Source organism: Leptopilina heterotoma, unplaced genomic scaffold (assembly GCF_015476425.1).
Source record: "Leptopilina heterotoma isolate Lh14 unplaced genomic scaffold, ASM1547642v1 Lhet_270, whole genome shotgun sequence".
Lineage (NCBI taxonomy): Eukaryota > Metazoa > Arthropoda > Insecta > Hymenoptera > Figitidae > Leptopilina > Leptopilina heterotoma.
In genome coordinates, this window is record NW_025110979.1 from 1,480,048 (window position 1) to 1,552,136 (window position 72,089).

Consider the following 72,089-nt stretch of genomic DNA (forward strand, 5'->3'; position numbering starts at 1 on the left):
ATAATAATAATAATAATAATAATAATAATATAATAATAATATATAATAATAATAATAATAATAATAATAATAATAATACTAATAATAATAATAATAATAATAATAATACTAATAATAATAATAATAATAATAATAATAATAATAATAATAATAATAATAATAATAATAATAATAATAATAATAATAATAATAATAATAATAATAATAATAATAATAATAATAATAATAATAATAATAAATAATAATAATAATAATAATAATAATAATAATAATAATAATAATAATAATAATATAATAATAATAATAATAATAATAATAATAATAATAATAATAATAATAATAATAATATATGAAGTAGAAATATCGAGATTTTAACCTAATTAATAATATTCTAGAATATTTCAGAAATCCATTTAGGAGTTTACGCTCCAGGTTTGTCTAAATCTAAAAAATCGCTATGTTTCCGGTTTTCCTAGCCTAAATTCAATAAAACTATATAAAATATTGATTAAACTTAACAGAATTCTTTCTTTTTTGATTCTTTATCCAACAAAAAAAGACTGAGTCAAATCGATTAAGATTTACTCGAGTTATTCAATTTTATCGAAAAACAGCCGATATTTTGAGAATATATATTCGCGGTTTTTGCTTTTTACTTGGCGGCGATTCTGTACCACGAATCTTGATAAATATTACTAAAAAATTTAATAGATAAATGTTAGAGAGAATTCCTTTTTTAGATCAATTATTTGCATTTTTTATAAAAATAAATAGGGGAGAGTAGGCTACATTGAACCAGCGTCAACAGTGAACCACTTTAATTTTCTAAGAAATGACTGAGTGGAATTTTTTCTTATTTAAAATATAAATTAGTATTACCGAAAGCGACTACGTCCAAAAATTTCGAGCACGTAGGTTTATTATTTACAAAGAAAAACGAAAAAAACTGTTTTTCACGTACAAAACAAAAAATTGAAATAGGAAGTTTTAAAAATTAGTAAACTTGTGATTTATGTCGCTTAGGGTGTCAACTTCAATATTCCGATGTGATAAGGAATTTTAAGTCTTACATAAATTTATTATAAACAATTTTTGTTGTGAATGTCATGTGAATGCAGTGAGTGCGGCATCATTGAACCACCCGAATTTACATCGTATTTTCAGTTTCAAGAGTGGTAGCCCTGACTACAAAAGTTGTCTGCTCTATTGACCAATAAAGAAAAATGCTAGTAGTCATGCGCAATTAAGGTTTCAGAAATTATACATTGTAGTAGAACTTTAAAATTTTGCGCCACAATATTTATTTTGAGGTCAGGAAATTTGATCAGCATGGCTCTCAACGTGATAAAATTAAACTGTCACTTCTGCCACGAAACCTGACATCGAAATATATTAATATCTTATATTAACAAATAATAACTATTTAACAACAGTTTTCTATTTTTTTGAGTGAAAAATAAGATTTATTACAATGTGTAAGTGGAAATATTATTTTCGAAGTAAGTTGTAGTGTTTTATTAGAGGTGGTTCAATGTAGACACACTTCCTTCAAAACAAGAAAAGTGTAACTGGTTAGAAAAAAAATAAAATTTTATTATTTAATCATAATAATTTGTATTTGTAACGTGTGTATTAACTAAAGGAGTACTTCTGTTTTATTTTCATACAAAAAACTGATCAAAATTTTCAAAATTTAATTAGTTCTTGAACTTTAGAAAATACCCGGTTCAATGTAGCCTACCCTCCCCTACATTAGTATTTTTTAAACACAATTAAATTCGTAATTCTTATTACAAACAAAACTAAATTTGCAATTTTAATTTGTAAATATAAATAAGTTATCAACTCTTTTGTAAAAAAATTAAATACGCAATTTTTTTTTACAAAAGAATTGATAACTTATTTATATTTAAACTTTTTGATAACTTTATTTATAATATTATAAAATATTATTATATAATAATTATTATTATTTTTATTATTATATTATTATTATTTATTATATTATTATTGTATTCTTTTTTTTTAGAAAATATTGTTTGACAAATCGAAATTATGCTCCGCCGCTGGTTGTCCACTGCCGAAAATTATTAGTGTCTTTGATGTGCTGGGAGTAGCGGGTCCACTGCCAAACATCATTGATGTCTTTGATGTGCTGGGAGAAGTGGGCCCGCTTCTAGACACGACTGTCATCATGGATATGTTTCGTAGAGTTTCAAGCGATCCGTGAAAAAGTGCCTTTTTGGGTGAAAGGTGAAGAAGATGCCTTTTCAGCGATGCAAAATATTTTTTTTCTTTCTCTTAGGTTGACAATACAATGACGCTCAGTAAAGTATATTGTGTTTTTGATTGGTTTTTTTATTTAAAAAAATAAATTTTATCAAATCAAATCAAATAAACAATATAATTTACTGAGCTTTATTGTATTGTCAACCTAAGAAAAAGAACAAAAATATTTTTCATTGCTGAAAAGGCATTTTATTTTATTATTAGACAAAGAAATGAAAAGGGACCACTTTGTCGGTCTGTTGCAAAAGACATCCCAGAAGTTAACTCCAGGTCAAAATATAGGTCAACTTTGACCAATTTTTTAACTTACCCTCGATCACTTTAATTTTTTCCGGGCAGACTTTTTTTTTACCCATCCTTTGGGTCCTTCGCAAAAAAATGACCTTTTAATCCACCCGGAAAAAAAGTTCTAATTAATTTCAATAAGAAAAGTGAATCTTTCTTTATTGATTTGATGCGTTTCCAGTCGTCCAGGTGGACCTAGGTGCCAGCCCTAAGGTCCACTTGATTCTCTTTGTCCACAGCCTCCTTTGTGGACAGTTTAAATCCCCTACATTGTCCTACTATCTGCAAAATTTCAAAAAAAATTAATTAATTTATATTATTTTTGCTGAACATTGTAAAAAAATTTAACCAAAAGATTCAGAGTTATAAGCAATTCAAGAACAAAATGTTGTCAGAGTTGATCATGGTCGCCAGAGTTGGGCCACTAGAAAATCAATGAAATATTTAGGTAAATGATTAAAAATTACCTTCAAATGATAGAATGACACTTGGGAATGAGGAAAGGAACCATGAAATTAAAATAGAATCCCATATTATGCATTTTCATATAACTTTAGATAATTTATTCCTCATAAGCGAAATCCAGAAGTAGAAATATCGATTTTTTCCTTTTTTACTGAATAACATGACCTTACATAAAATATTAAAAACAGTAACATAAATAAACATAAATAATATGAATAAACATAAAACGGAAAATTAATTTAAAATTAATTAATTAAAACTTGAATGCAGCCTAATTTTTTTTCTTTTTTTGCCTTTTTATTGTCTGCGCTTTATTTCTTCTGAAATTTTCTTCCTCACTTGTTGTATTTTCTCCATCAGAGCTATAGGACCCAGTTCTCTGTCTCATCCTGTCCTTATATAAATCTGTAAATAAAATAAATGATACATACATACGTATATAATTTTTTTATTGATATTGTGGGAATTCTTACTATACTTGAAATGAAAAACTAAACTTATAATTACAAATTCTAATCAATGTACAGACAAAAGTCGAATTTTACTGATGTTGACAAAAAAATGAAAAAGGACCATTTTTTCGGTCCGTTGCAAAAGTTGTTTCTGTTTCAAAATGGAGAAGGAGAAAAAGACTTTTAATTTTTCATCTTAAGGGTGTACCCAGTAAGAAGTAAGGAATTGAGAAGAATTGGACATTTTTAACTATTTACAGAAAATGTTAAATTATCAATTTTTTTGAATTCCGTTTCTGTCCAATTCCTATGTATTCCTTTTTGAGGCAAAGATTTCTTAAAAGTGAATTCCAATCAATTCCGTTTTAATATTTCTTTAATTTTTGAATTTTTGTGAATTCCGAAATACTGTGTGATACTCGGTAATTTCAATTCCTGTCTATTCCGTTTTAATATTTTGTAATTTTTAATTCCTTTGAAGTTTGCAACACTTTGAGATAAGTGCTTCTAAAATTCGGAAGTCATAGTACAGTTTAAATAGCTGAGCGGACAAGCTGTTTGTCTCCGACAATGAAGCTTGAGGGTTCAAATCTTTGAACAGTCAAATTTTTTTTCCGCATAAAATATTAAAACGGTATTCAAAAGAATAAACTTAGCATCTTTTTGGCTTCTCCAAATGAAAATGAAAAGAATTGGTCACAAACGGAATTCAAAAGAATTAAAAATTTCGAATTCTTATTAATTCCTTACTTCTTACTGGGTACTAAACTTAAAACAACTTTATCTGAATAACTCCCCAGAAGTTAACACCAAGTCAAAATATAGGTCAATTTTGACTAATTTTTTAACTTACCCTCAATTGCTTTGATTTTTTCCGGGCAGACTTGTATTTTCGACTCATCCTTAGGGTCCTTTGTTAAATAATAATTGCTGAGTCCACCCGGAAAAAATAATCTTATAGTTTAAAGTAGAAATTTGGAATTTTTTTTTAAGTCCGTTGTTCGCTTCCAATCATCTTTGTGGACAACGATGCCAGCACCAAGGTCCACTAAGTTTTCCTTGTCCACAGAATCTTCTGTGGACACTCCACAGCGTTGGCAATGTCCTGCCATCTGGAAAATATCCAAAAAAGTTAATTTGTTAATTCATTATTTAATAAATCTTATTTGTTAATAATAATTCTATAACTTTCTTTGAACGTGGCACATTTTCTGTAAATGTTCAGACGTTTACAGGCTACTAATTAAAAGCGATAAACAAAATTTTTACACTATTTACAAAATTTTATACTTAAAGAAGCGCAATTTGTTATTGTTTAAAACAATATATTTTAAAAAAATAGCAAAAATTTTATAATCGGCCTTGAGAGATCTTCTGAAAAATAATTGCTGTGTATTTAAAAAAAATTTAATTCATTAAGATTTGTGACCTGTAGACAATTGTGAACCCCGTTCTTTACATAACATAATAAATTTCGAATTCAATTTTGTTTTCAAAAAAATTGCGTACTTAATTTTTTTTACAAAAGAATTGAAAACTTATTTATATTTACAAATTAAAATTGCAAATTAAGTTTTGTTTGTAATAAGAATTACGAATTTAATTGTGTTTAAAAAAATGCAAATAATTGCTCTAAAAAAGGAATTCTCTCTTTCATTTATCTATTCAAATTTTTAGTAATGTTTATTCATAATTATGGAACTATTTTGAAACAAGAAATGGAAAAAATGCAGAAAAGATGAAGATAAAAGTAAAATAAAATGCAGAAAATAGTGAAGGAAAAAAATCCACAAAGGAATGCAGAAAAGAATGAAGGAATGAACATAAAAAATAAAGAAAAAAATGAAGAAAGTTTATTTTTTTTATTATTTGTTCCTATATTTTTTTATTAAAATTCTCCATTCCCTGAAAAAATGCGGAAAAAACAATAAGAAATTGCAGAAAGTTAATTTCTTTCCTTACTTTTCTATTAAAACTCTCACAAAGTCTACCGAATATATCCATGATGCCAGTCGTGTCTGGCAGCGGGCCCACTTTTCCCAGCACTTTTTTTTAGTAGGGATATGTAATTAAAGAATTTCCAAACAATTAACATATTGTGAAATTGAATTGTAAACAAATTGATTTGAAAATTGTGAAAAAACTTTGATAAAAATTATTTTTATTTATTTAATTTATTAGAATTTAATTACAGAGTAATTTTTTTAGAATTAACCCTTAAACCGCACCCTGGGTGTGCGACACCCATATTCCAATATATCCAATATATTCCAATATATACCAATATATCGTTTATATTTACAAAAATTAAACATGTGTCGCTATTGGACGGTACATTTTGTACTTAAGTTTATGTTCCGTGAGTAATATTTGTCTCCCATGTATCTTTGCGTATTTGAAAACTTTATGAAGTTGAAAGCGAAAAATTTATGAGTGGCTGACACCTAATTTTCGGTTTGAGGTAATTTCAGTAGTTTAAAAATTTTTTTTTTTAATTATTAAAATTAAATAAATTATTATAAAACCTATTTTTCTTCAAAATAGATGTACTGAGCTATATAAGATAATTTTTCCAAAAGAAAATATCCTATTCCAGCTTGGAAAACACACTTAAAAGTCCCTGGGTGTCGCACACCCAGTGTGCGGTTTAAGGATGGATTCGGCAGTGTGCGGTTTAAGGGTTAAATTAAATGAAATTCTAATTTATTAGAAATAAACAATTACTTACTAGTTAAAAATAAAATAATTATAATAATTAAAATTTGAATTTGAATAAAATTGCTATTGCAATTTCAAAAATTAAAGATAATTTTGAATATAAGAAAATAATTTCTGCTTTTAATTACTCTTTAATTAGTCATCATTTAAATTTATAAACATACATTTTTCTTTGTAAACAAACTATATTTTTCAAAGAATACAATGATCTTTATATCAATGATCTTTATCGTTATGCACGTAGCGATGATATAAGCTTCGAGTTGAGTTAAAGTTTTCTAAGAATAATTGATTAGTATCTTATTCTGACGGTTCAGGCTAAAGTCTAATGGCAGCGTTTTACGTTGCGTTTTGTAACTAGGCCATGAGTGCAAATATAGCAAACATATATTTCCATCTCTCTCACACTCATTGCCTTTACAAAACGTTCGCAAAATGCTGCCATAGGACTGCACCCTCAGAGGGTGCTGAAATAAAAAATTTTAGCGTGGTAGAATTTTGATTTTATAAAATTCCATCTATCGATCGTTTTGTTTTGATTTCTTTCAGCCAAGTAAATATTTACTTTGTTTTATAGTATCAAAAAAATAGTTATTTGTACTAAATACTTAATTACTTAAGTCAGAATTAACTATAATGATCGACAAATTATTTCATTATTTAAAAAATAATTGTAAATAAAATAAAAATATAAAAATAAAATATATAGTTGAAAATAAAATAAATATAATTTAAAAAATATTGATACGACTAAAATTTTATTTTTTTAAATTTTTTTTCTTCAGTTTGCGGTTGTCCGCTCCGATTTCTTGAGAAATTTTTACCCGCACTTCCTTCAGCTCTTTCTTTAAGGCCAAAGGGCCCAATTTCTTTTTTTCAAGACGGATTTTGTATAATTCTGCAAACAAAATAAATAATACATACATACGTATATAATGTTTTTTATTGATATTGTTGGAATTCTCACTATACTCGAAACGCAGACTAAACTTATAATTACAAATCGTTGCTTGGGGGGAAGACTGTGTCATTTCAGGCTAACATAGAAAAAAATGCCGTTTCAAGCGACCCGTGAAAAAGTGCCTTTTTGGGTGAAAGGTGAAGAAAATGCCTTTTCAGCGATGCAAAATATTATTTTTCTTAGTTTGACAATATAATGACACTCAGTAAATTATATTGTCATTTGATTTTTTTTTTATTAAATGAAATAAATTTCATCAAATCAAATAAACAATATAATTTACTGAGCGTCATTGTATTGTCAACCTAAGAAAAAGAAAAAAAAATTTGCATCGCTGAAAAGGCATTTTTATAACTCAGTCATAAAAACGGCGTTTTTTGGTACTCCGGAGATAAGTAGAAAACTGCCTTTTCTTGAACAGCGCGTCATAAGAGCTCTTATTACGGAGTACGGAGTGCAAATAAGACTACCCCAGAGTACGAAAAAGAAAAATAATGTAACCACTGCGATGAACCAAGTGAGAAGGACAGAATGAGTCGACGTTTTTATCGAGAATAGTAGCACACTGCAAAAACGCGTCGCGATAGACTCATTTGCGCAGGCGTAGATATATATAGCAATAGTTATCGACAGCACTACCAACCTAAGATTGGCTAGAAATTTAAAAATCTCTATGATTTCGCTATCATTGTCAAAACATTTCCTCAACATAACCTCACTTTTTTTATCAACTGTCAGAATAATCATAGTTCTGACACTCGGCAAGGCCACAAGTCATTTAAGAAGAAGAAGAAGAAGAATAATGAGAATAATTATGGAGCCTATGATTTGGAGATGGTTATTTGAGAACGGGGGGCTTTGCCCCCCCAAGTACCCTTCCCCTTGTATGCCACACCAAAGGTTTTTCAACAATAGTGCGACAAAACGTTTTTGTACGTTTGAATGTATATCGGTAAACTAGTTTTGTGACAAATCTGGGTGTCTAGTTTTTAACGCCCTTTTTTATGATTTTATTATAAAAAGTATTGTTCGTAACTTGCGTGAACTGCTTTTTGAATCTCGCGCAAGTTTTTGAAACGAGTTTCCGGCTCGGCGCCTTCGGCGCGTCGCCTACAACTCGTTTCAAAAACATTGCCGTTTCAAAAACGCCATCAGTTCACACTAGTTACGAAATGTACTATTTCTTCACCTTTCACTCAAAAAGGCACTTTTTTCACGTAACGCTTGAAACGGCATCTTTTTCGTTGTTAGCCTTAAATGGCACAGTCTTCCCACCAAGTGACGAAATTCTAAGGAATATACAGACAAATGTCGAATCATGCATTTTTTATTAATTTATTGATACTTTAAGTATTTTATTTAATTATTAGACAAAAAATGAAAAGGGGCCACTTTATCGGTCTATTGCAAAAGTTGTTTCTGCTTCAAAATAGAGGGGGCGAAAAAATGTACAACCTTCTGATTTTATTTCTTAAGGGTATACTAAACTTAAAGCACCTTTCATCTGAATAACTTCTCAGAAGTTAACTGCAGGTCAAAATAAAGGTCAATTTTGACTAATTTTTTAACTTACCCTCGATTGCCTGTATTTTCAAGGGGCAGACTTTTTTTTTTACACCGTCTAGAGGGTCTTTTGCTAGGAAATGGCCTTGTAGACCCTCTGGAAAAAATTGGCGAATTACGCCTAATAAAAATGCAGTATCCTTTTCCTTTGCTTCTATTATTCGCCAATCATCACGGTGTATAAATGTGTCCGCCCCTAAAGAAATTAAATTTTCTTTGTCCACAGACGGCTCTGTGGACGTATGAGCCCTTTGGCATTCTCCTGACATCTGCAAAATTTACAAAAAAATTAATTGATTAATTAATTATTTAATAAATTTTATTTGATCATATAATTTGTTTATAATAATTCTGTAACTTTCTTGGAACATTACACATTTACTGTACATTTTCAGACGTCTACAGGCTACTAATTAAAAGCGATAAACAACATTTTTACACTATTTACAATATTTTATACTCAAAAAAGTGCAATTTATTATTGTTTAAAACAATATACTTTAAACAAATAAGAAAAATTGTATAATCGGCCTTAAGAGATCTCTTCTAAAACCATTTCTGTGTGTTTAAAAAAATTTATTTCATTAAGATTTGTAACATGTAGACAATTCTCAACCCTGTTTTTTACATAACATAATGTGAATTACTATAAAAAAAGTTTTATTAAAAAACTATTAAATAAGTAAATGGCTAAAAAACAACGTTTTTCAAGAATTTTTTTTAATGGATATTAAATTTATTTCATTCTTTTATAACTTTTTTTTATAACTCGGAAATTAATTTAGTTTAAAAACACCCTTCTATAATTTAAATTTTAATGCTCTTACTATTTACGTTCAAAAGATAATGCATCTTAACGGTTTTAACTAAATTTCAACACTTCTTTCAGAAATTTTTATCTCGTAAACTATTCATCGTATAAACAAATTTTGTTATTCAATATTATAGGGAAAACATTAAATTTTTATAATATTACACTGTGTTACAAAAAAAATATGACTTCAAAAACTTTCTATGGGACCTAGTGGAGGTTGTAGGGCTTGAAAAACTGAGCAAAATGGTATATTTTAAATTGCCTAAACACCCTCAAAATTTTATTTTAGAGCTAAAAAACCGTTTTTTAGGAGTTAATCCACAATAAACCTGATAATTTTCTTATTTTTTGACCGATCTTAATTTATTTTTTTTTGTTTGGAAGCTGAAAAACAGATCTTTTCAACGCTATAAATATTTTTATCGTGTCTTATTAAATGACGACAATAAAGACCAAAAAGTTTTAAAAAATTAATTTTTTTACTTAATTTTTCTAGTTTCTTATAAATTTGTAACTGTTATCTCACATATAATAATTTTTTTCGTACTATGCATCGAAAGTATAGTCGATTCTGCTTTTAATGACGCCTGATTAAATAGAATTCGTTAAAATTTGTCAAAGTTATCATACTTTAAATTTTATAGTTACATAAAGTTTTAGAGATGACTGGTCTTTTTTACATTTATTCAGAGTAAAAAGCACTTATAATATGCTTTCGGAATATTGTTGGTCTCTCAAGCGCCAAAAAGACAGTGCAAAGTTAAAAAACCATTGATAAAGAATTTTTAAATTTTAAATCATTTATTAAATTGTTGACAAAAAATATTCTGTTTTATACGATTTTTGTAATCAACAATGAATTCTGAGCTAAATTTAATCTTAAATCATTAATTTTGCTTAGTTAACAAAAAATTTACTCTGAATAAATGTAAAAAAGACCAGTCATCTCTAAAACTTTATGTAACTATGAAATTTAAAGTATGATAACTTTGACAAATTTTAACGAATTCTATTCAATCGGGCGTCATTAAAAGCAGAATCGACTATACTTTCGATGAATTGTACAAAAAAAATTATTGTATATGAGATACCAGTCATAAATTTATAAAAAACTAGAAAAATTAATTTTTTAAACCTTTTGGTCTTTATTGTCGTTAATTAATAAAATACGATAAAAATATTTATAGCGTTGAAAAGATCTGTTTTTCAGCTTCCAAACAAAAAAAATAAATTGAAATCGGTCAAAAAATAAGAAAGTTATCAGGTTTTTTGTGGATTAACTCCTAAAAAACGGTTTTTTAGCTCTAAAATAAAATTTTGAGGGTGTTTAGGCAATTTAAAATATAACATTTTGCTCAGTTTTTCAAGCCCTACAACCTCCACTAGGTCCCATAAAAAGTTTTTGAAGTCATATTTTTTTTGTAACACAGTGTTATTTTTAAAAATCACTAAACTTAATTTTATAACAATTTTATTAAACAATAACTTTTTAATGTTAAGTTTATTATGAAAATGGTGATGGATTTAAAAAATGTATTTTAAAATAAATTTTATTATACAATATTTAACAAAATATAACAATATAAATTTTTATCCTTAACCAGAGTTTGTACATTTGCGAAATTAAAACCATATGGGGCATTCTCTGTGAAATTTTAACTCAAAATTGTTTTTTTACTAAGGTATTTCTCCTGCTCCAGTGGAGCTTATTTACGACCAAAGTTCTGTATATAAAAGAATTGCTTCTCCTTTAAAAGGAACGGTTGAGGACACATTCTTCTTTCCTTTCCCCTCGGTTTTTATTTTTTTATTTTTTTTATTTAAATTTCAAAATGATTCTTTATAGACGTATAAATAAAAATCGAAAAAAATGATAGGGTAGAATGGGGCAAACCGGACTCCCTAACGGTTTTTTGACTCTTGTGACTAAACGAATCAACCGATTTCATTTTTCGATGGCTTGTTTGAAAGATCATTTAATTGCGCAACTTTTTCCCGGAGACACCTATACTTTATCTTTTATTGTTTAGTTGCTGTGTTAACTTTAAAAAAATTTGCAAACGGTCCGGTTTGCCCCACCCCCTGGGTTAAACCGGACCCCTCATGGGCAAACCGGACCGTTTGGTTTTTTATTTATAATATTTCATTTACATAATCTACAATAATAAACAAAAAAATTGGACAAGTGTGAGTTGTACTCGCACTGCAATGGCGGGTTCCGTACACAAATATTAAAACAATACTTGCAACATTTATCGGTAATTGGTAGAATTAAAATAAACAATTAAAAAAGTATATTAAAATCATATGATAAAAAAATAACTAAAAAAATTAAAGTATTGTATATATCTGATATTGTAAACAATAATTAAGCAGAGAAACAAAATTTTCAAAATTATAGTTCATCTGCTTATTATTGTTTACAATATTAGATATACAATACTTTAATTTTTTTAGTTTTTTTTATCAAATGATTTTGATATACTTTTTTAATTGTTTATTTTAACTCTACCAATTACCGATAAATGTTGCAAGTATTGTTTTAATATTTGTGTACGGAAGCCGCCATTGCAGTGCGAGTACAACTCGCACTTGTCCAATTTTTTTTATTATTAGTTAAGAAATTAAAGTCAGAAAACAATCTCTCATTTATTCCCTTAAAATTTCACTCTTCCTTAAAATATTTAATGCCACGTGTTTAAACTAAAAAAAATCAAAAAATTTTTTTGATTTTTTTAAAAAAAGTTTCTTAAATAAATTTTTTGTCGTCAGACTGTAATAATACACTAGGATACCAATTTTCAGCTCATTAGGTCAAATAATGTAAAAGTTAGGAAAACAAAATTTTTTAAAAAAATTTTTTAGTTTTTCCTTGACAACGCTATGGACATTAATACATAGCAAGTTCTCTATATTTTTCCTGTAATATTCGCGATAAAATGCACCAGTATGCCAAATTTTAGCCCTCCATGTTGAATAGTTTAGAAGTTAAGGGGGGGAATGGTCACTTTTTATGCATTTTTGGCCAAAAAGCTTGTTATTTCCTTGACAACGCTATGACCATCATCTCCAAACACATTCTCTATATTTTTCCTGTAATCTACGTGTGAAAATACATATCTGTACCAAATTTGAGCTCTCTAGGTCAAATAGTTTAGCCGCTAGGGGGGAGGACACGATTTGGCTACGGACAACAGAGTCTCACCAATAGGGTTCCGCCGATATACCGTAGGTGTACGGAACCCTAAAAACATAAAGAATCATGTAAACAATAATCGTAGTAATGAAAATAATAATACGGGATTGAATTTTAATTAAATAAATATTTTTTTAAACAAAAAAATAAAAATGTTTGTTATTATCAGAGAAACAATATTAAAGGGTCCAATTCTTATTGGAAGACAATTATTTTTCATTGTAAGTAAATATTTTAATGAAAGAAACATTTGCCCCACAGGCCCATTTTGAGAATAAATGTTTGTCAAAAAGAAACGCTTTGCAAATTCATCAAAGTTTTTGGTGGTAAATATTCCTGAGGTGTGTACCTTCAAAACCCAAGACCTAATATTTGGAAATATTACACGATTTCCTCAAAATTTCCTTAAGAAAAAATTCGTAAAAGTGTAGAAAACAACTAAAAAAAACTTTTGCTCCCTTCGTCGCACAAACGCAAAATAAAACTGTCAGATTGAAAAAATAAGGTATACCAAAAATAGTTGTTTTAAATTTGTAAACTACACTTTTTCCAATTTCGCCATTTCCGAAATATTGAGGGGGGTCCGGTTTACCCACCGGTCCGGTTTGCCCCACTCTCCCCTATGAATAATTTAAAAATTTTTGGAATTTTTCTATAAATATTTGTTTAAAATAAAGAATTAAATATATATATATATATAAATTAATATAATAATAAAAATAACTATAATAATAAAAAAATAATTTTTTATGTAGGAAACTTTAAAAATTCCTCTGCCAGCAGAACTGAATAATCCGTCAGTTGAGAATCCTGTCAGAGTGTCAACTCCTGTTTTACAAATTCCTCTGCCAGCAGAACTGAATAATCGTTCAGTGGAAAATCCTGTCAGAGTGACAACTCCTGTTGAGGATCTACTCCAAAAAGTCCAAAAAGCAGACCTAACAATCGGTCACGTTGGAGGCAGAGTGATCTGGATTCTCCGCGTAAACGTAAGCTCTACGATGAATTGCAGAACAAACGGGAAGTGGTATACAACATGTCAAAGAAATTTAAGAGGTATCATGTTATAAAAATCGGATTTTACTCAATTGCAATCTACGATGATTATGGCATACATTGCTAGTATGTAAATGCTAGTTTAAAAAATTATATCTTTGTAGAAATATTAAATTATATTGTAGTAAATTTATTCACATTGAAAGTAGTTTAAAATAGTATTCCGCTTATTAATTTATTTAATATGAAAAGATTTATATCATCAAAGTTATGATTTTTATATAAATTAAATATATTTTTTCAAAAATATAAATAGTTTTTAAAATCTACTTACTTATTCACAATAAAAAAATTTAATTTGGCAATTAAAATTGCAATTTATGACACAATTATTTTGTAGTCAGCTGTACATAAAAAATTTTAAAGCCTTTAAAAGTAAGTTATTTAAATAAATACTATTAATTTAAATAATAATAAATATGTATACCATTGCTGCGCACTTGTATCAGTTCCTGTGCTTCAATCGCTGTCTTTAAAATAAAGTGTTTTTATAGGCAATTTTGATGACCATAATGAGAGCACTTGTATTTAATGAAAATGTGCAATTACTACGCAAAGCAATATTGGATTTTAAATAATTTAATAAATAATATTTAAAGGAGAAGAAGAAGGAGGAGAAGAATTTTTAACTAAAAGTTGAAATTTAATTCATTTTTCAGTGTTTTTTTTTAATGAGCAATATTTAACGGAAAAATAAATTTAAAAAAATTGTGAAAAAAAATTTGGGTTTGGATCATAAATTCAGTTTCTTTGCTTATTTTTAAATATTATTGTGAAAATGGGTTCTATTTTTAGCTAAAAAAGTTAGCAACTTTTATATTTATCTTTTTAAAAATTATTTGATTTGAATCAAATAAGAAAGTATTCACTTGAACTTGAATGAAATAATTTTTATTTTACTGAAATAAATTATTTTTGAACCAATGAATTCAGAATTTGAAGCAAATAAAATTTATTTGATAATAAACAAAACAAGTAATCAGTTATTGGAGACAAAAACATTTTTTTAATGCAAAAAATAAAAAAATTTGCATTTTTGATTATTTGAAAATAAATTGTAACTATTATTCAGCTTAACATTTTTTATTCCAATATAGCTAAAATTTTAAACCATCAGACTAATACCTGAGAGACTACCAAGTCTCGTCTCGTATCGCGGCAGCACTAAATTTGTCACAAGTCAAAAAGTTTGTGAATTGTCTTAACATGTGTGTAAATAAATAATTTTTGCTATAAAGAAAACATTTTTCTTTGCAAAGATATAATTTAAAAAAATAGTAAAATTCATTGAAGAGTTATTGAATTTTCTATTCTGATAGCCTGATTTAGTTTTGTTATTCTTTATTTACAATTTTGATTTATTTTATATTCAAGTGTCAAAATTTTATTCTCTATATTTATATATATTTTATTCTCTTTATTCTATTCTCTATTTTATTCTTATATGAGTTTTTATACATTCATTTCAAGTTGTATTAAATTGAGATGTGGTAAATTATTTTACTATATATAGTTCACTCTTTGTTTAAAATAATATTTTATTAAACGAACAACAAACAAACCTGAGACAACTAAATGTTACTTATTGGTTATGACATTTTGTTACTACTTTGAGAGAGAAATGTAATGTCACCTTGTGACCACTTGGTGGATCACTTGTTACTGCTTTTCGCTATCTTGTTACAAGGCGGTTCCAGAATAGGTGCAAAATGCAGGTAGCAAGTCCAAGTGCAATTCCTATACATTTAGCATTGGTTCGCACTTGCACTTGTACTTCCACCTTGCATTTTGCACCTATTCTGGAACCTCCCTCTCTAAATCTGAATAAGTGAAAATTTCACTTTTTTCATGTGTGAACCTTTTTCTCACTTATTAATAAGTAGAATCTACTTATACATAGGGTAGATGTACCAGTTGTGGCCACTTTAAGCTGTTAGTCGTCTTTTAGTAAGAAAATAGATTTATTAAAGTACTGAATTTTATTATAATTTTTTTATATCATATTTATTGGAGTCAATTATATTGATTTTCAAACTTAATAAAGATTTTTAGCTATATTTGCTATTAAAAAATAAACAAATTGCTTCAAAAAACCTGTTTCACCAGTAGTGGCCACACAAGCACCACTTGTGGCCACCATTGTCCTAGTTGTGGCCTCTGCTTAAAAAAGTGTTATCAGGATATTGAGGAATTATATTTTTTTAATAAATAATTAGAATTAGTAAGTCTAACGTGTACAGTAATTAAGTAAATTTATAAAAGAAATTAATTAAATTCCATAAATCTTTAATTTATTAAATATCACAGTTTACTTTTTTAACATGCACTGGATTTTTTTAAAATCTTCCTTCTTCCTTTTATTAACATTTTTGCCTTTATGAAAAAAAAAAGTTTTGTTATTTTACCCACTCTTTTAATATAATAATTATAGCATAATTCAAATTAAAATAATTAATTAACTATTACAGAGGATAAATAATTAGAAAATACAACAGCAAGAAATGTATTACTTAAACGTGAAATTATTATTTTTATTCAGTTATTAATTCAATGGAAGTAAAATAAATACTGTCATACTTCAAATTATTTTTCAAAATGAATTCATTTATTAAGATGATTATAATATGAAAACTACTATTAATCAAACTAAAATCATGACAATTTTGCCGATAAAATATTCAGTGTGGCCAAAAACGGTGCTTTTATATTTTTGCTGTACCGTTTTTGGACACGGGCTTTTTTACAAATATTTGAGGTTATTATTTTAAAAGTATTGTTTTTATATAAATATTTATCCCCTAGAAATAGTATATAAAAAGTAGAATATGAAAATATTGATATTAATGTCGAAAATCAATCATTTACTTCCCAGTGATATTTCAACTCATCTACTAAAAATTGTACTTATTCGCCACTGTCAAAATATTTGTACAGTTATGTGTGTTTTTAAATTAAATCAGCTGAATTTCTGTCAAAAACAAGTGAACACAGTGTTGCCTACTTATTTTAGAATTTTATGAAAGTATTTATAATTCACTAGTAACTATAAAAACTTCAATAATGCCAAAATAAATCTGAAAGTGGCCACAACCGGTGCAGTGGCCACAAACGGTACATCTACCCTAAGTGGAAATTCACTTTTTTATGTGTGAACTTGTTTTCACTTATCAATAAGTGAAATCCGCACTTGTGTATAAGTGAAATATTTAGTTAAAAAGAAATCCACCTGCCCATTACATTTCAATTATTTATACTTTTAACCCCTTAACTGTTTGAGGAAAATACAACATGATTGTCCCAAACTGCCCAGCGGAATCTGATACTTCTTCAAATAGTATAATATATTTAAATTATAACTAATTATTCAATTATTTTCTAAAATATCATTAATGACCCTTATAATTTCTTATAATATTGATATAAAAAAAAATATCTATCAATTTATATACAAATTATATTTATTTTGAGTGATAGTGAACACGACCCACGGGTGGGTCGGAAACAGTTATGGCCATACTTTTTCACGATCCACCCGTAAGTCGGAAACAGGCAACGGGTTAAACGTTTAGAAACAATATTTTTATCATTTCAGTTAATATGTTAAAAATTTTTTATTTTATTTAATTATAAAAATTGTCATTTAAAATTTAATAAAATTTTTAAAAAATATTCAGTTAAATATTATATTAACAGTAATCTAATAACCAACTTTTTATTTGCTTAGTATTTATATAATATATAATAAGAGAAATCTTGAACAAAACGTTAAAGTATAACACAATAAACTAACTCTTTATAAGTAGCACCCAATAATTTCCTATGAGTATAAGGCAACATATTAAGTGGCATTGTGGTGTTTCTCGTTGATCATCAAAGTTAAGCGACATTGCGTGCGGTTAATATTAGGATGGGTGACCGTTTGGGGATTCAGCTTAAAAAATGTGAAAAATTTATATGTTTATAAGTTTCAGATTGATAATGAGAAGAGAAGAGAGTGTTAAATAGTTTATAGTAAATAAATATTTTTTTTATATCATATTAATCCCGATTATTTATTTACATTCATTAAGAAATATATTTTAACTTATTTAATAAGTTAATATAATTCACTTCTTAATGTGTAAGTATTCACTTATTTCATAATTGAATATTCTCTTATTCTACGTGGAAGAGTTTTGAAACATGGAATAAGTGAATATTCACTTAAAATAAGTGAATATTCACTTAAAATAAGTGAATATTCACTTAAAATAAGTGAAATTTCACTTATTCAGATTTAGAGAGTATAATAGCGCGATAGACGCACAATTGTAGATCGTTATTACCGTAAATCACTGTTTCGGCAATGGCGGGACACTTATTGTCGGCAGTGTCTGGACACTGCTTCTTTACATCTAATAAAATAGTACATTTCTAAATGACTTCCGTATTATTTTTTTTAAGTTTTTTCGGCAATATTTTTCATAACAATAACCTAATCTTAAAGTTTAGAATGTATTTTCAAATAATCTGTAATAATAAAAATAATAATCTTAACTCTTTTCTTACATGGTAAAAAACGTAAACAATTTAAAAGGGACACAAAGGAACCCAAATGCTTTGAAATTGAAAGCCGTAAAAGACATTGTAATTGAAAAATTTGCGATTTAAAGTAATGTCCCGCCACTACCGACGCTTTTTAATGTCGGTAGTCGCGGGACATTATTGTACTTCGGTTACAGCTATTTATTTTTGAAGACATATGTTATCTATATTATGTAAATATACATATATTATATTTTATAATTTAAATAAATTATTTATTTATTTTATAATTATATATTATATTATGCCTATACTCTTCCCTACCCGTGTGGAAAAGTGAGGTGGGTCCCAGGTGGGCTTCCCAGGTTCTAGGTGGGTCCCAGCAGGGATGGCCCAGGTGGGCGATTCCTTGGCTTGTAACGGTAAATCCAGCCACAGCCCACCTAGGAAAAATCCAGCTGGGGCCCATAGATTTAGTTTTCATTCAAATTAATGAATAAATTGTTTATTAATAACAAATAAGTCGAATTATAAATAAATAACGTTATTATTTAACGATTTTTACTTTTTTTAATGAAATTGTGACCAAAAGCAAATTCATAAATAATGTTAGCATATAGGGTAAGTGTGCCAATTATGACGCGGTTCTGGTTTAGCCGTCTTTGAAATAGAAAATTCAAAAATTATAATGAGAGAAGTAAATTTATGGCTTATTAAACAAAAAGCTAATGTCATTCAGATAATAAAACATTAGTAAAACTTTATAAAAATTAATTGTTTAACCAAATTAAAGCAATAAAAAATAAAATCAAAAACGTCAATTATGGCGCGATTGAGTCAATCTTGGCGCGCCAATTACGGCGAGAGAAATAACGTGTATTTAGAGGTTGTGTTGCGCGCCATAACTGAAGCACGTGCATTCAATAAAAATGTGCCAATTATGGCGGGGCGCAATTTTTGTTATTAAATAATTAAATTAATAATAGTTTAAATGTGTTTCTGTTCGTACAATGATATCGAGTTAGGTCGAAAATAACTTTTTCAAACATTTTCAAATAACTAAATTATTCTAAAATAGTAAATAATTGTATTTTTCATAAAGTCGACATAATTGGAGCACCCGCCACAATTGACGCACTTACCCTATGTGGGAATTAATATATATCCTTTCATTTATAAATTAAAAATTTATAAAAAAATTAGAAATTTGTTAATTAAATTATTAAACGGTATATATAATCACTAAATTGCATACTTATACGAATACAATGCAGAAAAATCGAAATAAACGCAAACCTAAGAAACAAATAAAATTTAACGCACGTGGGGATTGAACCTACAACCTACGGACTACTAGACTAACGCCCTAACCACTATACTACGTAGACTAACTACTGAACACCGACGTTTTATTGTCAGTGACTTGTTGATCTGCTGTAATGATTCAATAAAGCACTTACTGACACGAATACACCGTAACAAATAAATAGTTTAATAATAATAATAACAATATTAATGATGTAATATAATAAACGATAAATATTCTTAAAATAATATTTATATTATTATGAAAAAAATATATCAATACATTTTTATTAAAAATGTGTTTTTTATCCCACATGCACAAAAATGGCGCTTTTAGATAGCTGACGACAGGGAGTAAAGTCATTCATTTGTTCGACCGTATGAAATGGCGACTTTTTTTTCCCCAAGGGCAAAAAAACAGCTGGTCCCATGCTTTTTTTTTGCCCAAGGTAAAAAAAAGGCCGCCATTTTCATACAAGTCGAACAAGTGAATGACTTTTACTCCCTGTCGTCTGCTATCTGAAATCGACACTTTTGTGCATTAGGAATAAAAAATATCGTAAGTAACACGGGAATAAAGGCAGACATTTGTTTACGATGATTTTTGTGACACGAGTGGAGGTCTCGGGGCGCCTACGGCGCCCTCGACCTCCACTCGTGTCACAAAAATCACCGTAAACAAATGTCTGCCTTTATGCCCTTGTTGCTTAATATACTATTTTATTGTTTACAATCAATATAAACATTAATTTGTTGGTCTAAAAAAAATTTTTTTTAGTTGTTTGGACTTAGAAATTTTTACTAATTAATTATGTGGACATTACATAAAAAAAAATATTGTGAATACATTTTTGTTAAAAACACGTTTTTTCTTAATCTAAGTCTTTATAAACATTAATTTTTTGTTGAAAAAAAAATTTTAGGTTTGGACTTAGAAATTTTTGCTTATATAATTATTGATGTGGGTCCTCAAAAACTGGGAAGCCCAGGTAGGGCCCAGCTCACGCCTACTTATAATATTATTTCGCCTGACCGGAACCCACCGTGAGTGGGTCAATAGACAAACTCTAAAATGCTTCCGTAAAATGTTAACATGTTTGTCAATTGTCAATTCATGTACGAAGATGACCATAATTACATCAAAGTTTTATTATTAAATGTTAAAGAAAAACTAAACTAATTAATAATTTTCACTGTAAACGATTTTTGTTATTATATATAATAAATTTTACTAATGTTATATTGCAGTCGTTATTGTTTAAATAGATAATTGTTGTTAATCAGTAACTCCTGACACTAGCTTCCAGAAAGATGCAGTTTTTTTCTAATTTTGCAATTAACTAATACGAAATAAAAATAATTTAAGGTTTTAACAATTCAAAAATTGTTTAAACAAATGATTGTTGTTATTTACTAATTTTTGACACAAAGCATCTAAAAAAATGCAGTTTCTTTTTAATTTTACATTTAACTAATCTGAAAAGTATGAAATAACAGTATTTTATGATTTAAACAGTTCAGAAATTGTTTAAACAAATAATTGTTATTGTTTATTAACTTTTGATACAAACAATCCAGAAACTTGCAGTTTCTTTCTAATTTTACAATTACTACTACTCTGATTAACTAATTGCAAAATAAGAAAAAACTTCATTTTTCTAGATGCTATGTGTCAAGAGATAGTAAAAAACAACAATAATTTGTTTAAACAATTTCTGAATTGTTAAAACCATAAATTATCTTTATTTTATGTCGTTCGTATTACTTAATTGCAAAATTAGGAAAAAAATTGCAAGTTTCTAAGTTATGTGTATCAAAAGTTAATAAATAACAAAAATTATTTGTTTAAACAATTATTAAAATGTATTCAAAACCGTTATACCTTGATGAGTTAATTATTAAATAAATAAATTCAGCTGGAACAACTTTAAAATTTCGGTAAAACTAAATGTCTGTTAGTGTAGTACAATAAAAGTTTATAATTATTGACAATAATAAATTGTTTAAAATAATAATGATTATTATTATTATGAATTAATTGTAGAATGATTTATTGTGAATAGTTATATTTAATTTTCAGACTTTTTCTATTATAATGTTAATATTGTTATGAAAATGGGAAGCCCAGGTGGGGCCCAGCTGGCTCCCAGCTTTTAACTGGGCTAACTTGGGCAGATTTCCACACGGGATATATGTGATATTTGGAAAGGGGTCGTTTTTTACCCCCAATATTAAAATTTCGATAACTTTTTGATTGATATTTGTTGTATTTACTACTCTGAACAAGATTATTGCAGAAAAGTTTAGAAATAAAAAAAAACTTTAGGATCCTTCAAAAAATTTGTTAGACTGCCATCTTGAATTTTTAATTTTTTAGTATGTTGATGAAAAAAGTACAAATTTATTATTGTCAAGGAAAAATACTTTAAGATATTAATTTTCATAATTTTAGAGCAAAATTTAAAAAATTAGATAGTACACCATCTTGAATTTTTTAGCATTTTGATGAAAAAAGTACAAATTTATTATTTTCTGAGAATTAGTAAATTTTTTTCACTAAATATCGATAAAACAAATAAATCGGTTCAATAACTAAAAATGTGAGAAGTTCTACAGAAGTGAATGTTTACTTACATCTAGAGATATTTTACGTATCAAACAAAAGTTAAGTATTTATTTTTATATAAATTGAGAGAAAAATTTTAAATATATATCTATTAATCCGACATTTTAAATCAGAAATTTTTAACTTTTAAAAAAATTAATATATTTATTGTTGCCATGATAAAAATAAAAAAATTAGTTAGTCCGCCATCTTGAATTTTTAATTGTTTAGTATTTTAATAAAAAAGTACAAATTTATTATTGGCAAGAAAAAATACTTTAAGATATTAATTTTCATAATTTTAGAGCAAAAATAAAAAAATTAGTAAGTCCGCCATCTTGAATTTTTAATTGTTTAGTATTTTGATAAAAAACTACAAATTTATTATTGTCAAGAAAAAAAACTTAAAAATATTAATATTCTCAATTTTAGAGCGAAATAAAAAAATTGGTTAGTCCGCCATCTTGAATTTTTAATTTCTTAGTATGTTGATGAAAAAAGTACAAATTTATTATTGTCAAGAAAAAATATTTTAAGATATTAATTTTCATAATTTTAGAGCAAAAATAAAAAAATTATAGTTATTCCGCCATTTTGAATTGTTTAGTATTTTGATAAAAAAGTACAAATTTATTATTGTTAAGAAAAAAACCTTAAAAACATTAATTTTCATAACTTTAGAGCGAAATAAAAGAATTAGTTAGTCCGCCATCATGAATAAATAACTTTTAATTTTTTTATAAGAAAATAAACAAATTCATTGTGATCGAGAAATTTTTAAAAAATATTAACTTTTTAAATGTGAAATTTTTTTTGTTTACAAATTATCTTATTTATCATTGTTCAATTGAATAATTATCTGTTATTTAATTGTTTCAAATGCAATTTACTTTTAATTATTTTAGAATTTATAATAAATGTCATGTCATGAATTCATAAATAATATTATCACACTTTCCTTTTGAATGCAATATTAAAAACTTAAATTAAACACTTTACAGAATAATACAAATTTGTATTTTAGAATTCTTTCATTCAGCCATCTACTGGAGGAAAGAACGTCGAAATTTGTTTTATGGTAATACTATCATTTTATCGACCGAGCTCTTATGGTAAATGTGCACCACGTATTATCTACAAAGCAAATTACTCCTTGTTACTCTTACTTACCGACATTAGATATTTCTCGGATGCAGTAAGCACGATTTTGTATTAAATTTAATTATTTTATATAAGAACATTTATATAATAAATACTTAATAATATATTATTAATTAGTAATGGAAGAATAACTTATTTATTCTACCGCTAATACAAAATCGTGCTTACTGCATCCAAGAAATATCTAATGTCGGTAAGTAAGAGTAACAAGGAATTATCAAATTCTAACCTTTTTTCAGTGTGAATAAATTTTTTGAACAAAATTATCCTTTTTTTCTTAAAGCTTCATTTTCCTTATAAATATAGCTTTGTTTTAATTTGAAAATTCATTTCTATTATCTACATTTACTTTAAAATACTGTTATATTAAGAAAAATGCTTTAAAAGTCACCTCGTATACAAGCATCTATACACTGAAAAAAAAATTTATTTGATTCAAATAATTCAAATCAGGGACCGTCTCGAAAGTTTAGTTTCGTTTTAGTGTTTGAGTTGACACGAAACTAAATTAGCAAAGTGACGTTAGTTTCAAGTCGACACGAAACTAAATTAACAAAGTGACTTTAGTTTCAAGTCGACACGAAACTAAATTAACAAACTGAGTTTAGTTTCGTGTCGACCCGAAACTAAATTAACAAATTAGATTTAGTTTCGTGTCGACTCAAAACAAAAGATTGAAAAACATAATTATTTAGTGTCAATCATAGAAAAATTGTTTCCCCTGACTTACGTAACTAGAGCAACGTAAGTAATTAATGTAAGTTATGTAACCAGAGTAAATTACGTAACTATGGTAATTTACATAATTAAAGGAAGTTACGTAACTAGAAAAACTTACGCAATTAATCAAACTTATGTAAGTTACGTAACTTACGTAAGTTTGATTACTTGTGTAAATAAAGTAAATTTGACCATTTTACGTAAGTTACGTAACTGACGTAAGTTTGATTAATTGTGTAAATGAAGTAATTAAATAATTTACGTAACTTACGTAAGTTTGATTAATTGTGTAAATGAAGTATTAAATAATTTACGTAAGTTACGTAACTTACGTAAACGTGATTATTTGCGTTGATGTAGTAAATTCCACCATTTACGTAAGTTACGTAATTTGCGTAAGTTATTCTAGTTACGTAACTTACGTAAGTTTGACCATTTACGCAAGTTACTGTAGTTACGTACTTTACTCTAGTTACTGTAGTTACGTACTTTACTCTAGTTACGTAAGTTACTGTAGTTACGCAATTTACTCTGGTTTGGTAAGTTACTGTAGTTACGTAATTTACTCTGGTTACGTAACTTACATGAATTACTTACGTTGCTCTAGTTACGTAAGTCAGGGGAAACAATTTTTCTGTGATTGACACTAAATAATTATGTGTTTCAGTCTTTTGTTTTGAGTCGACACGAAACTAAACTCAGTTTGTTAATTTAGTTTCGTGTCGACTTGAAACTAAAGTCACTTTGTTAATTTAGTTTCGTGTCAACTCAAATACTAAAACGAAAGTAATTTCTATTTAGTTTCGTTTTAGAAGCGGTCCCTGATTCAAATTATTTGAAAAATATTTAATTGATTTAAATACTTTTTAGTTGGATCAAAAAATAAGTATTTGATTTAAATATCTGCAATTATTTGAATCATACTTATTTGAACCAAATAAATCGTACTTGATTCAAATAAATAGTTAATTGAATTGAATAAATAAATTTATTTAATACAAATATTGAATTATTTGAAACTATTCTTTCATTTATTTCACTCAAATACTTCGTTTATTTGATGCAAATAAAAATTATTTGACACAATAAATTTATTTTATTGATTCAAATAAGCGGAATTATTTGCTCCGAATAATTTATTATTCAAAGCTAATATAATATTTTATCAAGACAAATAAAAAAATATTTCAATCAATTAAATAATTATTTGAAACGAAAAAAATGAATTACTTGAAACTGCTCTTTCATTTATTTCACTCAAATACTTCATTTATTTGATGCAAGTAAGAATTATTTGATTCAGTAAATTTATTTTATTGATTCTAATTGACTGAAATATTTAATCCGAATAATTCATTATTTAAAGCTAATATACATTTTATCAAGACAAATAAAAAAATATTTCAATCAATTAAATAATTATTTGAAACGAAAATAATGAGTTACTTGAAACTATTCATTCATTTATTTTACCCAAATATTTCGTTTATTTGATGCAAATAAAAATTATTTGACAGAATAAATTTATTTTATTTATAATTATTACAAATAAATTTATATTATTACTATATAAATTTATTATTATTGACATAATAATTAATATTATGAAAAAATATATAAATAAAAATATTACAATAAGTTGATTTTTTAAAGAAATATTGAAATATATTCGTAAATATATACATTGAATAAAGTATTGAAAATATAGCGGCAAAATTGTTCACTGCCTTGTAGTAATTCTACAAGTTTTATTTCAGCTAGTGAGACTTGAGAGTGTTTAAGATTTGAGAGTCCGATGCGAGCGTAGTATAGTGGTTAGCGTGCGTGACTTCGGTGCGTGAATATTCGGTTAGGCGTGGGTTCGTACCCCCAAGCGTTAGGATTTTTCAAATGTGTATGTAATAAAAATTGCGTTTAAGTGTATAAAAAAATGTGAAAGTGAACTATCAATGAATTGTCATCAGTATTTATCTTTTGCAATTAGTTATTTTTTTATTAATATTTGTTGATGTTGAAATTATCAATATTGAATGAAATAATTTTCATACTTGATTACATTAAAATATTCGATTTATTTGATTACAATAATTTGAATTTGATTTAAATAAATAGTTATTTCATACAATTAAATAAAATATTCGGGTCAAATAAATATACATTTGAGTTGAATATATTTTGAATTTGATTCAAATAATCATTTATTAGATTCAAATATTCTATTTATTTGATTTGAATTAGTTGTATTTGATTCAAATAAATAGTTATTTGATACAATTAAATAAAATATTCGGGTCAAATAAATATATATTTGAGTTGAATAATTTTTGAATTTGATTCAAATAATTATTTATTAGATTTAAATATTCTATTTATTTGATTTGAATTGTTTGTATTTGATTCAAATAAATAATTATTTGGTGCGATAATATAAAATATTTAGTTCAAATATTTATGTATTTGGTTCAAATACACATTTATTGGAATATAACCAAATAAATGATTTATTTGAATCAAATAATTTTTATTTGATTCAAATAATTTTTTTTTCAGTGTACACTTCTCATTACGGAAAAGGCTCGTATGAGAGATTTCTCATATTTTTCATACGAGCTACCGAGCTCGTATACGAACTCCGCGGTCCGTGTATCGAATTTTTTTTACTGGGTGTGAAGGCGATTTTGACATTTTTGGTATATTTTTTTTCTATCGACAGTCGTATAAACGCACCCTTAACTGAGCAGTTTCTGTGCCTACAAGTTCTTAAGGCCTAAGCAGAATAAAATCTTTAATCGGAACCGCGATCATAACTGTAAGCGTAAGTATGAATTAGAGAAGGAAAAACAATATAACACTCCTTACGCTCACGATTACGGTTCCGGTTAAAAATTCTATTGTGCTTAAGTCTTTACTTTAATACTGTGAAGATTTTCTGGCTAGAGAATTTTTTAGAAGTTCGTAACCCGATGGCTGCGTAAGACCCAAAAACTTATACAAAAAAATATATAACTTCTTTGTTTTTTGTTGTACTGAAAAGTGTCTAAAGGAAAAGTTGTTTGTTTTTGCACCAAATTTAAGGAAAAAATAAAAAATATATATTTTTGGGTGATTCTCCGCGTAGCGCACGATTTGCTTTATAAAATTAAAAAAAAAATTTATCGTTATGATTATTATTAATATATTTTTTTTAAGATAAAGGCTCCAGAAAGATAAATCCATAGCGGGCCGGAAAAATTGTTTATAATTTTTGTTTGTAAACAAGTATAGTAATGAACAAATTCACTGTTTGGACAGGTTCTGTCAAAAAAAATTTTGCGGTAATTTAAACAATATTATAGCGTAAATCTCATTAAAAAATTAGTATTTTGGTAATTTATGGAAATTTATGGAAATTTTCGCGATAATTCATAAAAATATGTAAAGTTTAAATTATTATTAAAAATTTTGAATTTGGTAATTTATGGAAATTTATAGAAAGTTGTGCGGCAATGAACAGTAAATTGTTGCAAAATTAGTACACTGAAAAAAAAAATTATTTGAATCAAATAAAAATTATTTGATTCAAATAAATCATTTATTTGGTTATATTCCAATAAATGTGTATTTGAACCAAATACATAAATATTTGAACTAAATATTTTATATTATCGCACCAAATAATTATTTATTTGAATCAAATACAAACAATTCAAATCAAATAAATAGAATATTTGAATCTAATAAATAATTATTTGAATCAAATTCAAAAATTATTCAACTCAAATATATATTTATTTGACCCGAATATTTTATTTAATTGTATCAAATAACTATTTATTTGAATCAAATACAACTAATTCAAATCAAATAAATAGAATATTTGAATCTAATAAATGATTATTTGAATCAAATTCAAAATATATTCAACTCAAATGTATATTTATTTGACCCGAATATTTTATTTAATTGTATCAAATAACTATTTATTTAAATCAAATAAATCGAATATTTTAATGTAATAAATAATTATTTGAATCAAGTATGAAAATTATTTCATTCAATATTGATAATTTCAACATCAACAAATATTAATAAAAAAATAACTAATTGCAAAAGATAAATACTGATGACAATTCATTGATAGTTCACTTTCACATTTTTTTATACACTTAAACGCAATTTTTATTACATACACATTTGAAAAATCCTAACGCTTGGGGGTACGAACCCACGCCTAACCGAATATTCACGCACCGAAGTCACGCACGCTAACCACTATACTACGCTCGCATCGGACTCTCAAATCTTAAACACTCTCAAGTCTCACTAGCTGAAATAAAACTTGTAGAATTACTACAAGGCAGTGAACAATTTTGCCGCTATATTTTCAATACTTTATTCAATGTATATATTTACGAATATATTTCAATATTTCTTTAAAAAATCAACTTATTGTAATATTTTTATTTATATATTTTTTCATAATATTAATTATTATGTCAATAATAATAAATTTATATAGTAATAATATAAATTTATTTGTAATAATTATAAATAAAATAAATTTATTGTGTCAAATAATTTTTATTTGCATCAAATAAACGAAATATTTGGGTTAAATAAATGAATGAATAGTTTCAAGTAACTCATTATTTTCGTTTCAAATAATTATTTAATTGATTGAAATATTTTTTTATTTGTCTTGATAAAATGTATATTAGCTTTAAATAATGAATTATTCGGATTAAATATTTCAGTCAATTAGAATCAATAAAATAAATTTACTGAATCAAATAATTCTTACTTGCATCAAATAAATGAAGTATTTCAGTGCAATAAATGAAAGAGCAGTTTCAAATAATTCATTTTTTTCGTCTCAAATAATTATTTAATTGATTGAAATATTTTTTTATTTGTCTTGATAAAATATTATATTAGCTTTGAATAATAAATTATTCGGAGCAAATAATTCCGCTTATTTGAATCAATAAAATAAATTTATTGTGTCAAATAATTTTTATTTGCATCAAATAAACGAAGTATTTGAGTGAAATAAATGAAAGAATAGTTTCAAATAATTCAATATTTGTATTAAATAAATTTATTTATTCAATTCAATTAACTATTTATTTGAATCAAGTACGATTTATTTGGTTCAAATAAGTATGATTCAAATAATTGCAGATATTTAAATCAAATACATATTTTTTTGATCCAACTAAAAAGTATTTAAATCAATTAAATATTTTTCAAATAATTTGAATTATTTGAATCAAATAAATTTTTTTTTCAGTGTAAGAATGTTTCAAATTTTTTGAATTTTTTTGGTGCAAGTTTAATGGCCTGCATTTTCTAAGAAAAAAATTACACGTTAATGCATATATGTAATTCTTGTAGTGTAGCAAACGACCTTTAAAATAAGCATAAGATCATTAAAAAGCGTTCATTATTTTAGAAGTTATTCAAATTTTTGTAAAACATTGAAAATGACGATTTTTGAAAAATATCTAAATAAAATATTGGCCAACTCACTTCTAAAAAATCTTGTTCTTTTCAAAATTTTATCATCTTTCAAAAAATAAAAAAAAAAAATTTTAGTTTCAATAAATTTTATGTTTTAAAACGTTTTTCATTCGCCTGAAAATGGGTGGTCTCTCAATTTTGACCGGTAGTGTAAGTATATAGATTTAAATATACCATTTACAAACAATTTATTATAAATAAAGGAAAAATTGCAGTCTCGAAACTGAAAAGGTATTTTAAGCAACACATCTTCCAAGTCAGCGTGGCTGTGTGGTATGTGTATTCGTATTGCGTCCCAAAGGTCTAGGGTTCGAACCCCCGTGCGTGCGATATTTTTCCTTCTTAATTTAAGTGATTTATGTTAATAATGTGAAGTGTAGTATAGGTTGAAATTCTTAATTAGAATTTAAAATAATAACAAATAAATAACTGGACTTGTTAAAAATAAAATATGGTATAAAAGAAGAAAGCGAATAATCGAAATTTTTTTTAAATTCAATGAAATTGTTGCACCTTTTAAAATCTTTAATATTGTTAAAAATTAATAATAGTTTATATATTATAATTATAAACTTTGTTAATATTGTTATTTAATTATATTGTACATATGTTATTAATTATTATTATTATTAATTTTTACAAATACATTTACCGTAAATCAATATAGAAGTATTAAACAAGTTTCTAAAAATGAAATTTATACTAGAGTCCGTGTTATAGCTTTATAATATTTCACTATATTGTTCTGATATAGTAAAACTATCTAGAAACTTGATGTCCGAAGTGTTACATTTCAAGATAGTTACTACAACATTTCACGGTATCGCAACTAGATAGCAACTAGTGAAACTATATCATTACGGTACAGATACGTGACAAATTTCTACACTAAATGTCATTTAATATAATTTTCATTTAACTTAAATTTCATTTTCATAAAGTTCATTTGACATAAAAGACATTTAACATAATTCTCATTTGTCATAAAAGTCATTTGACATAAATTAGATTTGACATAAAAGTTATTCAACAAAATTCTCATTTGACATAAAAATCATTTTACGCAAATTACATTTTACTTAAAAATATCAACGCGAATTTTAAAAGTAATCAATTAGATATTATCAACAACATTGTGATTCGCCAATTTTGAAATTCGTGCCTATATTTTCATGTCAAATGATCTTTATGTAAAATGAAATCTATGACAACTGAATTTTATGTCAAATGAGAATTATGTGTAATGACTTATCCGTCAAATGAAATTTATATCAAGTGAACTATATGTCAAATGAGAATTATGTTAAATGGGATTTATGCTAAATGAAATTTATGTCAAGTAAATTTTATGTCCAATGAGAATTATGTTAAATGGCATTTATGACAAATGAAATTTATATAAGTTTAATTTTATGTTAAATAATAATTATGTTAAATGATATTCACGTCAAATGAAATTTATGTCAAGCTAATTTTATGTCTAATGATATTTATGTCAAATGGATTTTGTGTCAAATGAGAATTACGTTGAATGACATTTTTGCCAAATGAAATTGATGTCAAAAGAATTTTATGTCAAATGAATTTAATAACAAATAAAATTTACGTTAAATGAATTTTATGTCAAAGGAAACTTATGTTAAATGATTTTTATGTCAATAGAAATTTATGTTACATTATTTTTAAGTCAAGTGGGAATTAAGTTATCTGAGTTTTATGTAACATAATATTTCTGTTAAATAAATTCTATGACAAATGATATTTATGTTAAATGGATTTTGTGTGCAATGAAATTTATAGCAAATAATGTTCATATTATGTGAATTTTAATTTAAGTAGTTATATATCAAATAACTATTTGGTCAAAAAAGATTTCGGGAATAAGCATGCGTCTCAAAAAGTCAGAGAATTTTGTCAAAAGTGCTGGAATAATATTCAATTTCAAGGATTCATAAGAAAATTCTGAATGTTATTCTTCAGCGTTGAAAAGATTTTATTTATTTCAAACTTTTCCTGTTTTCAACAATATAATTAGACTTTACAGATTTAAAATTGATTTTTTGAAATAATTTAATTATTGAAAAACTGTCGACAAGAAATTAATTTTTATGAATTATTTTGGAATATTTTTTTATTTAAAAATTTAAAAAATAATTGAATTTTATGAAATTTGTATTTAAAATTTTTTATAAAAATTTTTTATAAAAAATTTATTTCAAAATGAATTTTAGTTAAAGTTTTACATAATAATTGATTATTAAAAGCATTATAGCATGAATTTTATAAAATAATTAAATTTTAAAATGGTTTTAAATCAATAATTCTTTAAAAATTTGTATTTTTCATACTTATAACTAACAATTCTGTAAAATTAATTATTTTAAAAAAGTTTAATTGAATTTTATCCTGAAATTATTTGAAGTGTTTATTTTTTAATTCGTATTTAATTAAAGAATTTCTGAATAATTTAAATTTCGTAAAATTGATTTCTAAACAAATGGATTTTAAAATTCTCAAAGAACTTTTTTCAAAAATTATTAAAAATAATTTATTCTTGTGAGAAAATAATAATGATTAAAATTTATTTAGAAAAGAAGTTATTGATGTTTTCAAATAATTCCAGAAATTGGTAAATAAATGTAATAGAACATTTTTTGAGTATCTAATCATTTTTAGAGTATCAGAATTTTCTTTAAAAATTATTATAAATAGAAAACTCACGTCAATAATCCACAAAGAGTCACAAAAATGAAATTGAAGTCACAAAAATTGTCTTGTCTTCATGCACGTCGCGATGATATAAGCTTCGAGTTGAGTTAAAGGTTTCTAAGAATAATTCTTATTCTGACGGTTCAGAGGGTGCTGAAATCGAAAAATTTTAGCGTGGTAGAATTTTGATTTTATAAAATTCCATCTATCAATCGATCAATTCCGACTAACAATTTAGGTATAAAAATATGTGTGAAAATAATAATAATTAATTTCATTAATTGCATTTTTTAATAACAATAAGTAATAATAGTAATAATGAAATATTTTCAATAAACTTTTTTTGCAATAAAAACCTCTTTTTCACAATAACATTACTATTAATTAAAATCTTACGTATATAAAAGTACCAGCAGTTTCTCAGCGATTAAATAAATTCTAGGACAACTAAAAATATAATTAAAAAAAATAATAATAACGTATGATTAAAAAATAGCCATAGCATTTTATTGATCAATTTTTTTGCTAAATTGATAATCATAAATATAGTAGTTAAAAATAATTTAACTGCAGGGATTTTATAAATAAACAGCAATCTTCTATTATATCGTACAATAAAAATTTTTACAAGACAATTTTTCGGTTCAACGGAAAGAAAAATACTTTTAAACAATAAATTAGAACAGATATAGTTTTAGTTTTTAACGTAAAATTCAGTTAGCATTCACATTGAACGAAGGATTTTTTTACATGGAAGTATTTTTATTTTCTTTAATAAATTCAATTACCAAATCTTTCATATCAATAAATAATATACAATAATACAATGTTTGGTTCAAATTCACTTATTGTAAGAGTATCTTTTCGAGACTGTTTCATTGGATTTTCAAACATATTGCTTGAAAAACATCGGATTCACACACAAGAATTATTTTATGTACGCAAAATTCTTTCTCTTTGCAGATTATTTTGAAGCCAGTTAATTTTATTTCAATTTTATCATTTACTTTAATTTCATTTTTTACGCTTAACTGATAAAGTGTCATTTGATAGTGTTTATTCGGCTTTGTCTGTGAAAATTCAGTGCAACAAATATACTCATCACCGTTGAGTTTGTGTTGTGTTCATTTGTGTTGGAAAGAATCCCCGCTTGGATTTCTCTTACATATTATTTCTAAGCAATTTGATGAACTTCCTAATTTTTTTGTAAGAATTATTAATACTACGTAATTAATATTTTCATTTTTAAAAATATCCGGAGATTCACTGATTAGTTACAGTGCATCGGAAACATTTATGCCAACTGCCAAATATTGCCATAAAAGTGCAATGTTTTACTGTAAACCGTTAATAAATCCTAAAAAAATTATATGGATTAGAAAAAAGTTGTAGAGGGACTCTGAGTTAGTGAATCATTAGTTAGTAAAACGTTAAATAATGAAAATAATCATATCTGAATAAATATGCCTCTTTAAAAAAATAGGGCTTAAATTAATTAATTAATAGGGCTTAAAGCCTTGTTATTTATTATTGAGTACTTTAACTTTTATATTACCTCCCTGAAGTTAGTGTCGACACCTAGCGTCAAAAAATATTTTCTTTTTTTAGTGATGAAAGTGTTACTAATTTTACTTTTTTCATTGACCTTGGTAGTTAAAAAGAAATTTAAGGCACTATTTTGTAACTTAAAAAAATTGCTAATTTCTGATTTTTCTATAGAAAATTGTCGTAAAAATTATTTTTGATAAAAAAATATTAATTATCTGGAAAATAATTTCTGAAGAAAGAAAAACTGATTAAAAATTCTTTCAACAAAAGGTTTTTAAATTTCTTCCAATTTAGAATAATATTCTCTCTTTTTTAATAAAAATTATTCTAATTATTATAATTCGAATAATAATAATTAATTAATTATTAATTATATTCTCTTTTTTAAAATAAAAATTTGTATATTTTGTAAACATTTGTAAAGAACACACAAAGTAACCTAAAAATATTCATTTCCATAACCATTTTGTTTTAATTAAAAATAATGAATATTAATAATAATTATTATTAATTAAAAATTACATAAATAATATATAGTAGTTAATTTTAAGCTACAGTGAATAAATTCTAGAACAATCTCAATTCGTCGTTATTATTAATTTCACTCTTCCAACAATTGTAATTTCGACAATATTTTTAATTATGTCCTTTTAAAAGGTTACGTTTTCGACGATTGTCGATTATTTTTAACTTATGGAACGAATTTCTATTTCTAAATTCAACGATTTTAGTAGAAATATTATTTTTAAGGCAAATTTTGATAAAACCTTTTCTTTTTAAAAAACATTTTTAAACAAAGAAGTTTATGGTTTTTCTTCTTGAAAATATTTTTAAACAAGAATTTTTATTATTTTTCTTTTTGAAAATACTTCTGAATAAAATTTTTTATTATTTTTCTTTTTTAAATTATTTTTAAGCACAGAGTTTTATTATTTAATAAGCCGTACAAGGCCTCTTAAATAATTAAACAATTAATAGTGACAGTTCAACTACAACAACAAAGAATTTTATTGTTTTTCATTTTTTAAATATTTTTAAACAAAGAATTTCATTGGTTTTTTTCTTGAAACTATTTTGAAACAAATTTTTTTATTATTTTTCTTTTTGAAAATGCTTTTGAATAAACATGTTTATTATTTTTATTTTTTAAAATGTTTTTAAACAAATTTTTTTAAATTATTTTTCTTCTTGGAAATACTTTGAAATAAACTTTTATTATTTTTCATCTTGAAAATATTCATTTATTATTTTTCTTTTTAAAATATTTATAAACAAAAAATTTTATTATTTTTCTTTTTGAAAATATTTATAAACAAAGAATTTTATTATGTTTCTTCTTAGAAATATTTTCAAATAAGGTTTTATTATTTTTTTTCTTGAAAATACTTGCAAACACGAATGTTTATTATTTTACTTTTTGAAAATATTTTTAAACAAAGAATTTTATTTTTTTTTCTTGAAATTCATTCGAACATTCATTCATTATTTTACTTTTCTAAAATATCAATAATTTACAAAAGACAAATTTCTAAATTCTAAATAAAATATTTTATTGTTTCTGCCAAGAAAAATATTCTTTTTTTAATCGTTGATTATAAAAAGTTGTTCCGCTAAGTTGATGTACTTTGAAAATTCAATTTTTATCAAAAAGAAGAATTAAAAAAACAGGAAAATTTCAAAAAAATATCACTACTATTATGTTTGCAATCATTCTTTTTATTTTCAAAAATTCTTAAGTAACTACATATGTTACATTATCAAAATATTATATAATTTCTATGTATATGTAAATGTAAAGGCGTGAAAAAAAATTGTCAGTAGTATTGCTTATTAAAATAAAAATAGTTGCTGTGTTATATGTATATTTTTGTTTATAAAAATTAATAGCAATGAAAAATTTTTATTTTATTCTAGTTGTAAATTTTATACGCACTGGAATAGCCGGTCTTAATACTAAATCAGATGTAAAAATTAAATCTTTTGCGTGATCAACAGGTTCAAGGATGAAATTATTTAGAATGTGCGCTGTAAATGTCTTCAGTTCCAGCATTGCGAATTTTTGACCTAAAAAAATTTATTTTTACTATATTTTGAATTTTTGACCTAAATAATACTTTTTTTTTACTTTATTCTGTATTTTTGATCTAAAACGAATATTGTTTCCTTTCTATTTTGTTCTATTTCTTTAATTTTTTATTTTAACCTCTAAAAAATTAGGTTTAATTTTGACCTAAAAATCAGGTTTAATAATTTGAACTACGTTAATTTATTAATTATTTCGAAAATTATAACTAAAATGTATATTAAAAATTATATTTAAAAAATTGGTTTCAACATATTTATAAGCTTAGTAAATATCTGTAAAATTTTTTGAACTTTTGACTTAAAAAATCAGGTTTAATTTCAAATCACAATAGTTAAGGGGTAACATTACTCTAGAGTCAGGAAAAGAGATCTATATCTTTGATGATTTATTTTCAAACATAGAAACTAGAATAGGATTTTTTTTCGAGGGTTTATTAAATACATATTTAAGAGAACAAAAAAATTTTTATTAAAAATTTTAGAACAAAATGGCGGCGATAAATTACATCCCGTGTGGAAATCGCCAAGGTTTGCCAATATTGATTATTGGGTCTATAATGGTCCTAGCTGGGAATGTACCTTAACCTGGCCCTAGCTTGGTAATAGCTAGAACTTCTTGTTAGATTATAAGTTATAAAATATGTTTAACAATTTATTTAAAAATATGTATCAGTAATTGTTTATGTGTAATTTGAAGTAACATTTAAACAGCACATAGCACAATTGAGACAATATTGAACTGAAATGTTTACTTTTAACTTTGCATTTGTAAAATTTGACAGATTATCAGTAGAATTCTACTAATTGCTATTAACAGAATTAAGTTACTAATAATTAGTAGAAAGTTACTGATTCGATTAGTAAAATATAAGTTACTGATTTAAACTGTTGTATAAAAATATTACATAGTCAAATTTACTAATTTACAAGTTGAATTTAAAGGTTATGTTGGTTGAAATAAATCTTTAAATGTCTGTAGCTTTTCAATGTTGGGCGCATAAGTTGACTAAACATTGCATGAATGTTTACAATTTTCTTTAATTTTTTAAGTTTTCCAAAACTATTCTTAAAATTTCCTTTAAACTTCCTCCTTTAGAGAAAAAATTCATTTAAATTAAAAAAATTGTTACTTTATGCAATGTTTAGTTAACTTTTGCGCCGAACATTAAAAAACTGCTGACATTAAATATTTATTTAAAGTTTCATGAGCTTTGAGATTTAAGCTGCAGTTAATTAACTCAATTAAAATTTTCGTTACAATATATTTTTCAAGTTAAATTTTTAAAACCGTTCACGGATTTGTTAACTTCTGTTAAAATCATATTTTGTTGAATGAAACTGAAGTTTCCAACGTTTACGTCAACAAAATGAGATAAAAACTTCAATTTTTAAATAACAATTATTGACTTTCCCTTCCCGATTGGATTAAAAATCTATGTAGGATGTAATGAAAAGAACAATTAAGTTCTTTTTATCAGAAATTATTTGCATCTTGATCTTTAAAAAAATTCTTTTCTCATTTTGCGTCAACGAAAATATTACTGACTTCAGTTTTATTATTTTGAGGCATTTATAACGGAATAGTTAATATGACTTATGATGACAAGAATAACCTGAAGTATCATGCAACGCATCGTACCGAGCGAGCGTGGTTAAGTGGTTAGGTTATCGGTTTACGAATGTTAGGGTCGTGCGTTCAACTCCCAACGTGTGGGGATTTTTTCTCTGTTAGTATATAGGAATTAAGTATTATAAATTACATGAGAACAAAAGTAGGTAAAAAAAGATAAAATAATGAATCTCAATAATAATAAATAATTTTTTTTTAAATAGTTAATAAACTTTTCCTTTTATTGGGCCTAACTAGATTTTCTAGGTAGAACCAGGCTAGAAGAGCGTGACGTTTCAACCTAGGGCCTACAAGGATAAACAAGCTAGGACCAAGTTAATAAAGGGGAAATCTAGGTGGAACCAATAACGGGCCATTAGAAAATTTCCACACGGGATAGTAAAAATCGCCTTTTTTTTCTTTAACAAAATGGTTTGAAAGGTTTCTTGAAAAGTTTAAGTCCTGGAACAGAAAACAAAGAAATTTTATAATCTATATAATATAAATTTGAGAAGTACATAGGAGTGTTTTTTATATCAATTTTTGTAAAAATAGTTCTCTTCTTTTTAGTAAAATAATTCATTTTTCGTTAAAAAATAAAAAGTAAATTGTTCATAAAAAGTAAAGTTTCTATCCAATCAAACACTCCTATGTACTTTTCAAGTTTGTATTATATAGATTATAAAATTTCTTTGTTTTCTGTTCCAGGACTTAAACTTTTCAAGAAACCTTTCCAGCCGTAAAAAAGTAGTCGATTTTTACTGTGAAATTTATCGCCGACATTTTGTTACAAAATTTTAAATAACAATTTTTTTCTACACTTTAATATGTATTTAGTAAACCCTCCAAAAAGAAATCCTATTCTTTTTGTGATTTTCTCTAAACAAATCATCAAAGACATAGGTCTCTTTTTCTGGCTCTAGAGTAGTGTTACCCCTTAATAAATTTATTATAATTTTAAAAAAAATTTTAACTAAAATAAGTTAGATTCAAAAGATTTATAGTATCTTATAATGAAAAAGATCTTTAAAATTTTTTGAAATTTTGACCTAAAAAATTATGGTTAATATATTTTTTGTTAACTTATTTATTTATTAAATTTGTAGATAAATGTCGAGAGTAATTTTTTTATTGTTTATATTTTACCTATACAATTGCGTGGACCAGCACTGAACGGAATAAATGAATATGGATGACGTTTTTGACTTCTTTCAGGTGAAAATCTTTCCGGATCGAATTTTTCCGGATCTGGCCAAAAATTTGGATCTCTGTGTAAATCAAAAATGTGTAGGTCCGTACTACAACCGGCTGGAATCAAATGGTTCTCTAGAAATTGGAAAAGATTTTTATTTAAATAAACTATTTCTTAGTGAAAATAGTGACAAAAGAAAATTATCAAGATTGTTGCGATTAATGAAATAATAATAATAAATAATTATAAATAATAATAATAAAATATAAATATTAATAATAAAATAAAATTAATTAACGTTTTGATACGTTATTTGATTCATTGATATTATTAGAAAAACTGAGTATGAAAAAAAATAAAAAATCATTTTAATAAAATAAAATAATAAAAAAATTTTTTTTTACTAATTCTAACTAACTTAGTTGCAAGTCTGTACTGAGTTGTCGAGATATTAGGGGAACTGATGGATATAAACGTAAAGTTTCCTTGATACATTGCTCAAGGTAAGTCAATTGTTGTACTTCAGCTGTACTAATTTTGTCATTCGTCTCATTAAGTAACATGTCAATCTCCTCTCTCACACGATCCTGTAAATATTTTTAATTATTTCAGTTTGTTAATTTTTTTACAAATCGAATTTTAAAGTATAGAAAATTATTTCAAATCCGATGAAAAAAAATTTAGATATTTAAAAAAAATGGATAACCTGAATTTCTTTATGCTCGGCCATCATTAATAGCACGAAAGTCATTCCCATTGATGTTGTGTCATGTCCCTGTGAAAAATAATTTAAAATTCAAAATTTAGTTTAAAAATAAAAATATTTTTATTTTTCTTATAATTATACTTTTTATATATTTATTTATTATTTATTTTTTTATTTCTAAAATTATTTGTTAAATTTTTTATTTTCGTTCTTTTTCATATGTTTTTTTTAAATTACATTGGGCCGACAATTTATTCTGTGACATTTAATGGGTAGGGAGGGGCAAACTATTTGTTACGATAAGCAAAAAAATTGGTTGGGAAGGACAAATGTTTCTAAAATTAGAATATATGGATGGACACATTTTATTTTCAATGTTTATTTTACACTTTTTAAAAATATTTTTCTTTTTTGCAAAATAGGAAAACTATAAAAATATTACGAATACTTTTGTTTATTACTTTTGTTTTTGGTTATCTTTAAATAGTTTGTATATTATATTATTATGTTATAATTACTTTTGTTTTATAATTAATTGAAAATTGTAACGACAAATAGAAATCATCAGAATTTTTTCACTTCTAAACAAAATTATTAAACAACTGTGATTAAGAAATAGAAAATTTATTTTTTTTCATTATTTTTTTTAATCACAATTTTTTAAACAGAATTATTATTTTGTTTTAGAAAAAAAAGAAAAATATTTGCACAATTCCTATTTTTAATCTTTATTTTTGGAACAGAATTTTTCACAGGAATTAGGACACTCAAAAATTCAAACTTTTTTAAATTAAACAACTTATAATAATTAAAGATGAAATTTATAATAATTAAAGTAATAAAATCATTATTTTATATTATATAAGAATATTGTTACTGTAACTTCATCACAATTATTTTCATCATCTTAATTCAATTATTATTTTCTAGAATTTTAAATTATTTTTTATGAAAATAATAATTGAAGTCTGATGAAAATAATTAAATTCCTTGTAAAATTTTAATTCTTTTATGAATATAATTTAATGTTTGCGCAAGAATTTCATTAAAATTTTTATAATTGAATTCATTTCAAAAATTTTATTAGAATATAACTATTTTTGAATTGAGGAAAATTTTTGCCAAGAATTTTATCAAAATTTTTAAAAATAATTTATTTAATTCGAAGAATTTTATAAAAAAATTTTTAAATAATTGAATTTTTGCAACGAATTTTATTAAAATATTCAAAATTAATTGAATTCTTACAAAGAACTTTTATTAATTTTTTTGTTAAATAGTTGAATTCCAAGGAAGAATTTTATAAAAAATTTGCAAATCATTGAATTCTTGCAAAGAATTTTGATAAAAAATTTGATAATAATTGAATTTCTTCGAAGAATTTTATTGTTTATGAAAATAATTGGATTTTTTTGGAAAATTTCTTGAATTTATTGAATACAATCGAATTTGTTATTATTGTATTCAAAATAATTGAAATTCTCAGAAGAATTTTAATATTTGTGAAAAATAATTAAATTCTTCAGAGGAATTTTAATAATATATTTCTCTTTAAATAATTTATCTCTTTTATGAATTTTTATAGAAATAGTAGATATTTAGTTCTATGAAGAATTTTGTTTAAATTATTTTCAAAAAAATTGGATTGTTAAAAAGAATTTTATTAAAAGTTTTAAAAATGAATTTTAATAAAAATTGTAAGAATAATTACATTTTTAGAGAAATTCCATTAACATTGTACTAAAAATAATTGAAATTCTGCGATGATTTGTAAATTCTCCAAAATTGAATTTTTTAGTGTTTTCAAAAAAAAATTTAAATTAGAAAATTTTTAAATTCTACTATTTTTAATATTGCTAATTTTATTTAAAAAAGATAGTAAAAAGTTAGCCGCGCGCTTTTGCGCGCGAATTGTTGCTGGTTGCAATTAGAAGTCAATTTTTATTTTGTTTCTGCATATCCGCTATAAGTAAACTTATCTTTGAAATAAAATTAGAAATTAAAATATTCTTATACATCTAAATCATATGCTTATTATTTATCTAATTGAACAAATCAATTTGACCTCTGACAATCTGAAAGGTAATTTTGTCTGAAAATTCTATATAGAATGGAAACAAAGACTTATACTTCCGAAAAATAATATTATAGACTTTAAAATCAGTTAGAAAATTTTGAAAATAGAAAATGCATGAGAAAAATAATCTTTCCCACTATTTGTAATTTATTATTTTTAAATGATAAGTAAATATTTAAAAAATAAGTTTTTAAATAAAACTAAAGTTTGATATTATATGGATAGCTAATTTTTAGCTATTACAGCTAATAATTAGCTGTTTTAGCAAAAAAGTTAGCTATTTTAGCTAATTATTAGCTGCATTAGCTAACAATAATTGCTACCCACAAAGCACAGAAATTTTCTGCAAGTCTGCTGCAGGTTTTCCATGCAAAGTTCACAAGTTTGCATCCAAGTTTGCAGCAAACTTGTATACATATAAAAATGTCACCCTCTTGGCAAGTTTGCAATGAAAACTTGAGGAAAATTTGCAGCAAACTTTCCAAAATACCTAAAAAAATTTTTTCAAAATTTTTCAAAATATATTTTTATGAACGATGCGCCTTCTCTTTAAGGGAAGGTGACTAAAATATAGTGCGCAGCTCTAGATGTCATAGTAAACTACTGAGCAAGTTTGCGAAATTTTTATGTCAAACTTGCAGAAAATTTCTGTACTTTGTGGGTATTCATACAATAGAAATTAAGGTTAGCTAAGGTAGCTGAAAATTAGCTGAAATAGCTAACTATTTTTCTCCGTGTAATAAATTAATATTGATCTTTAAAAAAAAGAATATAAAAATATACCTCGAATATAAATGTATCGACTTCCTCGCGAATACCGTCGTCATCAATTTGATCTCCGAATTTTTGGGCAGCAATTAAATGATCTAACATTGCCATTCTTTTTTTCCTGCCTGCATTAATAAAAATTATTTTCATCTCTTCTTTTTCACAGTCCCATCACATGAGAAGTAAATAATGTTAGTAAATTAATATTGAATTTAACAAATTTATTGTTTCTTGAAAAAAATTTATTAAATTAATAATTATTAATTGATTAATTAAATTAATGATTAATTACTAATGATTCATTAATAAATTAAATTATTTATTAATGAATTAATTAAATTAATTATTATTTAATTAATTAATAATTATTTATTAATAAATTATATTAATTATTAACTAATGAATTTAATTAATAAATATTCATATTTATTTGTAAAAAAAATAGCTACTTTTTTGCAATAAAAAAAATATTAGGTACTTTTAATTCCATCATCGTATACACTGGTTTCACTCTCTGCTGAAATAATTGATTTCAAATGTTGATTGTCCGTTTGTTCATGAAACTCCTTTCTTTCGTTGATAATCTATAAGCAAATAATGATTCTTTTATAATTTACAAAAGAAATACTTTCTTAGTTTCTAACAATTTTTTCCATTCAGTATTCTTTTAATTTAAATTAGTTTTTTTCGTAATTTTATTTACGAAAAATTTCCATAGACTTTGAAATTTCCCAAAAAAAATTATAAACTTTTATAAAGAAAAAATTATTCTTAAATAATTTAAAAATTTTTTGTAATTAAAATTGAAAAAAAAGTATAATTTAAATAAAGGGGAAAAAATCTCACCTTTGTTGAAAATTTGTGAAGAGTCATTAAATATTGATTAAATATTTCTCCTTTTGAAAATAAATTAAAAATCCAATCTGTCGCTAACCACGGTCTAAATGCTCTAAATAAAAATATTTTCTTTTTAGTAAAATTAGAAAAAAAAAATTTATCTTAATTTAATTTTTTTTTTCAAAATTCACCTGTAATATAAAATTTCCACAAGATGCTTTAGGGCATTTCTATACGTATCATCTTGACTGTCTGTATCATGTAACGAAGTACCCATTGCAGTTTCTGTAATTAATGTTTATTTTTATTTTCCATAAATAATTTTTATTGTAAAAAAATAATTATTTTTGAAATTTTTCTTTATTTATTGTTTTCAACTAATTATTTTTAATGCAAAAAAATTATTATTTTTGAAATTTTTCATTATTTATTGTTATCAACTAATTATTTTTAATGTAAAAAAGAAAAAAAAAATAATAAGCAATTTGCAAAGGCGAGAAAAAAATTTTTAATTGAACAATTTTCTTTTTCTTATCAGTAATATTTAGTGTGAAAAAATGTGTATGATTCATAATTTCATGAAAAAGAAAAGATCATGGATTTACTTTAAACAAAAATTACATCTAAACTAAAAAGAAAATACGTTTATTAAAAATAAAGAAAATTAAAATATATAAATAAAAATATTTTTTTCACCACAAATGGTATTTAGAGTGTACTTTGTAAAAATTGGTACAATATCCTGTACACTCTCATCTCCCTCTGTTTTTAAATTTTCCACCAGAATTTTTGAATGTTCGTCAAAAATATCGAGAAATTCCTTGAGAACACTAAAGTGAAAAGCGGGCGTTAACATTTTTCGACGATGTTGCCATTTTTTTCCTGCAATTATTATTATTATATTATTATTATTATCATTATTATTATTATATTATTATACTTTTTTATTATTATTATTATTATTATTATTATTATATTTTTATTAAAAATAAACGAATCATTATTCTTTTACTTCAAATAAATAATAAATAAATCAAACAGGATCAATCATATAGCATGCAATAAATAAAGTATAATGATTCATTAATTTATAAATAAATAATTTTAAATAGTTTATTTTAAATTCTGTTATATTTTATTATTCTATTAATTTAATTAAAATAAAAATCGTAATTTTTAAAATTTATTAAAATGTAAATTTCATTTATTTATAATTGTATAGAGGTATTTATTTTTTTATCTTTCTTTGTATGCACCTAAAGCATTATAAGCATGTAAAATAAATAAATATTTTTATTTACCATTATTTATTGTATTTATTATTTAAATATTTACCGATTTACATTTACATTATATTTATTTGTACCTAATTTATTTATAAATTTTTAAAACAAAAATAAAAATTATAACTTTTTTTTCTATATGGAAAATGAAAAACTTTTTTCTTTCCTACCTGTACTTGTCAGTAAACCAGTCTTTAACCATGGATGTAAAAAATCGTAGTCTTTACTTTTTTCAATGTGCTTCATACTCGATAAGAGAACCTGTTTAATTTGATAAAAAAAAGTAAAACAGAAATTTAACCAAGAACAATATAGGCAAAGGGCTTAAAAGTTTTTCCAAAATATAATTTTAACACTTGAAATTCTATATTTGTTTGTTTTTCCGTTAGTTTGGATTCAGTAGTTTTAGTATCATCAATAGAGTATATAAATAAAATTTTATAAAAAAAATAATATTATTAATAATTTTACAAAATAAAAATAATTTGTATTTATGATTTATTAGTAAATAACTATTTATTCTTTAAAAATCACCTCAGCATCATCGGGATGGTACAGATTCACAACTGGATTATGAGCCAGCCAAACTCTCCACAATGGATAGTATTCTTTGTTGAGTTTTCTTATTAAATTCCATACATCAACTGGAAAAAGAAATTTAATAATTTCTTAAACGATTTATTAAATTCATAAATATTATTCAATATGAAATTTTATTATTTGATATTATAATAATATGGTATATTAATCAAAGTGCATTTATTTTTGTTATTTTTATTTATTCTCTTATTGACAAATTCTTTACTTATTTTTTTAAAGTAGATTTTTCTTATTAATTTTTATAATTATTATTTATGTTATTATTATTACTAATTATTATTATTAATATATTTTATATTAATTTTTTGTTATTACTAATTTTGTTAAACAAAAATTTACAAATAAATTTCTATTTGTCATTAAATGTTATTATTTATTGAATATTATTTTAGAATTAATATTCTAAAAAAATTAATAATAGTCAGGTAGGAGAGTCTAATTGAAATCAATTGAAATTAAAATAGACTCCATTAGGAGTTAATTATAATATTCGAAAAATTCTTATTTTTGAATTAATACTGCGTTGACATTCTATTTTATGATTGCAAATTAGATATTAATCACAGGTTTGTCGTAATAATTTTCTTTATAAAAATACATGCTACAATGTAGAAGAATTATGTAATATTTTTAAACTTGAAGCAAACTGTGTTTAATACTCTCTGGAAAATAATTTTTATTCCACTCTATATTTATTTTCTTTCTATAATTTTCTCTTTTTCTTCTAAAACTTTTTTTCAAGATTAATTAATTTTTTTATTATAAAAACTAATTTGTTTTTTATTAAAATTTAATGTATTAAAATTAATATAGAATCAATTTATATTAAATATTTTAAAAATTTTAACTTAATTGAATTTTAATTTTCACTATAATTAATTTATGAAAATATATTCGAAAAATTAAGAATAGAAATATGTTTTCTGTTAAAAGTATAGTCAAAAGAAAGAGAGATAATGAATAATCTCTCTTTTTTGTATTTGATGCTCCAAACGATTACCGACGATTATAATTAGTAAAAAAAAAGTAAACAGCATATTTGTTATCAGTTCAAAGAAAGTAGTGTATTAATGTTAAATATGAATTAATTAATTTTATTAACAAATAATATTAAATATTATTGTTTTATTTATTATTGTGAATTGCATATTTTATAATTTTTGTAACTTTTATAATTTTTAATCTGAAATAATTTAATTCTTGATTTCGTGCAGGGAATACAAAAAATCACTTTAAAAAATTATTTTCAATAATTATTGTATTTTTTTTGAAGAATTGTGACCAAAAATTTGTAAAGTAATTCAATTTGACAAAAAATTTTGTACTTAAATAATTCATTTATCGTTGAATTCTAATAAGAATTGATTTAAAAAAGATTTTATTTTTATTAAAATTCTCGAGAATTAAAAATAATGGAATTCTTTTGAAGGAGATTATATGAAATTTTTTTGGAAAATAATTGAATTCTTTTAAAGAATATTATGAAATTTTTAAAAATAATTCAATTCTTTCAAAAAATTTACTTCAAATTACATTAGAAAATAATTGAATTTTTTTATTAAATTATTATTTATTTTTATTTATTTTATTAAAATCGTATTAAAGTAATTGAATTCTTTTCAAGAGAATCATCAAATTTTTTACGAAAATAATTAAATTGTTTGACAAATTTTGTTTTAATAAAATTTTTCTCATTAAATTTTTTCGACAAGTTTTATTAAAATTGAATTGAAATATTAAAAGTAATTGAATTCTTACGCTAAAATTTTATTACAATTTTAGAAAATAACTGAAATGTTTTAAAGAATTTATTAAAATTTTCACAAAATAATGTACAATAATAATTAATTAGTTAATTATTTATTAGTAAGTGAATTTTCGAAAATTTTGAATCGTAAATTATTCAAAAATTGTTGTTATTATTATTTATTTATAATATTACAATTTATTTATTATTTATTTTTATTTGAGAATAAAAAATTTTGCAGTATGCATATAATGCTAATTAAATTAATTAGTAAATAACTAATTATAAATAGAATATCACTAAATATTATTAATTATTACATAATATTAAATATTAGTACAAAAAAACTTGTTGAAATGCAATTAGATTTAAAAAATTTTTTATATTGGCATAACAAGAATTATTATCACTTGGTAGCAAATTACTAAAAAAAATATTATAGAATTGAAAAATACAATTACTTTTTAAAAATTATTTATTGTAGTTAATTAAAAAAATTGTGTTTCATTCCGACAGGTTTTACTGTATTGATATTAAATGTCCCTGAAGTTATCGTCGATGCTCAGCGTCAAAAATTATTATTTTGGGATCTTTAGTTACTAATTTAATTTATTATATTTCCCTAGGGAGTTAAAGTATTTTCAAAGTGATACTTGTTTAATTTAAAATCTTTGAAAAATTTATTCGATTTCCTATTTTGTTTCATGGGAGAAAAATATTTTTCAACACTTAGCAATGACGTTAATTTCAGAGATCTTATTAATTAATATTATTTTAAAAATTAATTATTAATATTATTATTTATTTTTTAAATTATTTACTTATTTATTTGTTTATTTATTTATTCATTTATTTATACATTTATTTATTTGTTTATTTATTTATGAACTGGAAAATTATAATATTAAAATGCGATTTTTATTAGAAATTTCATAACCCACTCACCGGATGAACCTTGAAAAAGAAGCGAATTTCCTAAAAGAGGAAGAGTCCGTGGTCCTTGTAATTTATTAACCATTCTCCCACATCTACCGTAATGAGTGTAAAAATGATAAAAGGCCAGGCCCAATATTAAAATAAACAATAAAAAAAACATGATGAAAATTTTGCAATATTCCAAAAAATAATCACAATTTCATCAGTTTTTTGAATGGAACGTTTTTATAAAAGAATGAACACAACTTATCCTTTGAGTGATACAAAGTGTTACTGTGTAGACGTCAAATGCAACGCTGAAGAACTTTGTGCAAACTGTAATTGACCAGGGCCGTATTATGAGAATCCAACCATTTTATTTTAAATGCAAATAAAAAATTATATATTTCTTTAATTTTTTCTTCATTTTTTCCATAAAAATTTATTTCTTCGCCAAATAGTAAACAAATCAAATAACGTGCGGATAATAATTATTAAATTTAATTACAATTTAGAATTTGCAATAAAACATTCATCACTCAATATTTTTGTATACACACAACTTTTTTGTTTAAACATTTACATTTTACAATTACGAAGATTATAATGCAAAAGAAAAATTATAAAATATTTTATAAATTTAAACATATATTTATTCGCGATAACAATGTTTTAATCTCGAGAGTAAATTTTATTTATAAACAAGAAAAATGATAAGCGTATATAGTTGACAATTTTAATTATTGACATCATCGCCATGAGAATTATATCAATATTGTTTCTACAAGAATAAACTTTGTAAGTTTAAGACGAAGAAAAAATTCTCCACACTTTAAAAGAAGAAAGATGAGAAAAACCGCAAAAAAATAATATTTGATTTATATGAAAAAAAAGGTAATCTTTTTCTTTTCATGAAACAAATATTATTTTTCTGTTTATTAACTAGATTCATCATATCTACTTTTTATAGAGAATAGATGAAAATATAATTTCTGTAGCAGATAAAAAAAATCATATTTAACTATAATTTTATTTTCTAGTTATAAATTTAACGCGAATTGGTGTTGCGGCTCTTATAACTAAATCTGCGGTAAAAATGATATCCCTCGAATTATCAATTGGTTCGAAGGTGAAATTGTGGAGCAAGTGGGCCATGAGAGCTTTTAATTCCAACATGGCAAACTTTTGACCTGAAATATAAAAAAACAGGTTTTATAATTTTTTTTCTATTTTCTATGTATTTTAATTTTAATTTCTTTATTTTATTTTAATTTTTTGGTCCAACAAAATCATTAGATTAAATCATTAGATTCCTGGAGAGCAATTTTGTAATTTGACTTTAACTTTGACTTTCGAATTTGATTTTGACATTGAATTTTTTACTTTAACTTTGAATTCGATTTGACTTTGATTTTTAGCTTTAAATTTGACTTTTGATATGATTATTACTTTGAATTTGACTATAACTATCACTATCAATACGATTTTGACTTTGACAATAACTTTTTCACTTTAACTTTGACTTTGATATTGAATTTGACTTTAACATTAAATAATAAATATTTAGCATTAAAAATTTAAACATTTAAAAACAAACATTAACATTAACATTGTTTATTAAACATTTAACATTTAACATTAAATTTCGATTCAATTTTGACTATAGCTTTGACCTTTCATTTGATTTTGACTTTGACTTTCTATTCGATTTTAAGTTTCATTTTTACTTTGACTTTCGTTTCAATTTGACTTTGACATTGACTTCCCAAAGTCAAAAGCTAAAGTAAAAGAAAAGACTTTAGCTTTGATTTTGACTTTGACATAGACTTTTTGACTTTGATTTTATCTTTAAATTTGACTATCATTATAACTTTTATAACATTAAATTTCTATTTGATTTCGATTTTAACCTTAACTTCCAATTAGATTTTGACTTTGACATTGACTTTTTGACTTTAACTTTGATTCTGACTTTGAATTTGACTTTAATTTTGACTTTCGATTCAATTTTGACTTTGATTTTGACATTAATTTTGACTCTGACTATAACATTAAATTTCTATTCGATTTTGATTTTAACTTTAACATTCAATTTGATTTTGACATTGAAATTGACTTTTTGACTGTAACTTTCATTTTGACTTCGAATTTGACTATAATTTTGACTTTAAATTCGATTTTGGCTTTGATTTTTCCTTTAATTTTGACATTTAATTCAATTTTGACTATGAAATTGACTTTTTGATAATAACTTTAATTACGATTTTGACTTTAACTTTTAATTTCAATTTTGACTTTGACATAGACTTTTTGACTTTGATATTGTCTTTGAATTTTACTTTCATTTTAACTTTGGATTTGATTTTGACATTGATTTTGACTTTCAATTTGACTTTAATTTTAAAATTCGATTCGATTTTGACTTCGATTTTGACACTGACTTTTTGATTTAAACTTTGACTTTGACTTTGAATTTGACTTTAATTTTAAAATTCGATTCGATTTTGACTTTGATTTTAATTTTGATATTTAATTTAATTTTGATTTTGACATTGACTTTTTGATTTAAACTTTGATTTTGTCTTTGAATTTGACTTTAATTTTAAAATTTGATTCGATTTTGATCTTGATTTTAATTTTGACATTTAAATGAATTTTGACTTTTTAATTGAATATTGACTTTTTGACTTAAACTTTGATATTAACACGGTGAAACTAGCGACCCGCCGGCCGCCAGCCATCAGAAGAATCTATAGGCGTCGACACACATAGTAGCGCGGTGGCCATATACGGTTCAATCAACGCAAAAACAACGTACGCTAGCTATTACAGTTTATAGAAAAAAATTGCAATAGTCACATTTTAAAGAGCAATAATCCCCCTTTAATTTGTGACCAAGAAATAAAAATTTGATCAAAAATTATTCAAGTTATAAATTTTTGTTTAACTTTTTTTACAATTTTCGTTTTTCTGATACGGGCGGGTGGGGACGCTGGTTATCAAAATTTTTTTTAAAAAATTCTTATTGGTCCAATGAAAAGAAGCATTAATCCCTCTTTAATTTCCGACCAAGAAACAAAAAATTGGTCAAAAATTATTCAAGTTATGAATTTTTGTTGAACATTTTTTACAATTCTCGTTTTTCTGATACGGGCGGGTGAGGACGCTGGCTATCAAAAATTTTTAAAAAAAATTTTTATTGGTCCAATAAAAAGAAGCATTAATCCCTCTTTAATTTGCGACCAAGAAATAGAAATTTGGTCTAAAATTGTTCGAGTTATGAATTTTTTTCGATTTATTTTCCAATTTTCGTTTTTCGAAGCGTGGGGACGCTGGCTAAAAAAATTTTTTTTTAAATTCTTATTGGTCCAGTGAAAAGAAGCATTAATCCCTCTTTAATTTGCGACCAAGAAACAAAAAATTGGTCAGAAATTATTTAAGTTATGAATTTCTTTTCGATTTATTTTCCAATTTTCGTTTTTCTGATACGGGCGGGTGGGAACGCTGGTTATCAAAATTTTTTTTTAAAAATTCTTATTGGTCCAATGAAAAGAAGCATTAATCCCTCTTTAATTTGCGACCAAGAAACAAAAAATTGGTTAGAAATTATTTAAGTTATGAATTTTTGTTGAACATTTTTTACAATTCTCGTTTTTCTGATACGGGCGGGTGAGGACGCTGGCTATCAAAAATTTTTTAAAAAAATTTTTATTGGTCCAATAAAAAGAAGCATTAATCCCTCTTTAATTTGCGACCAAGAAACAAAAAATTGGTCAGAAATTATTTAAGTTATGAATTTCTTTTCGATTTATTTTCCAATTTTCGTTTTTCTGATACGGGCGGGTGGGAACGCTGGTTATCAAAATTTTTTTTTAAAAATTCTTATTGGTCCAATGAAAAGAAGCATTAATCCCTCTTTAATTTGCGACCAAGAAACAAAAAATTGGTCAGAAATTATTTAAGTTATGAATTTTTGTTGAACATTTTTTACAATTCTCGTTTTTCTGATACGGGCGGGTGAGGACGCTGGCTATCAAAAATTTTTTAAAAAAATTTTTATTGGTCCAATAAAAAGAAGCATTAATCCCTCTTTAATTTGCGACCAAGAAACAAAAAATTGGTCAGAAATTATTTAAGTTATGAATTTCTTTTCGATTTATTTTCCAATTTTCGTTTTTCTGATACGGGCGGGTGGGGACGCTAACTATCAAAAAAATTTTAAAAAATTTTCAATTGTCACATTTTAAGGAGCCCTTTAATTTTATCTTTTTATTTTATCTCCCTTTAATTATTGCTCCTTAAAATGTGACGATTGAAAATTTTTTAAATAAATTTTTGATAGCGAGCGTCAAAGTGGAAGTAATAATTTCATGAAAGTAAAAATTAATTTTTATTTTAAATGATTTTTAATGAATCTACTTATAAATTTTCTTTTCTTTCTTAATTAAAAATTAGAATTTCAATAGAGGCCAAAAATGGAAAAAATTTCAGTTCAGAAATTAATGTTAAAAATAATTAAAGCAATTTGTTTACTTTTTAAATTTAAATTATCTTTTTTTCTCTCGATTTTAATAATCGAAATTAAAAAAAAAATGTATTAGTCAAAATTTAATTTTCGTTTTACCTATACAATTACGTGGTCCACCACTGAACGGAATATAACTGAATGGATGACGAATTTGCATTTTCTCAGGCAAAAATCTATCGGGATCGTATTTTTCCGGATTAGGCCAAAAATTCACGTCTCTGTGAATATCGTAAATATGTAAATGCGCACTGGTTCCTGCCGGAATCAAATGATGTGCTAAAAAGACAAAAATAATTGATAATCTAATCAAATTATAATATTATATTGCAAAAAAAAGAAAATTCGAATCAAGTTTTTAAAGAATAAAAAAAAAATAATTCCCATGTGTGTATTGTTTTTTATTTATTTATTTTTCAAAAACTAACTCAATTGCAAATCCTCCTTTATTTCGCGTGATATGAAAGGTACACTTGGATATAAACGCAATGTTTCCTTAATGCATTGTTCAAGATAATTTAAGCCTTGTATTTCTGTCATGTGAATCTGCCCATTTTTTCCATTAAATACATCGTCCACTTCTTTTCTTGCTCGATTCTATATCATTATACGCATAATAAACATAATACTGTAGGTACATAAATGTAAAGAAGAGTTGGTTTCCTTGAATTTTTAAATTTAGTCGTAAAAATGACAATTTTAATTATTTACTAAATAGAAACATAGAAATTTGAATTTTCATTTCAAAATTATTAATTTACTTTAAAAATCGAATTAGACAAACTGTAAAAATCAAAAGTTTATCTAAACTTCAATATTTTCGTATAAAAATTTTTTTGCAATCTGATTTTTCAATTTTTCACTATGAACTTTAGGATAAAAATTTTTTAAAAATTAAAATAAAAATTATCGGAAATTATCAAATGTTATAAAAAGAGCAAAAAACAAATTGGAAATATTTTCAGAAAGAAATGTAAATTTTTGAATTTATTAAAATTAGGAGAAAGTAAACCTGAATATCTTTGTGTTCGGCGAGCATTAATACTGAAAAGCACATTGCCATTGCTGTGGTGTCATGTCCCTGAAATATATCAAAAATAGAATATGAATAATTACATAATTATTAAAAATAAAATATTAATAATTATTTAATCATTATTAATAATTATTCCCCACCGAAGGATGTCCACCTTGTCGTGGTGGTGGGGCTTTTTACTAAGAGGCATCCAAACAGAAGGAATGAATTTTTTTTTATTCTTTAATTTATTAATTTTAATTTTAAAATTTATTAAGTTTTTAACCGCATAAAGAAAAATTTGAATCACCTCAAAAATGAATGTATCAACTTCTTCCCGAATTCCGTCGTCATTAATTTGCCCACCAAATCTCTGGGCGGCTATTAAATGATCCAACATTGCCATTCGTTTCTTTTTGCCTAAATAAATAAACGCAAAAAGTTTATTTAAACCCTATTTTGACGACTGTTAATTACAATCAGTTATTTTTTCAAATTTCAAAGTTTTTTCAAAACTTTAATTAATTGGAATTTAATTTAAATAAATAAATATTTATTTCCATTTACTTTTATTTAATAAATTATTTTTTCGATTTTTTGAAAAATGTTTTTTTATAGGTGAATGAAAAAAAAACTTCTTCCAAAAAATCGAAAAAATAATTTATTATTAAATAATTGTGGAAGAATTGATAAAATATTGATAATTAATTTTAATAATTATTGTAAATTTTTTACTTCTCAGTCCATCATCAAGAGTAATTAATTCTGTATCGGGATTAATAAGCGATTTTAAATGTACATTTTCCGTTTTCTCATGATATTCCTTTTTCGCCTTAATAATCTGAAAATAAAAATTCAGGAATGTAAAAATTTATTTTTGTATTAATATTTATTACGTTTTTTTTTTTTAAAAAAAGGCCAACCTTGTATGAAAAATTGTGCAGTACCGATAGAGACTTCATAAAACTTCTTCCCGATGGAAATAATTTGAATATATAAGTTGGAAATAACCAGGGCCTAGCAAGCCTAAAATTAAATTTATATTATACTTCTGCTAGTTTCTTTCTATTTTATTTCTATTTTATTTCTACAATTAATATTTCTTATTTTTAATTTTAAATCTGTAATCATTTATATTTTTATTCTTTAAAAATAAAAAAAAATATCGACCAATGGGACAAATAGTTACTTATTTGCCCCATTTGTCGAGATTTTTTTTTTATTTTTAAAGAATAAAAATATAAATGAAAACAGATGTAGAATTAAAAATAAAAATATATTATTTATTTAGAAATAAAATAGGAAGAAAATAGCGTCGATAATAAATTTCCTGAATCAAAATTTAACTTATTACCCCGCTGTTAATAATTACCCCATTTGAGGATACTGAACAATTTTGTGACTAACCTGTAAACCAATTGTTTTGAAACATTTTTTAGAGCATTTCGATAGGTATTATCGATATTTGTTTCAAGTAATGATGTGCCCATTGCGGTTTCTAAAAGTTGTTTTTTAAAATATTTAATTATTAATTAATAAGTAATTAAAACTGTACCTACTAATTAATATTAATTACTAATTGAAAGTAATAATTAATAACATAACTACTTAATATTAATTATTATATTAATTATTACTAAAATAATGCAAAGAAAAATTTGAGAATCGTAATAATTACTACAAATTAAATTAATAACTAGCAAAAATACGTGCGCGACTAACTTCTTACTAGCTGTTTTTAAAAATAAAATTAGCAATTTTAAAAATAATAGAATTTAAAAATTTTCTAATTAAAATTTTTGTTGAAAAAACTAAAAAAATTCAATTTTGGAGAAATTACAAATAATTGAAAAAATTCAATTTTTTTCAAGAACAATAAAATTCTTCTTTATAAAATTCAACTACGTTCAAAAATTTGAAAAAAATTCTTGTAAAAATCCCAATTTTCTTTATAAATAACAAAATTCTTCCTCAAAGTTCAATAATTTTCAAATCAATTTCAAATTCCCAAAAATAGTACGCAAACATTGAATTATTTTCATAAATAATAAATATTTCTCAGATATTCAATTATTTACAAATTTTATAAATTTCTTCTCAATAATTTACTTATTTTTATAAAAAAAAATTTTTTTCTGAGGATTTCAATTATTTTTATAAAAAATAATTAAAAATTGTAGAAAATAATAATTAATTTGAAATGATGGAAATAATTTTGAAAAAGTTACTGTAATAATATTCTTATAATATAAAACAATAGTTTTATCACTCGGTCATTTTTAATTATTATAAAGCATGAAGAAATCGATCACTCTGAGTCTTCGACTCGGCTTCATGTTTTATAAAAAATATTCTTATAAGTTATTGAATTTAAAAAGATTAATAAAATTTCCCAAAACAATTCAATTATTTTTAAAAAATTTTTAATAAAATTCTACACGAACGCATTCAATTATTTTCCAAAAAAATAAAACTTTTTACATGAATTCAATTATTTAAAATAAAATTTGCATAAATTTTTTCGAAAAAATAAAATATTTTATCCCTTTCAGGGATTTAATTATTTTCATAAATAATAAAATCATTCGATGGAAGTTAATTATTTTCATAAATAACAATATTCATCAAAAGAATTCAATTATTTTCAAAAGTTAATAAAATCCTTCGCAGAAATTCAATTATTTTCAAAAAATCTTTAAAAAGAATGTCAACATTTCAATTATTTTTATAAATAAATTGCAGAATTCTTCGCCAAAAATTTAATTATTTTCAGGAATTCTTTCAAAATTCATTGCAAAAGTTAAATTATTTCCATAAATAACAATATTTATCACAAGAATTCAATTATTTTTAAAAGTATAATGAAATTCAATTATTTAAAAAAAATTTAAGAAAATTCATAGCAAGATTTCAATTATTTCCAAAAATTGTTTTTAATTTAATAATTTGTATATCTTAACTATTTTAATAAAATTTCCTAAAACAATTCAATTATTTAAAAACAATTTTGACAAAATTCTACACGAATATTCAATTATCTTCTAAAATAATTAAAATTTTACAGGAATTCAATTTTTAAAAATAGAATTTGCATAAATTCTAACTAATTATTAATTATTATAATAATTATTACTGAAAAAAAACAGGAAAACTCGAAGTGTTATAATAATTACCACAAATAGTATTTAGTGTGTATTTTGTAAAAAAATGCACAAGATTTTGCTCTGATTCATCGCCCTGAGATTTTAGATTTTCAACAAGATTATTTCCCTGTTCCATGAAAATGTCGACAAACTGATGCAAAACACTAAAGTGAAATGTTGGTGTCAACATTTTCCGACGAGTTTGCCACTTTTTACCTTAAAAATAAAAAAGTATGTATTTAATTTTTGTTTTCGAAATAAATGAAACAAAAAATGTTAAAAGTGTAAAAATGTAAAAATATACAAATTTTTAAAAATAACTTTTAATTTACAAAAATAATTTACAAAATTAATTACAAAAATATATATATATATATATATATATATATATATATATATAGGTATATTATACACTGAGAAAAAAGTTTATTTGATTCAAATAATCGATTATTTGTCTTATCAAATAAATATTTACTTGAATCAATTAATTTTTATTTAAATCAATTAAATATTATTTAAATCAATAATTTCAGTATTTAAAGCAAAAATAATCGATTCAAATAAAATTTATTTGATTCGAGTAAATATTTAATTAATAGTCAAGTAATCGACTATTTAAATAAAATAAATTTTTCTCCAGTGTATATATAAATTAAAAAATATCGTGATCACATTATTTTTCCATTTAAATTATTAGAATTAATTAAAAACAAGATTCATATTGAAAAAAACGAACAGAATCAATAATTACCTGTACTGGTTAGTAAACCATTATTTAGCCAAGGATGTAAAAAATCATAGAGATGACTTTTCTCAATGTGCTTCATACTTGATAATAGAATCTTGACAAGCAAAAAAAAATTGAATTTTTTACATAAATTTTATTGATTGGATTTAATTTTAAAAAAATATATGAACTAGTTCATTTGAATAGGTATTAATAAAATTTTAAATATTTTAGTAATAAACTAGCAAATACCAACATAAATAAATAATAAAAAATAAAAACAGAAATACAAATAAATATATAGAAAAATAAAAATGAATAAATAAAAGATAAATAAAAAAAAATTATAAAAAACAACTACTTTAAAAAAATTGTAGCATATACATATTATAAAAAAATACATTACCTCTGCATCATATGGATTAAAAATATTAACTGAACAATAATGAGCCAACCAAAGTTTATTTAATGGATAATAGGTCTTTCCAAGGTATCTTGCTTTGTTCCAAATTTCAGCTATATAAAAATAATACAAATTTTGAATTATTAAATAAATAAACAGTAAAACAATATGCAATTAATTTTTCCTCCGAATTCTATAAAATTTATTGTACAATGGAAAAAAAATTTATTTCATTCAAAATAATCGATTATTAAATAAATATTTCTTTATCTTATCAAATAAATATTTTCTTGAATTAAATAATTTTTATTTAAATCAATTAAATGCACGAAAAAAAAAAATTTACTTGGAACAGATATAAATTTAACTGTATTAGCGAAATTTTTCGTTATTTCAGTTAAAAGTTTCGCTATTTTAGAGAAACTTATCGTTGGTCCGGAAAAAAAAGCTTTACCTAGAGGTAAAGTTTTTTTTTGCGTGTGGTACTTGAATCAATAATTTCATTATTTGAAGCAAAAAGAAAATTTAATTGACTCAAATAAAAAAATTATTTGATAATTAATATTTATTAATGTTAATAATAAAATTTTTTTTTAAATTTTAATAATTAATAATTTTTAATAATAATAATAATAATTAATAATAATAATAATAATAATAATAATAATAATAATAATAATAATAAAAATAATAATAATTTTTTTTGTTTTTGGGTTTTACGAAAAAATTGACAAATTTTATTTTTATTTTTATGACGATTTGAAAAAGATGATGTAAATAATATCACTGTTTTATTTCTGTAAGAAAATTCAAACTCTCATTATTTTGTATTTATTTTGTATTTATTATGATTCATAATATTGTATTAATTTGTAAATTCGTTTATCACATTTCTTATATTATTGTTTGATAGACTCCTTGAAGAGGAAATCGTTGAGATTTCGAAACGTTGGAGAAATATATATAATAACATTTGGTCCGAATGAATTTGTTTTTTTTTACCTTACAATAAACTGCTCGGACGTAAAAGATTGATCTTTAATAATTTTTAGATATTTATTGTTTTATTTTATTTAATTTTATTTATTATTTTTTTATTATTTTTTATTATTTATTATTTTTTCATTATTTTTTTATTATTTTTTATTATTTATTATGTAATAATTTTTATTACTTACTTGCGGAAAGTCCTAAAATTTCTAAAGTTCCTATTATCGGAAAAATTGGTGGCCCTGGTAATTTATTTAAAAGTCGTCCATGACGACTGTAATGAATTGAAACATGATAAATTCCTAAAACTATTGCAATAATAATTAATATATAAAAAATCATAATTTTAATTTGCAAAAAAAAAATCAGTTTATTCTTTTATTTTTTACTGCGCAGAGAAAAATTATCAATTAAGTCTGTTCTAGAGATTGATAGAAACTGAATTGTCTCAAGTAAATATTTTTGCGCAACATTAGTCCAGACTCATTAGTAAATGTAGATTATTGCTAAGAAAAAGAAGAGAGAGAGAGAGAGAGAAAAAAAAATTTCATGGTTGAGGAAAAAATTTATTCTTCTTTCATCATTTAAACAACATGCATGTTATTATTCATTGGAATTATATATAGTTTTACTACAATTGAAAAAAAAAGAAAAAAGGAAGAATTACTAGTTGTCGTTCTTACCTACAATTCATCGTTTTTATTCGCTCATGGTATTAAGTAACTGGTAAAGAAGTTGAGAATTTCTCTGTTGATAAATCGGAGATATTTTCGTTGCTTCCTAACAGATAGCGCAACTATTCGCTTTATAGAGTAGTAAATAGTTTTTAACAATTTGAATGATAAAAAAAATAATTATAATTATAAAAATAATTATTTATAATTATTTAATAATTATAAATACTATAAAAAAATATTTATAATTATAAAAATAATTTATAAATAATTATAATTAATAGCTAATTATACCTAAATTTTTATAAGTTTTGTTAAATAATTAGTTAAATTTGTTAAATTAATAACAATAAATAAATTGTTGCTAAATAATTAGACAATGATAATTTATTAAAAATTTATACACACATTTCTTTTGTATCTAAAATTAAAAAAATGGTGTAGAAATTTTTCTACTATTGCCCTATAGTTGAAATAGGGCTTTAGTAGGGACCAAAACAGTTTCTAGTAAGGCTCTGTATAGAATTCTGGAAAAGAACCAATTTTCACGATTTCTGTACCTGGTTTTATTATTTTATGATTTTCCGTTTTCTATGACATTAAAATAAATGCGGGAGAAACGTTTTTCAAAATATTTCCTTTATTTTTTACTTTTCTTGTGTTTTTTCATTTTTTAAACAATTGCCCTCTAATTCAAATTTATTTGAAAACTAATTTCAGTTCAAATTTTAGAAAATATTTCAAGAATTATTGGAAGAATTACACTTCTAATTTTTAGAATTAATTAAATTTCAAAAGATTTTATAATGTGAAAGTATTTTGAAATTTTAAATTCTGCTGGACAAATAAATTGTATATTTATAATAGTTGAATTCCCGAAAAGAATTTTAAAAAATTGAAACAATAGAAAACATTCTAGAATTTCTTTAAAATAAACTTTATATTTTGAAGAATTTTATTTTCTCAGTTTAAAAAATTATTTTTAAATATTATTTTATTTTTTGAAGAATAATATCAAGTAGGATATATCTAAAAATTTGGAAAATAATTGAAACAAAAATTTTTTTTCTTAAATAATTCAATTATCGTCGAATTCTTATAAGAATTGATTTAAAAAAATAATTTCAGTCAAACATTTAAAAAATAATTCATTTTATTCGAAAATTATAAAAAATAATTGATTTTTAGAAAAATTGTATGTGCAATTTTTAGAAATAATTGAATTTCAAAAGGTTTTACATTGAAATTACTTGAAATTTCAATTCCTGGTGAAGAAATAAATCACAATAAGTATTTAAATATTTATTGAACAAAAAATTAATAAAGTTTGATTTTTAAATTTTATTTAGAAACTCTGAAAAAATGATGTTTTTGAAAAAAACGTAATTAAAATTTTTTAAAAATAGTTGAATTTCCAAAAATAATTATTAAAAATTGAAATAATAGGTAATTTTCTTGAATTTTATTAAAATAAATTTTATATTTCAAAGAATTATATTTTTTTACTTTAAAAAATTATTTTAAAATATTATTGTATTTTTTGAAGAATTGTATCTAAAAGTTTGAAAAATAATTCAATTTTGCAAAAAAAATTTATATTTAAAGAATTCAATTATCCTTGAATTCTTATTTTGATATTTAAAAATTGTTGATTCAAAAAACAATTTCACTCAAAATTTTGAAAAAATAATTGAATATTAGAAGCATTATAACAGGAATTTTAAAGAATTTTAATTATAATTAAATTTTTAAAAGTTTTTAAATTGAAATCTTTTTAATATTTTAATCTCCCGTCAAACTATAATAATAATTAAATTTTAAATATTTATTTGAAAAAAATATCAACATATTATTTTCCTTCAAAAATTATTATTCATGTTGTGAATAAATTAACGTAGAGATTATGAAAAAAAGTCTTGAAAAATTGTAATTAAAATTTTTTTCAAGATAATTAAATTCCCGAAAATAATTTTAAAAATTGAAACAATTTAAAGTTTTTTCAAATTTTATTGAAATAAAATGTTATATTTGAAAGAATTTAATTTTATTACTCTTAAAAATTGTTTCGAAATATAATCGTATTTTTGAAGAATTATATTTCGAAAAATTGTATTTTTTAAAAAATAATAAAATTTTATTCTATTTAAAAATGAAAATTTTTTGTAACTAACAATACAATGGTAATAATTATGCTAGTTTATTAATAAAATAAATAATTACAAAGAGAAAAAAAATTTATTTAATTCAAACAACCGATTACTTGTCTGTTATCAATTAAATATATTTACTTGAATCAAATAATTTTTAAAGCAAATAAAATTTTTAGGCAAATAAAATTTATTTGGTTTAAAAAGATAAATTATTGTTACAAATACAATTTATTTGCTTTAAATAGGAAAATTATTGTTACAAATATAATTTATTTGATTTAAAGAAAAATTATTTTATTCAAGAAAATATTTGTTTTGTAATAGACGAGTAATAATCGGTTTTAGTAATGAAATAATTTTTTTTTGGACAGTGTCGATAATTATTATCTTTGGCGGTTATTGCAAGACTTGTTAAATTACAAATTTTTCTTTCTTTCTTCATTCTTTTTCTTTTTATCTTTTCTTTTCACCCACTATTCTCTAATTCTGCCCAATACAATTTTCATTTTGCACGTGCACCAATCGTATATATGTACAAATATAGTATAAAACTTGATAAAGTAAAAAGATGTCAAGGTTAATGCAGAAAGCGTATAAAAAAAGAGGAAATTTATTTTGACCCATATTTTTATTTTTCAGATTAAAAATTTCAATTATAAATAAAATCCTTATTAATAGTGTCATAAGAAATAATTATATAAATAATACTAGAGAGAATCTTGGAATAATTTACTTTTATTTGTTGTTGTTGTTTTATTTTTTTTTAAAATGTCTCCCTGTGAGAGGATTCGGTTATCCAGTTGCTTTTGCTTTGACCTAATGACCCAGATATAGTCGCTCTAACCTACACCGAGACGATTACTTTTATATATATATATACACGAATAACGCGAGTGCTTCCATTGCAATAGATTTTATTTATTTCTCGAATAGATTTCGAAAAATTGCATCGAACAAAAGCAAAAAAAGGGATCAAAAAGGAGAAAAGAAAAATAAAGAAAGGAAAAAGGATAAAAAGGTAAAATGAAAGGAAGGGACTAAGAAAAAAAAGAAATTGAGAAAAAAAGGGAAAAAAAGGAGAGAGAAAGGAAAAACTCGAGAAGAACAAACAATATTGCCTTCTTGGCTTTTTCCACCTGTGTGTATTGTATTTTACTGAACAAACTTATAAACCTAATTGAATTCTCCATTTTTCCTTCTAAGAAATTAAATATTTTATTTATAAATTTATAATAATAATAATTATAATAATATCTCTTCTTCATATTAATAATTGCTGTATTCCGGTAATCTGTTCGCAATTTGAAGTTAGTTGTTATTTACTTTTTTGTTTCCGAACTTTTTAAATCATTTTTCTTTTTAACTATTTTCAATTTTAAAATTGTTGTATTAAAAATCATTGAATTATTGAGAAGAATTTTGTCAAAAAATTTGAGAGTAATAATCGAATTCCTTCGCAGAAGTTTATTATTTATGAAAACAATTCTTCTCAAGAATTCAATTAATTTTATAAATAATAAAATTCTTTTCGGGAATTCAATTATTTTCAAAACAATTTTAATTAAATTCCTCGGATGAATTCAAATATTTAAAAACATTTCCATAAATTTCAATTATTTCCTAAAATTTTAATAAATTCTTCGAAACAATTCAACTATTTTTATCAATTCAAAAATTCTTTACAGGAATTAAATTATTTTAAATCAAATTTAAATAAAATTACATGAAAAAATTTAATTATTTTTAAAAATTTCCATAAAATTCAATTTCAACAAAAATTTAAAATTCTCTGAAAATAATTCAATTATTCTCAAAATATTTTTAAAAAATTCTATAGAAAAATTAAATTACTTCCAATGCAATTTTTAAATATATTCGTCAAAAAAATTGAAGATATTCAATTATTTTCAAAAAATAATAAAATTCTTGTGATGAATTCAATTATTTTGAATATAATTGAGGGGCCGGATGCTATAATGTGTTACACGCCATTCACTTAACATGGCGCGTAACACATTATAGCATCCAGCCCCTCAATTAATTTTATAATAAAATTCTTTAAAGAAATTCAATTATTTTCGAAACAACTTTAATTGAATTTCTCGAAAAAATTTCATTATTTTCAAATATTTCTATAAAATTCTTCATAACAATTCAATTATTTCTTAAAGTTTTAATAAATTCTTCGAAATATTTCAATTACTTTTATAAATAGTAAAATTCTTCGCAATAATTCAATTATTTTTATAAATAGTAAAATTCTTTGCAGAAACACGATTTAATTGATTTAAATAAAAATTATTTGAATTTGATTCAAGTAAATATTGATAATAGCCAATTAATCGGTTGTTTGAATAAAATAAATTTTTTCCAGTGATAAAAATCTAAATACAATTACGAAATAATAAATTGAGCACATGAAATATGTAAATATAATAAAAATAATTTTAATTCGTGGTAATTGTATTAGTGAATGTTGATAAATTTCGCTAGTAAATGAAAATTTATTATAAATTCATATAACATTGCGGTAAATATTAATTGTGTCAATTGTAGGTAAAAGGTAAAACAATTGGGATCGTTAATAGAATCGTTGCGCTCCAATTGCAACTCTTCCCGTTCGCGTATCTATGTTTCCAATTTACGTCCCTCTCTCCCTCTCTCTCTTACTCTCTCTTCCTTTTCGTTCTCTCCTATCTCCTCTATATATATGCATACATATATATTCCTTTTTACTCGTACGAAACTGTGACATAATTCGTTACATCATCGATAACCATCGATTACGTGTTTCATTTCAGGTTCTCCATGCGTGACCCGATCTGTCAAAAACACCAAAGATTTATAATTAATCCAGTGACAATTGGTTTTTATTGATTTTTATTGTTTAATTACTATTTTTTTTTTGGTGAAATATTTATAGAAAAATGTTTTGCAATAACCAAAGAAAATAATAATTATATCCTGATTATTTTTTTATATTAATAGTTCAAAATAAATTAAATTAACACCGCTTGTGAGAGAAAAAATTATTTTTTCAATTATAGGTGTTTATTTATTTAAAATTTATTATTTAAAATAATTACAACACTTGTTTCAAAGGGAGTGTTCACAAATGATGTCACGCAATTTTTCGGGATTTTAGATCCCCCCCACCCCCTGTAAAAATACATTGTGTCACGTTTAGTAGAGCCCCCCCCCCAAAAAAACGTGACATCATTTATGAACGCTCCCAAACCAATTAATATTTTTTTAGTAAAATTTAATAAACAATACAATTTTATTAAAATTGTAAAAATAATGGAATTATTGCGAAGAAATTTATAAAAAAATTTGTAAATAATTAAATTCCTGTGGAATTTTGATTATTTCTGAAAATAATTATACGTTTGCTTCGAATTTTATAAAAATAACTTCTTTTTTAAATAAATATTTATTCATTATTATTTTTCCATAGGAATTAAGATTTTCAAAAATTTCAAATTTAAACTTTTTTGAAATTAACAAATTTAAAAATAATAAAAAATGAAGATATCGATTACTCGAAGTCTTCGACTTAAAGTGATCGATTTCTTCGTTTTTTATTAAAGATGTTCGAAAGATAAAATAATTATTTTATAGGTATTATAAGAATATTGTTATTGTAACTTCTTCAAAATTATTTTCATATTCAATATTATTTATCTACAATTTTAACTAAAATGCATTTTTAAATCAATTTTTATTAGAAAATTCTACGAGAATTCAATTATTTAAATACAAAAGTAAATTATTTATTGAATAATTGAATGTTTCTGAAAATTTAATTCTTATAAAGAATTTTATGACCAAATTTTAAAAAAATTGAATTATTGATAAGAAACTTATTCAAAAATTTGTAAATAATTGAATTTCTGTGAAATTTTTATTATTTATGAAAATAATTAAATTAAAAATCATTAAATTAAGAAAGATTTTAAAAATAATTGAAATTTTGCCATGAATTTTATTAAAATTTTTGAAAATAATTGAATTCTTGTGATGAAGACTGTTATTTATGAAAGTAATTGAATTGAATTATATTAAAATTTTTAAAAATAATTGAATTTTATTATTTTTGAAAATAATTGAATTTTTGTGATGAAGACTATTATTTATAAAAATAATTGAATTGAATTTTATTAAAATTCTTGAAAATAATTGAAATTCTGCGATGAGTTTTATTATTTATGAAAATAATTGAATTATATTGAGAAGAAACTTGTACAAAAATTTGTAAATAATTGTATTCCTGTGAAATTTTTATCGTTTATGAAAATAATTGAATTTTATTACTTTTGAAAACAATTGAATTCTTGTGATGAAAACTGTTATTTATGAAAATAATTGAATTGAATTTTATTAAAATTCTTGAAAATAATTAAATTTTTTTGAAGAATTTTGCTCTATTCATTTATATAAAGACAATTGAAATTCTGACGAAAATTAAAAAAAAATTTTAAACATATAAAAAGAATTTTATTAATTTTGAAAACAATTGAATTTCTGCAATCATTTGTAACGTCTTCAAAATTCAAGTTTTTTTTACTATTTTTAACTAAAATTCTTCTATAAATCCATTATTTTTAATAATTAATTAAATATATTTTGACAAATTTAACTAATTTTAGAAGATTTTGAATTATTAAAATTTTTCATAAATTTAAGTTCTTAAAAGTTTCTAATTATAAATTCATTCAAAATTGAAATTTTATAAAATTTCAAATTAAAACCTTTTGAATTTCAATTATTTATGAAAATTGTAAACGCAACTCTTTTAAAATTGAATTAATTTTGAAATATTTGAGAATTTAAAACAAAACCAATTGTTTTAAAGCAAATTTAATTTTATTATTAGCAAGAATATTCAGTTGAGAATTTTTGCTGCTCTCTAATTTAAATGATAATTTCTACTAATTTATTAGTAAAATTTACTAATTCAAAAGCAAAAAATAAATATATTAAAAAATATTATTAAAATATTATTCAAAATATTATGAAAATATTACTAAAAAATATTAAAAAAATTTTTTTTTTCCCTCTCAATTTGAATTAGTAAAAATGTTTACTAATTTGAATTAGTGATTGATGACTTTCAGTTTTTGAATTAGTAAATTTTAATATAATAAATAGTAATTTCAACGAATTTATGAGAAAAATTTACTAATTAAAAAGCAAAAAATAAATATATTAATAAAACATTATTAAAATATTATTCAAAATATTAGTAAAATTTACTAATTCAATAGCAAAATGTAAGTTATTAGTGTTCAAATTAGTAAATATGTTTACTAATTCAAATTAGTAGTCATAAATATTTATTAGTAAAATTTACATAATTCAAAAGCAAAATTAGCAAAAATTTTTGCTAATAAAAATTTAGGGAATAAATTGCTATACATTCTGTTTTTATTTTTTAAAAATCACAAAGCAATAACAGAAAAAAATTCGTTGATTGAAAATGATTTTCGTTTTTCTTTCAAAAAAAGGCAAACTATTGGTGCAAATCAAACATAAAATACCCTCACAATTTTGAGATTACAGTTGAACAATATTATTGCAGAGGCACTTGTTGCAGATGTTAGTTTCACTAGGAAACATCTCTATCTCTCTTTCTCCCTCTCTCTCACTCTCTCTCTCTTTCTCTCTATATAAACTGAAATGGCATTCAAACCGCCAGTGTATTCGCCGTTTATTAATAAAGGAGTACCAGGCAAACCAGAAGTTCGTTTTAGCGGTGTTTTCCACCTAGATGAATACACGACTGGAAATAAAATTAACGAGATAGTAACGCAAAGAGGGTTTTGTTAAAAAAAAAAGAAGAAAAATTGAAAATAAAAAAAAATAAATAAATGAAAAAGTAAAAATACATTATAGTTCTCTCATCCATGTATAGGAGCGATATTACGAAAAGCTTAAATCATTGAGAATTGGCTTTGACCAATTAAGCGAATAGGCGAAATTCAACCCTCCATAAATCGCCTTCATCCAAATTGAAAAATCATTTTACAATCTCTTCAAAACTTATCTCTCTTTATAATGCTTATATATATTCTGCTTTCTGTCTTCTTTTTTTTAAAAAGAAAATATTTTTTTTAATTTGAATTTTACTGAAAATTTTCCATATTGGAGAGGAAATGAAAAGTTCACTAAACATCAGACAAAGCAATATTTCAATTAAATAAATATTAGGTACACTGAAACAAAATTTATTCATGATAAAATAATATTTTTAATAATTTTTAATACTTTTTGTTAAAATAATTTAACAAATGGCAAATTTTATTCAAATAAATTTGATATTTGAAAAAATTTAATTTACTTTAAAAAATTGTTTTGAAATGTAGTCGTACTCTCGAAGAATTATATTTTGTAAAAATATATTTTTTAAATATATATATATATATATTTTTTTTAATAAGTTACGCTAGTAAATAATAAAATTACAATAAATCGATAATAAAATTCAAACGAAGAATTTTATTTCCCCTAAAGAAGACACTATGCAGAGTTCAATTTGTTTAAAATAAAAAGCAAAAAACAAACAGAAGGAACTTTTATTTGCTTTCATGTTTTTACACTTTTGCAAAAGAAAAAAAAATGGACTATATAACACGTTTTGAAGCGATCAAGTTTACAGGCTTCCGTACAGAGCAAGCGGAAAAATTCAACTACTACTAGATTGAGAGACGAAAGAAGGATGAAAAAGAGAGGCAGAGGTTTGAATGCGAGAGGAAAGAGAGAAAAAAAAGGAAGGTGCGACGATATAAAAGAAAAGTGAAAAGAGAGAAAAAAAGTTGGGAATAAACGAAGGAAAAAGAGGGTAAGTAGCGTCAGTATTGCGCGCAGAAAAACCTGTATCATCCCTCAAGTAGGATTACCGACTTTTGAAAGAAGAGTGAAGAAGGGGAGGAAGGGGGTGGTGGGTGGGTGAGACTTGGGAAGAGGATTTGTAATGGTTTTCAGTCAACTCAAGAATCCCTTCAGACTTATATATTTACATCATAACATTCTCGGTATATTTTCAATAAAACAAAAAAATAAAAAAATTCCTATCAAAATAATTCTTACGACTTTTTAAAAAAATTGGAAATTATAAACTGTGTTCTACGTTCTTTGAAAATAGTTCTTTAATAGTTCCATAACGATTTTTTCAATAGTTCTGGAAATTGACAATGAAAAAGTCCGTTTGAAGAACATCGAAGATTTTTACTATTCATCACTATCACTATTTTCAGAAAAAGTGATTTCGGAAGTGCGATTTTGTATTTTGACTTTGACTTTCTCTTCAATTTTGATATTGACTTTCACCTTGACTTCGACTTCAATTTCTACTCTGAGTTTAATTTTGACCTTTATTTTCACTTTCATTTTCACTCTGACGTCCACTTTAACTCTAAAAGTGAAAGTGAAAGTAAAAATAAAAGTCAGAGTCAAAATGAAAGTGAAAGTTAAAATTAATCTCAAAGTCAAATTCATAGTGAAAATGAAAGTCAGAGTCAAAGTCAAAATGAAACTCAGAGTAAAAACGAAAGTCAAAGTTAAAATTAATCTCAAAGTCAAATTCAGAGTGAAAATGAATGTCAAAGTTAAAATTAATCTCAAAGTCAAATTCAGAGTGAAAATGAAAGTCAGAGTCAAAGTCAAAATTAATCTCAAAGTCAAATTCAGAGTGAAAATGAAAGTCAGAAGCAAAGTCGAAATGAAACTCAGAGTAAAAACGAAAGTCAAAGTTAAAATTAATCTCAAAGTCAAATTCAGAGTGAAAATGAATGTCAAAGTTAAAATTAATCTCAAAGTCAAATTCAGAGTGAAAATGAAAGTCAGAGTCAAAGTCAAAATGAAACTCAGAGTAAAAATGAAAGTTACAGTCAAAATTAATTTCAAAGTCAAATTTACAGTGAAAATGAAAGTCAAAGTCAAAGTTAAAATTAATCTCAAAGTCAAATTCAGAGTGAAAATGAAAGTCAGAAGCAAAGTCGAAATGAAACTCAGAGTAAAAACGAAAGTCAAAGTTAAAATTAATCTCAAAGTCAAATTCAGAGTGAAAATGAATGTCAAAGTCTTCAAAGTCAATGTCAAAATCAAATTGAAAGTCAAAGTCAAATTACAAAATCACACCCAACACTTGTTATTTTTACAACAAATAAAAACGTCCAAAAAATAATAGTTCCGTAAAATAAAAGAACGTAGAGAATTTTTGAAAAACGAAAATAATTTTAAAAAATTGAAAAGTGTTTTTGGATTTTGAATCCAGAGTCCTGGCATATCTCCATAAAGAATTCTCTCTACATTAGAGAACTAATTTATTTTTGTAGCGAATATCAGAAGTCTTGCGTGGAGAAATCTCGTACTATACTTAGTACGGAATGAAAATAAGCATTGACATTAATATAATAAATTATATTATTTTTGACTGCGTTAAAGAAAAAAATCTTTTTAATATGAGAGAAAATTGCTCGTGCAAAACGAACGTGAGCTCATATAATACAAGGAAGGTCAGCTATTAATAAAACACTCCGGACCATCGGCTCGACAGCTATCGTTATCTATAGCTATCTGCTTACATAATAAAGAGTACAAGCCGATATCTTTATTCATGCGTGCATCGATGCGAGTAGAAGAAATAGGAAGTGCTTTCAAATTCAGTTCCAATTATTTATTACAACTTTTTATTCGCGTACCTTCATTTTTCAAATGTATACGTATATGTATATGAAATTTTTTTCATGTATGTATCTATATTGAAAAATTATTCAATACATTAAATGTAATAATGGAAAATTCTATATTCTGTCAGTGAATTCAATATCGAATAGACAAGTCTTGTTCAAAAAAAAATTATTTTACTGTATTTTTTATTTTTCAATATTAAAAATAATTTGTGAGAAAGTGAAGAAATTGTTTAAACACAAAAAAACGCGAGTCATTTTTGGTGCAGTTCAAAATTGGCTACACTTTTTTGAGAAGTGGTTTTTTTTTGTGTTGAAACCCTAAAGAATATTTTGATTAAATCTAAAAATTATTAGATACACAAAAAAAGTTCCATTACATTTATTTACAAATTTAATTGTAAAATTTTAGAATTTCACATTAAATTTCACATAAAAACATTAATAACTACTTTTTTAAATAAATATTTAATCATTATTATTTTTCCGTAGAAATTAAAATTTTTCAATACATTCAAATTCAAACCTTTTTGAAATTTAACAATTTTTAAGAATATTATAAGGGTAGAATTTGCAATATTACTGTAACATCTTAAAAATTATTTTCATCATTTCAATTTAATTATAACTTTCTAGAATTTTTAACTAAATTTCTTCTTTAAATCAATTATTTTTTTATTATTTTTGAAAAAGTTATTTAAGAATTTTCAAATCCATTTGTTTAAAATTCAATTTTACGAAATTTCGATTATTTGCAAATTCTTCAATTAAATATAAATTAGAAAACAAAAACTTTAAATAATTTCAAAACAAATTCGCCAATTAAATTTTTTCGAAAAAATAAATATTGTTAGTTAAAAGTATGAAAAATTTATATTTTCAAAGATTTTAATTTGAAAACTTTTCAAAATTCAATTATTTCTAAAAATTCAAGCTATAATGCTCTTAATATTCAATTATCTAAAATTTTAACTGATATTCATTTTTAAATTAATTTTTATTAGAAAATTCGCCGAGAATTCAATTATTTAAATACAAGAATAAATAATAATTTATTGAATAATTCAATGTTTCTTAAAATTGAATTCTTATAAAGAATTTTATCAACAAATTTTTAAATAATTGAATTCTTTTGACGAATTTTAATAAAATTTTTAAAAATAATTACAGTTTTCATGGAATTTGATTTTAATTGTATTAAAAATAATCGAAATTCTCCGTTGAGTCAACAATTTTTTAAATAATTGAATTCTTTTGACGAATTTTAATAAAATTTATAAAAATAATTACAGTTTTCATGGAATTTGATTTTAACTGTATTAAAAATAATTGAAATTCTCCGTTGAGTTTTATTATTTATGAAAATAATTGAATTTCTAAAATAATTTGTAACTTTTTTAAAATTAAATTCTTTTATAAATGAATTATTTTTAATCATTTTTGAAAAACTACATATTTGAGAATTTTCAAATTCATTAAATTCAATTTTACGTTATTTTAATTATTCGTAAATTCTTCAACTAAATATATATTAGAAAATAAAAACTATAGTTTCAAAAAAAGAAATTTGCAATTAAATTTTCTCAAAAAAAATTATTTCCACAAAATTGTTAGTTAAAAAAATGAAAAATTCAAAATTTTCAATAATTTTATTCTAAAACCTTTTCAAAATGCAATTCTTTCTAAACATTCTCGCTCTAATGCTTTTAATAATTAATTAATTAATTATAATTTAAAATTTTAACTGTGAAATTAATTTTTTAAATCAATATTTATATTAGAAAATTCTACTAGAATTAAATACAAAAATAAAGAATTTATTGAATAATTGAATGTTTCTTAAAATTTAATTTCCATAAAAAAGAATTTTATCAACGAATTTTGAAATTGTTGAATTCTTTCCACAAATTTTAATAAAATTTAAAAAATTTTAATATTAAATACATTTTTGAAGGAATTTGATTATAATTGTATTAAAAATAATTGAAATTCTGCGATAAGTTTTATTATTTATGAAAATAATTGGATTCCTAAAAAAAATTTTATTATTTTCTGAAAATAAATGAATCTTTGTAAAAATTTG

At 23.6% G+C, this 72,089-nt stretch overlaps 2 protein-coding genes across 2 annotated transcripts; both read right to left on the reverse strand.

Annotated features, from left to right (window-relative positions):
- Positions 1-3,311: 3,311 nt before the first annotated feature.
- On the reverse strand, positions 3,312-32,406 carry LOC122503863. The gene is made up of 4 exons (XM_043614612.1): positions 32,335-32,406; positions 8,744-9,002; positions 4,345-4,603; positions 3,312-3,444 (listed from the first exon to the last, which is right to left on the reverse strand). Exons 2-3 carry the CDS (start codon positions 9,000-9,002, stop codon positions 4,503-4,505), a joined length of 360 nt encoding a protein of 119 aa, XP_043470547.1. The 5' UTR covers positions 32,335-32,406; the 3' UTR covers positions 3,312-3,444; positions 4,345-4,502.
- A 3,159-nt stretch (positions 32,407-35,565) lies between these two features.
- LOC122503850 lies at positions 35,566-58,945 on the reverse strand. The gene is made up of 24 exons (XM_043614596.1): positions 58,681-58,945; positions 57,506-57,615; positions 57,124-57,214; positions 56,403-56,588; positions 54,637-54,727; positions 54,153-54,255; positions 53,965-54,070; positions 53,540-53,649; positions 53,227-53,295; positions 52,643-52,811; positions 52,314-52,493; positions 48,730-48,879; positions 47,720-47,908; positions 44,962-45,071; positions 44,598-44,688; positions 43,841-44,026; positions 43,336-43,429; positions 43,154-43,256; positions 42,786-42,891; positions 42,323-42,432; positions 39,463-39,531; positions 39,175-39,343; positions 38,711-38,890; positions 35,566-35,934 (listed from the first exon to the last, which is right to left on the reverse strand). Exons 1-24 carry the CDS (start codon positions 58,832-58,834, stop codon positions 35,771-35,773), a joined length of 3,090 nt encoding a protein of 1,029 aa, XP_043470531.1. The 5' UTR covers positions 58,835-58,945; the 3' UTR covers positions 35,566-35,770.
- Between the last annotated feature and the right edge of the window lie 13,144 nt (positions 58,946-72,089).

Bases quoted from the DNA above. Each gene is read 5' to 3' on its own strand.
- LOC122503850 (XM_043614596.1), bottom strand. From the start codon at position 58,834: ATGATTTTTTATATATTAATTATTATTGCAATAGTTTTAGGAATTTAT. The intron at 56,589-57,123 runs GTAATTATTGAT...TTTATTTTTAAG, and splicing joins TGGTTTACTAACCAGTACAG to GTAAAAAGTGGCAAACTCGT. The intron at 52,812-53,226 runs GTTTACTTTCTC...ATAATGATATAG, and splicing joins CCGAACACAAAGATATTCAG to AATCGAGCAAGAAAAGAAGT.
- LOC122503863 (XM_043614612.1), bottom strand. From the start codon at position 9,002: ATGTCAGGAGAATGCCAAAGGGCTCATACGTCCACAGAGCCGTCTGTG. The intron at 4,604-8,743 runs GTAAGTTAAAAA...GATATTTTCCAG, and splicing joins GAAAATACAGGCAATCGAGG to ATGGCAGGACATTGCCAACG.